Source organism: Tenrec ecaudatus, chromosome 8 (genome assembly GCF_050624435.1).
Source record: "Tenrec ecaudatus isolate mTenEca1 chromosome 8, mTenEca1.hap1, whole genome shotgun sequence".
Lineage (NCBI taxonomy): Eukaryota > Metazoa > Chordata > Mammalia > Afrosoricida > Tenrecidae > Tenrec > Tenrec ecaudatus.
Window position 1 is genome coordinate 118,683,890 of NC_134537.1, and position 72,089 is coordinate 118,755,978.

Below are 72,089 nucleotides of genomic sequence, written 5' to 3' on the forward strand. Positions count from 1 at the left end.
TAGGGCAATGAAATGTGAAGCAAGGTGACTGTCTACCAACTACAATTGATATTAATGATGGTAGCTGAGAGCTACCTGCATAGAAGGTCTTGCTGGCTCTTCTGAGTTACATGGGATTGCCTAAGTGCTAACCGCAAACTTATTGGTGCATATAGGAAGCCATTTGTATTAATATAATTAAGAGAGCCTACCTAACCCTGATGAAAAATTACTTGAAAGTAACAGAGGACAGAGCCCTTATTTTAAAGTAAATGAACTATTGGGAGTAATTGCGATTAGTCCAACTATAATTGGATTTAATGAGACTGAATGGAAACAAATTAGACATAATTGGAAGCTAAGCAAAAGTCAATTAAATCCTTATAATTTTAACTTTATAAAAGTTATTGAATTAAATGACCAGGATCAATTAGCAAAGGGAAATAAAGTCATGAAGTACATTTTCGGGAAATCAGTGTTTTTTACAAAGGGAAAAGATATTGTTTCAATTAATGGTTAGAGTTCAATGAAAATCATTTTAATGGGTTTTGCAGCCTTAGCAGTTTAATAACTTCAAATGAAGCAATTCAGTGAATTTATTGTTTCACTAGACTGTGCTGCAGGAGTGGTTTTAAGGAGCAGAATTTATTTGATAAAATAAACTAGCATATTCATGAACCTAAGTGAATTCAGGTGGTTTGGAGGAAGAGTGCTGGGGCTCTTACTCAATATTCACCTCAGGACTTGGTTAGCTGTGTGAGAATTACCGTTGAATGACGACAGCATTCATTGCCATTGAATGACTACAGCGTCCATGTGATTGAAAGTCCACCCACAGCATTGTTCTCTACAGACTTGCTCTGTGGGTCAGTCTTCCTTCTCACAGCACTGTTGTCAACCTCAACTTCTAGCACAAGTCAGTTTTTATTTCAGTGATGTTTCAGCAGTTCTGTTAAGCCCGTCACCTCAGGACTCAAGCCAATAAACTGTGGTTCCCAGAACAGCGTCCCTAGAATATAGTCTGGGTCACTTAGAGCATGGAAGTGGTTGCTGCTCCCCAGTGTTAAAGGAAATTTGTATCACGACTCATGGTCTGACGCTGCTCGACCTTCCGCAGGGACTGTAAACATGTAGTGACTTACCAGTGGGAGGGAATAATATTGCAGTCTTGATTCAGTCTGAACTGTGGCTCCTTAATGATGACAAAGATACTCATTCTGTAAAGACAACCACCAAGGAAGCACAGTAGACAATTTGACTCAGCAAATAAAGCTGCACGAAATATGCTGATGAAACATGGCTTGATGGACACTCACCCTTTAGATACATTTTCTTTGAAACAACTCTGCTCTGCGCACCCCACTGGACACACCCTTTAGATACATTTTCTCTGAAACAACTCTGCTCTGCACACCCCACTGGACACTCACCCTTTAGATACATTTGATTTGAAACAACCCCACTCTGCACACTGCCCGGGTGGTCAGTTCTTTGCAGGACTGCTCAAGCAGGCTTTCGTTAGTTTTGTTGATAAAGGGCAAGTGTATGTTGAATCTGGCTAACGGCTATGGGATTTTCATTTTCAGGATAGTGCATGAATGTCACTCATAATTATAAGCAATGAGGTTTTGTGCTAAGATGTGAAGTGGAGGAGAGAGGCCAGACTCAGAAAGATTGAGAATATACCTTTGTAAATGAAAAATAATTTTTCTCTTATAACTTATAAAGCAATCAAGATTCATTCCCAAATAATACAATATCCCCTTCCATGAACCAGACCGGATTAGGAGGAGACCAGAAAACAGGAGGGGCTTCCCCAGATTCAAGGCAAGGGCTGTTCCTGCTGCTGATTTTTAATTTTTTTTAAGGGTGTGTGAGCCTCTCTGCATGTACATGTTGAGGATGATGGAATTTTTACATATTTGGCCTTTAATTATTAAAATGTCAACTCCTGACCTCCACGCTTCTCAGCAATTCAGCCATTCCTTCTATTAGGTCATAGTAGATGCAGTATTTGAATGTCAGAGCACATGAAGCATGGGCAGGAGCAGGAGTGAAAGAAAGAAGCCAAGGAAGCTTCCACATAGAAAACCAGCACCTTAAATCAAGTCTGAGCTGAGCTAACTGAGTCGAAACGATTCCTGGGACTCAGTTCTTCCGATTTTACTGGTCTTCTGAGATTTCTACTCCTTCTGGTTCTCTTCCACTATCCTGTCATTTGCATGTGAATGGAAGAGAAGAAAGCAGGAACTAGATCAGAGGAATGAGAGGCATTGAACAGGGAGGTTGAAATGGTGACAATGGAAGACAGAGACAGTGAACGCTCTAGTTTATGGATTGGATGAAGGATAGAACAGTCGAAGTTTTAGCAATCATTGCTGTTGTTGATTTCTAGGTGTGGTGGAGTGGATTTCAACGTATAACAAATCTGTATGACAGAGTAGAACTGCCCCAATAGAATTTTCTAATCTGTAACCTTTTCAGAAGCAGGTTGCTCAATCGTTTGTTTGAGGAGCTCTGGGAGGGCTTGAACCCCCAACTTTTTTTTTAGTAGCCCAGTCCTTAGCCATTTGTGCCATAATAGTCTCCTAAAATGACTCTATTTTGAATAAAACTGTAGATTCAAGGCTTCTTTCATAATGTTCAAGCTACGATGTTAAGCTTTGTGGATCATAACAAACGATGGATAGGCTTGAGGAGAATGGGAATTCCACAACACTTCATTGTGCTCACGCAGAACTTGGACACGGAGCAAGAGGCAGACATGTGAACGGAACAAGGACATACTGCATTGTTTAAAATCAGGAAACATATGTGTCAGGGTTGTACTATCTCAATATATTTGTTCAATCTATATACTGAGAAAATCAGCGATTGGATTGTATGGAGAAGAATTCACTATCAGAATTGGAGGAAGGCCTATTAACAATGTGCAATATGCAGATGACACAGCCTTGCTTCCTGAGAGTATAGAGAACTTGAAGCTCTTGCTGATGAAGACCAAGAATTGCAGCCATCAGTGTGGATTGAAACTCAATGTAAAGAAAACCAAAATCTGCACAACTGGATCATTAGGGTGATGGAGAAAAGATTAATGTTGCCAAGCATCTTGTCTTGTTTAGATCCACAATCAGTGCTCAAGGAAGCAGGGTCAAGAGATCAAATGACACTTTGTCTTGGGTAAATTTGTTGCACAAGACCTCTTTAAAATGTTGAAATGTAAGGATGTTACTTTGAGAACTAAGTTGAGCCTGACCTAAGCCATGGTATTTTCAGTTGCTGCACATCCGTGTGAAAGTTGGACATTGTATAAGAAAGACCACAGAATAGATGATTGGAATGGTGGTGTGGTGAAGAATATTGCAGATACTGTGGACTGACAAAACAACAAAAAATCTCTCTTGGAATAAGAACGCTCCCTAGAGGCAAGGATATGAGACTTGGTCTCAAGTACTTTGACATGTTATCAGAAGGGACCAGCCCCTGGAGGGCATCGTGCTTGCTAAAGTAGAGGGGCAGCAAGAAAGCAGAGGGCCTGCTCAACTATCTGAATGAACACCGGCTGTCAGAGCGGGCTTCGGCGTGGGAACCATCGTGAGGATGGCGCAGGACGCACGACCCACGACCGGGAGATGCTTCCTCTCCTTTGTGACAGGGTAGTTATGAACCGAAACCCACTCGATTGTACCTGAAGACAACAGTATCTTGATTTGATTAATTTATGTAAATCTGTCATCGGCAGGGAGGGATTTAAAGACGGAGTACTTCTATGGTCTGGCCCCCTTATAAGTAGCGAAACTGGTCACGTGTGTTCTGTTCTGTGTTGAGTTGAAGAATATCTGCTAGTCAATCCAATGCATTTCAGCATTAACTTTAATTCAAAGGATGAAATTCCAGCTATGTAATTGATGTCTTACACATTACTTCACTTCTCTGAGTGTTTATCTATAAAGTCATAGAAAACCAGCGTGCAGGCTTGGTGAAAGATAAGAATAATATTTTTAAAGTATTTTGTCAACATTCTTGTAGCAATCAGGCACTTAATAAGTGGCAAAATCCCACTGACCTTGAGTCGGTTCAAACTCATGGCCACGCTGTCGGCTTCCACACCTGTCACTCTTTACAGGAGCAGACCCTCTTTCTCCCATGGAGCAATGTGTAGGTTTGAACCTCCAACCACGTGGTCAGCAGCTCAGTGCCTAATCCAGAGTACCCCCAGTCGCTTATTGTTATTATCATCAGTATTAATTTTATTTTTCCTGGTTTAAATGTATTTTTATTAGGAGAGTAGATGTATACAAGTGATTATAGGTCATAAATTAGTGGATATGTGAATTATTTTTATTTTTGGCCTCATATATGAATGACAATTTGACTAGCTATAGAAAGCATAGTTTACAAATATTACTCTTCAAAACTCTATAGTGTTTTCTCCAGTGCTTGCAGCAGGTTTTTACAGTTTATTTGAAGTGTACCTCTAAGAAATTATTTGTTTCTTCTGTCTTTATTTTTAATTACTACTAATTTATCTTTTTTTATATTACAAAGATATGATGAAATTATTAAATCCAGAGAGACAATTTTGAGCTTGTTGAGGCTCTTATTGACTCCCTTCACCTTTCTGCTCTTAGTTTTATTACAGTTTTCTTCCCAGTTCATGCCATCATTTTACCCTGATTTCTTAGTTTGGATATTCACTTCCTTACCTTTTAACCTTGACTGTTTCTAATATGAAATGTAATATTTTATTGCTCCAAGAATGTTTGCGTCCCTCACATTTTTATATGCAGAATTTTCTTTTCTTAAAATTTATTTTGTTTTTAAATTAAAAAAATTAATCATTTTATTGGGGGCTCATACAATTCTTATCACAATCCATCCATCCATCCATTCTGTCAAACACATTTATACATATGTTGCCATCATCATCCTCAAAACGTTTGTTTTCATTTTTGAAGGATATTCTATCCCCACTCTTTTTCTATTTCAATACATTAGTTTTGTTTGTGAGCATATTAAAACTTCCAACAGTATGATATCATAAATAACTTTTTCATTAGTGCTTTTTGATCTCATTGGATTTTGTCACAGAATTGTCCTTTCTGGTCACTGTGTGCATAAACGGAACGTTTACTAATTCTTGGGAGAAGGTGTTATTTATGTGCAGTCCTGCTAATTCTTTCGTCCAAGTGTTCTGTATTCTGATGAAATTTTCTTGTAATTTTTCTACTATTGGGCTCATTACTTCATGGGAGGTAGGTGGAGATTTACTCCTCTGGTCGAATGTGTACCTTCTCTAGTTTGTCGTATGCGTGGGAGATGGTCCAGCCACGGGTGACGACGTATCAGGAGCATCATTCAGGGCATGTAGTGCAGACTTCAGATGGAGCGGGACTGTGCAAGGGGAGCTGGGTGAAACTGGCCACTAGGTGAGCGAGGGAAGGAGCTGATCACACTCCCCTGGTCATCAGGAGGGTATGAGGACTAAGGGGCGATCCCAACTTCCTTGATGCCAGTCATTAGTGCGTGCTTACACTGCCAGGCCCCTGTCTCAATCGAATGTGCTCGCAAAAGTTCAAGATGGCCGTGCTGTCAGGTCAGCTGAGAGTTCACCTGCCCAGATCCTTTCCGGCCACTTTTATTCAGTATCTTCTAGTTGATATTCAGTCCACTTCTCTATCATTTTCTCGGTAAGAATGGTTTCAGCTTGATCATCGTATGCTTCACTTGGTCTCCTGTGTCTTTGCTGTAGAGGAGCTGGGTGGGATGTCTGCCTGGTCTGACATCTTGCTGGAAGTTTTACCAACTGCCTTTCTATCTCTTTTTAATTGCAAGTTAATATGCATATCATATTATTCCATAGTTCAATCACATCAAGCAGTATTGGACAAGTGTTAACACAATCAGTTTCCAAACATTCTTGTCTTTACTGGACAACCCCCTCCGTACTGAACCTCCCCAGAAACCCTTGTTCTACTCGCTGTTCCTATAGGTTCATATACTGAAAAATACATAGCACAATTCAAGAGAGTCACCTCCAATAACATAATACATCTGAGATAAATAAACCCCAATATGAACAAACAAAAACAAAAAATACAGAAAATGTTGAAAACTAGATCAGGTCCAACATGAGGGGGAAATCAATAGACAAGGTTTTATTTCTCTTTTTAATATTAATATTTGTTTGGTTTGATCTTTGATTTCTGTTCATTTCGATCTTTATCATTATAGTTTAAGCATTTCCCTTTTGCACTTAATATTGATAGTGTTAGTCTTTGAGTCTGGTTTGAACATGTATGTTTAAAAGAGCAGTGTCATGTGTTTACATTTATTTTGATTACTGACATTCAGATTAGTTATACGATCTAATCATAGTATGTTTTTTTAACCTGCATTTTCAATACTCCTCTCTTCACTTCCACTTATTTACTGACTTCCATTGAATCGATGGAGCTTAAAAGCTTCTTAACCGCATTCTACTTCTACCTAAGAAAATGACTTAGCATCTGCCAGAGGCATCAGAAAGAACCAATAATTCATGCACTTTGCAATGTTGAATGGTGAGCATGTGCTCGTAGTCGTTGGACATCAGTGAGAGGTGGATTGTCATTCTGTCACTCAGAAGAAATTTTGCCTGTGCTTCAGTGTGTTGTGCCCAGGACTGCCTACCTGAGGCTTTGTTCTTGTTTTGAGTGTCTCAGCTTCTCTTGCGCACGCAGTCCAAATACTAACCCTGGGGAAACAAGGTCTGTGGTTTCCACACTCTTATCACAATCCATTCATACATCAATTGTATAAAGCACCCTTGTACATTCATTGCCTTCATCATTTTCGATGTATTTGCTCTCCACTTAAACCCTTGGCATAAGGTCCTGTTTTTATTCCCCTCCCTCCCCCCTCCCTCATGAGCCCTTGACAATTTATAAATTATTATTTTTTCACATCCTGCCCTGTCCGACATCTCCTTTCACCCCCTTTTCTGTTGTCCGCCCCCCAGGGAGGAGTTCACATGCAGATCCTTGTAATCGGTTCCCTCTGTCCAACCCACTCTCCCTCTGCCCTCCCAGTATCGCCCCTCACACCGCTGGTCCTGAAGGGATCATCCACTTTCAAGAGGAATGTTTTCCTCTTCGTTCCTCTCTGCTTTAGTTAGGAGATTTTATTTCCTGATCCAGGAGTCCTGAGTTTATGCAGACTCCCAGCTATTCCTGTAGGAGCCCCTGCCTTGTCTTCAGTGCCTCGCAAGTCCTTGACATCCACCTCTCTAGGTTCTTGGATTGGCAAATATTCCCAAGGCAGCCATAGTTCTGTAGTCAATGACCATTCACGTTTTCTTCTTTGTCTTATTGCATTCCTACTTCTCTTAAGTCTTAATAACTCTGCATTAAAATTGGTGTTTGTTGTACTTTGTCTAATACTGCTGTGTGTTTTATAGGAAAGGTTTTTCTTCATGTTGCTAAGAGAGTTGTTTTAAAGTATCTTATCCACATCAGCTTTCATAAAAGAATATTATGTAAAAATCATTCTTGTCTATTTATGAGGGGGTACCCAAAAGAAACCGGAAATTTTTTTCAAAGCTATGTGTCTAAATTTCTGTGCAAAACAACCTTTGCACCTTCAAAGTACTTTCCATCACATTTAATACATTTGTCAAATCTGGGATTCCATTTCGGAAACATTTTTCAAACTAATTTGTTTGGATGGCTGATGTTGGTTTCTTCACCTCTTCTACATCCTCAAATCACTATCCTTTAATGTCCATCTTCATTTGTGGAAACAAAAAGAAGTCACACGGAGCAAGGTCAGATGAGTAAGGTGTGTGGGGGAAGAGAGGCATGCTGTTTATTTTGCCAAAACCTGGTGCACTGAGATGGCTGCATGAGCAGGTGCATTGTCGTGGTAGTAAAACCAATCCCCCATCTGCCACAAATCAGCCTTTTTTGTCACACACTGTTATGCAATCTTTTCAGAACCTCTAAATAGAAAGCTTGATTAAGTCTGCCCTGGTGGGAAGCACTCCAAATGCACTACAGCGTCAGCATATTTGTCTGTTCAGGAAGTTGACAGATGTTCAGAACAAGGTTTGTCATCAATCGATATGTCACCTTTTTTGAAATGAGAAAAACTACCTGAGTTTTTCCCATAGCACTGTCCTTGTAAGTGTGCTCAACCTCACAATAGCTTCTGTGGCATTTTTCCTGAGCAGGAAACAAAATTTCTCACCACACGCTGTTCTCTTAAATCAGCCATCAAAAAAACAAGGTTCAAGCAAAACTGATTTTACAAATAAATTCAGTGTGACCAGAAAGAGCCTTCCCAGGAGATGCCACTGGGTGCACTCAGAGTGACTTGCTTGATGCTTGCCTAGCAGGAAAAATTTGTAGTATAAAAGCTCCACCTAGCAAAGCTTTGTTCCATTTTGAAGGGGGTTCCACTTGTAGAAATAACAGAAATTCTTACATATTCCTACAAAACAACATGGTAATTTAATCCAGATATGACATTTTGAAGACACAACTGCATTTTTTCATATGCTTTACAATTTTGATTTTCCATTGTGTAATATTACCATTTTATCAATACATATTAGTGACTCTTTCGTATATATTAGTGACTCTTGCCATCTGTTCTGTCATTTTAAAATCAGCCTTAAATCCTTTCTGATCTAATGCAGGTTATAAACAAAAGTTACTGAGGCTTTCGTAACTTAAATAAGATCTTGTATTTAGCGTTCTAAAGTTATTCTTTATTCTATAGGCAAATTCTGCATTGACCTGCAGTCATCCTAAGGCAGACATCTCATGAGTGGGCACCGTGGGTGGGTCTGCGTGCCTGGCCACACCCCTGCAGGCTCACAAGGAGCTGTGTACAGCTGCAACAGTCACTTATCTTTCCTGGTGGTCAGATTGTGTTTCTGTTTAGGTGATAGATAGATGATAATAGACAGGTAGATAGAATATATATGTATGTATAGATAGGTAGACAGATCCAAACCACAACCCCCAAACAAACTCAAGGCCATTGAGTCATTGCTGACTCCTAACGACCACCTGTGGGTTTCTGAGACTGCAACTATTGGCAGGAGTAGAAAGCCCGCTCTTTCTCCTTCAGGCTGCTGGTGGTTTTGAGCTGCTGACCATGCAGATTGTAGCCCAACTTGTAACCACCACATTACCAGGGATCCTCTATATCAGCAGTTAACAACCTGTGGGTTACGATCCCTTTGGGGGTTGAATGACCCTTTCACAGGGGGCGCCTGATTCATAACAGTAGCAAAATGACAGTTATGAAATAACAATGAAAATAATTTTATGGTTGGGGGGGGGGTCACCACAACATTAAAGGGTCACGGCATTAGGAAGTTTGAGAACCACTGCTCTAGATAGATAGATACAGATAGATGATAGATAGCTAGATAGCTAGATAGCTAGATAGAAAGATAGATAGATAGATAGAAAGATAGATAGATAGATAGATAGATAGATAGATAGATAGATAGATAGATAGATAGATAGATAGATAGATAGATAGATAGATAGAGTCCTATCTGGAGAAAACAAAGCACAACAGCTTCCCTGCTAGAGAGTCCGTAGCATTGCTATGAGTGATGTAGAGGAGTCAGACTCAATGCTTAGGCAAGGTAGACTCAGTTCTTGGAGAGTCATGTGTTCTCAGTGCCTACCCATAGTAATGGCCTCTCTAAGTGAAATCTTTGGAAATGGTAGACTTTAAATTATAATGAAGCGCGCTTAATATGTCCCTTTCTTTAAGTTTCTGTTATGAATGTATCTTCATTTGTGACATGCTTTGAACATGCTTCCCCCATGGCAGTGTAAATGATGATGATGACGGTTTTACAACTAGCAGTGTAAGCATAACAAGCGTTGAGTACACAGAAACTTTCCTACTGTGTAAGAATCCGGAAGAGGGCACAACAGGTGCTGCCCCTGCACAAGTACATGATCGGTCAATCTGGCCATTGGCGTACATGGACACAGTCACCAGTGTCCTCCAGGCAATCTACAGGCACCAAGACATCTGAAAGTGCCTTTTACAACTAAGGTCACATTCTGATTTGTATCTCAGACCCTCCTGAACACTTAGCAATAGCTTCCACAATGTGTATAATGTAACTTTTTAATTTAACAAAGAGACCAATATTTTAAATATCAAAATCATGTTTCTCCTTTAACAAAACCATAACGAGTTGCTATTTTCTTTTTATAACTATGCTGCGATGTATAAAATTACAAGACTTCTGGAAACCTTATGAGATTTCTTCTGGATTTTGAGCCACACTCTCTAAAAGTGTCTGAGTGCTAGAGAATATTAATCATTTGAGAAATTTTATGATGTTTCGAAAAAACTAAGAGTTACTTGTACCCCTTTATGGTGCATAATGCTGATTTCTCATTGACCTGCTACTACAAATTTATAAAGCTTTTACTTATATCAATTTAAGTAGTTTCTGAAGGCAACTCCCAAAATGGAGTTTAGCAATGCTTTCAACATCACTCAGAGAATATAGTCTTTGAGAAATAGAGCTTGTTTAGCTATATACTGTGAAAATTAGAGTTTATTTCAACTAGACACTACTGGGTGAAGGTTGGATTACAGCCCAACCTGTCAATCATATTGCCATCTGATGACACCTCTTTGGGGTTGTGGGTTGTATAAGAGAGAGACCCAGAGCTGAGCTGAGCTCTCTTGCCCCTTTGCCATTAACTGGATCCAGATCCTGCACCTGGTTCCTTGATCTCTTGTTGGGTTACCTATTGGCTCTAGGAGCTGTCAGCAGACAACCTCTGATTCATTTGGATTCCTTTACCTCTGCATCCACCAGTCTGTGGTACTTCTGCATCATCATCCTATTTTCTGTTCAGCTTCTTCAGCTGAACATGAGTGAGCAGAAGCCTCCAGCTTACATCCATTCTATGAACTGGACTTACCTACTTCTACAACGGTGTAAGCCATTCTTTGATATAAATCTCTTTCTATGTCCATACACATGCATGCATCACTTGTTTTGCTTCTGTAAAGGATTCATACAACAATATTATATATATATATATATATATTTGTAAAAGTTAACTCCATTGTTTGGCAGTTTCATCTTATTCTTTTCTTCTATGGAGCAGAAAGCATAATCACACGATACTGAATTTCATTATAATTGTAGTGGTTTCATTTAGCCCATCTCTTCTCCTGACTCTGTAATTCATTTCAGTGTACTCCCTTTTGCACAAACTGTTTCTCTTCCCTTCACTTTAATCAAAATCTATATCCTTCAATTTAAAGGTAGGCACATGACCCAACCTGGACCAGTAACAGAAGACTGCACCCTTGACTATAGTACAGGATTTCTTCAAGAGTAGGCAGGCTATCCAGTTGGCCCAATCACCGAATGTGGTTGTTACATAATCTGGTGTCAAGTTGGGACCTGAGAGAATTAAGAGTGAAGGGGTGGAGTCTAGTTTGTCAATTGGGTCATAGCCTCTCTGTGGGCATGGCCTTCTCCTGAGGATCCTGAGAATTCCCTTGGAGGTGGGAGACACACTCTCTCTCGGTTCATTTCCTTGGACAAGGCTGACTCCTGGAGGGACATCCCTGAGGAGAAGCTACGTGGACCAACATTGATACAGCCCTGGGAACTGGAGGAGCCATGTGGAGACCCCTGCTAGCACTGAGATGCTTCTACCACCACTGGATCCACAAGACTTTGCACCTAGTTGCCTGTGATCTTCTTTCATTTGGTGTCATTGCATGTGTTTTGTGAATCTGAGGAGGACTATGTAGATTGGTATTGGACATATGGGCTAATATTGGTTTTATGGACTTGATTTGGACTGGGCTTGGATATTTCTTATACACATATGCATGTTTATGAATTTATTTTCCTAGTCTACCAAGGCTAAGACACTGAACTTCTTGCAGGGTTTCCCAAACTGAAAGTAAAGAAAGAGAAACTTTTCATCTTGCCATAGAAAAGTGTTAGCAAAGAGCTGTTGGCATTGTTTCCTGTAATGGGAGTGAGTGGGTGTCAAATGGGAGAGGATGAAACCCACACACCAAAGTTGTGGGAATGAATGATCTATAGATAAGGAATTCTGGCCCCTTTTCAGCCTTGGTCTGGTTTGCTGTCCAGCTCTGCTTATATTCTTCTTTTAGTTTGTTTACGGGCACAGTTTATTTCTCTTTTGAGACTAGCTCATTTGAAACGGTTATTTTTCTCTTGCAAACAAGAATCTTGATTCCTTATCATTTTCATCATAAAAGTAGTTGATAAGTACTTCATTGTTCATTGACATGGTTTTTGAGTTGAGCAAAGTGATTTAGAGAGAGATTATTTCTGCATTTTTCCAGTGGTTTATTTTTTAAGAGCTATAATCCTGACATTCTTTATCTAGAAATATAATAGCTCAACTCAATGAATGTTTAATACTTACTTATGGGTGTTTTAGTAAAAATTAATCTAATAGTTGTAAGCTATTCCTGTTCCAGGAGATTCAGACGTACTCTAGTTGAGGGCTAAATTACTTTGAGGCATTGTTTCTACAGAACTCAGTGTCAAGGTAAAATTCACCCATTCACTCACACATAGGAAAGTGATGCATACAAAATTTCAATATGATAGCTGTTTTACCATTCCCTTGGGCGTGAGAGATTTGGGTAAAATTGACAATCGATCCATTCTTTGTACAGGCTAATCTGGCTTTGCTTAAGCACACTGTTAGTGTTTTTAATTCCAAATCTGACCTCACTGTGACCATATTGTGGTGGAAAGTAAAGGAGTCAGTGATATGCTTGGCCTGCATTCATACGCTGCCAAGGGAAGCGCTGTGCTCGGTTTCATGCTTTCACCCCGACTTCCCCACCAGTTAGATTGTGTCTTCAGCCATAAGCTAAAACTTCACGCAGCTTGCTTAGTGCATTATCCACTGATCACTGGCGTTCGTGTCTTTAATGAAAGGTTTGGTTTGTTGATAGCTGTGCCTGTATTTGCTTGATTTACAGTCTTTCTTGAACAGCCATTTTATAGGTGGATAGAATCTGCAAAACAACCAAGTTCTCACTTTACATCAGCCTGAAATCAAGACTCATCTGGGTGCCGAGGACGTGTGGGGGCACCGGGGCACTGGGCAGCCCTGTCAAGGTCCTGTCGGTGGCGCAGCACACTCAGGAAACAGGCGCTGCCGACCCAGAGGCCCCTGGGGTTCACCTCTCTCTGATGTTGTCACGGAGCCACCAGCAGCAGCTGTAGAGAATCAGATGTTGGTGGTACTTCTGGAATAACTAATTCCATGGATTTTCATTGAGCTGGGACCTTTTTCCCATCGAGTTTATTTTCCACGGAGTTGTGCCCCTGACTCGGTTGGGAGGGTGATCAAAAGAGTTCAGCAAACCCATCTTCCCCGTCGCTTGTAAGGCAGCGCTGAGGAGGCGATTTTCACTCTTCGCAGTGCTGGCTCCGGGGGAAACCCAGGCGCAAGGCTCTCTGACTCACTACCTGGACAGCTTCTATTTTATTGTGACAGTTCTTTGGTTTACACCAAGTACAAAAGGTGGATTTGGTTACCTTTTTTGGAAGCATAAAACCAAATTTGCTTCTCATCTATGGCAAATAAACAGGGTTATTTGGCATGCATTCTTGTGGTCCGTGTTTTCTTTTTCTTACCTCACACTTCATTTTTTCCTTTTATTTAAAACGAAATATTTTATGCTGTGATTTAAAATATTTTGTGTGTGTGCGTGTGTGTAAAATCCCACTTATAAAATAGCAAGGCATAAAGAAAGTAGGGTAGGTATTTCTAATAAAATGATACCAATCTAGCAGACTTTTCTAATGAATGTAGCCCAAAGCAGAAATCCACAAATCTCTGGACTCAGCTAAAGTAGATGATACACAAGTTCCTGCCTTAAAATCTTGTGCATGAGATCGGGAAGTGACTTCCTTAGACACTCTTTGAGCCTTAGCCCAAATATAGCCCCTGACATCCTCTTTAAATCAAACAACACTTTAGCTGCATTTGTAAAGCATGGCTTCCCCGGGCATCATTTTCTTTTAAAGAATCATCTTTATGGGATTAAAATTGATGACAGCAACTAGAAGCTTAGGTAGCCATGAGGTTAATGGAGAAGGAATAATTTTAAAAGAAGAATCAGAATGGTTATATCACTTGAGGAATTTAATCAAGCTCACTAATTGCACATAGAGAAATTACTGAATCAGTATATGTCTTGCTTGGCATATTGTCAACAGCAATGTAAAAAGTTAAAAGTAAAAATATACTAAACTTTAAAAAACAATAATTATGTAGATCACAAAAAATAAAAACAAGAAAATTGATCACAAGTGATTCCTTAGGTGTTTAAGAATTTCAAGGCCTAATATGATTATGAGTTTAAAAAAATCAGGGGACTTGGTGGTGAAGTAGAAGAATTTTACCCTTTTCTCAGGAGACATAGCTTTGAGTGATGCCCAATGCAACCCATGCAAAACCATAACCTGATGTTATTATTACTGTGATGCTAACATCCTGTCCAGGTTCCTGTAGGACCCAGCCTGAAACAGACTAGCTCAAAAGGCCTGTCCATCGAGCTCTACATCCTGTCAAATGAAATCCTGTAGATCACAGTGGTGTGACCCACAGCTGATCATGGGAAAAATGCAAGACTGGGCAGTGTTTAGTTATTGTGAGCAGGATTATTATAAACTAGGATGACTAGATGATGGCTAACAACAGCAATAAGCATTCGGTTCCATGTTATTTTAAGAAGCTTTAATATATGAATTCCAGCCTCATTGTACACCATACACTGTCAATTTGTCACACTGTGGTGGCTTTCCTGTTGCTGTGATGCTGGAAGCGATGCCATTGATATTTTAAATTCCCTGGGTTCACTCATGGTGAACAGATGTTATGGGGTCTTATAGATTAATAGCCAACTACGAAGAAGGAATAGGTTGTCCATTTCTGAGGGATCAACCACTAAAAGCCTTATGAATAATAGCAGCATATTGTCTAATATATTCTGGTAGAAGATGAAACACTCAAAATATGACTAGGGAAGAGAGCGACCTAGTCAAAGATGCGTCCACATGAACGACACGGATGGGGAAGAGTTTTGGTGCCTTTCTGTTCCTGATGAGGCACAATTCAAAATGAAAAGAAACACCTGCAAACATCCCTTAATAATTGGAAGATGGGCCTTTATGAAGTATGAATCTAAGAAAATTGTAAGTCATCTTACATGAAATGGAATCCATAAATGTGCTAGGCATTAGTGAGCAGAAATGGACAAAGATTGGCCATTTTGAGTTTGATATGGTTAATTATGCCAGGAATGACCAATTCAAAGGGAATGGCATTATATTAATTGCCAAGGACTCAACTCACTTGAGGTGAAATGCTATCTGAGGTAGGATAAAAGCTATACACCTCGTGAAAAGTCTAAAGAATGCAAGTATTATTAAAATTTATAAACCACTCACTACAGATAGTGATGAAAAAAGTAAAGATTTCTACCAAATTCTTCACTCTGAAATTGATCAAAGATGCAATACAAATGCATTGATACTTACTGGTGATTGAAATGCAAAAGTTGAAAACAAAGAGGAAGGGTCAGTGTTTAGAAACTATGACTTTGGTGATAGAAGCGATGTTGGAGATCACATAATAGAATTTTGCAAGACCAATGACTTCCTTGCAAATATCTTTTATGAACAACATAAAAGACAACTCTACATGCAGACCTTACCAGATGGAATATTCAAGAATTTAATGATCAAAGTAATACTTATTAATTATTAAGCATTATTATCAATAATTAAATTATTAATAAATTAAAATGAATTTAGTTAACTACACTTCTAGGAAGAGAAGATGGAAAACCTTAATATCATCAGATAATATAAGGACAATAGCCCACCTTGGGGAAAAAAAAGCAGTTGCTCATATAGAAAAAAAATTTAAAAGGCCATGACACTCAAAGTCAAATCTTGAGTATAAACTTCAAACTCATTGCCAGTAGTCAATATGACATGTAGCAACTTGGTAGGACGGGTTGAAAATGCCTCTATGGGTATTTAAGACTGAAATTTTATATGGGAATTAAAAGCCTCACCTTTTCTACTAACCTTGAGTATGTTGTCGTTAGGTGCCACTAAATTGGTACCGACACAGCGATCCTATGTACGACAGAACAAAACACTGCCCAGTCTGCCCCATCCTCACAATTGTTCTTGTGTTTGCGCCCATTGCTGAAATCATTGTATCAACCCATCGTAGCAAGGACTTCCCTCTTTTTCCTTGCGTCTCTCCTTTAGCAAGCATGTTGTCCTTCTCCAGAGGCTGGTCTCTCCTGCAAACATGGCCAAAATACGTGAGACAAAGTCTCCCCATCCTTGCCCATAAGGAACATTCTGGATGTACTTCTTCCGAGACAACTTTGTTTTGTGGGACTTTCAATATTCTTCACCAGCACCACAATTCAAATGCATCGTTTTGCTTCAGTCTTCCTTACTCACGCCCAACTTTCACATGCCTATGAAGCACCTGAAAATACCATGGCTTGGATCAGGTGTGCCTTAGTCCTGAAAGTAACAACCTTGGTTTTCAACCCTGTAAAGGGTCCTTGTGCGGTGGAATTATCAAGTGGAATACATCATTTGATCTTTTGACTGCTGCTTCCATAAGCCCTGATTGTGATTCATGCAAAGTAAAATCCTTGATAACTTCAATATTTTCTTCATCTATCATGATGTTACCTATTGATACAGTTTTTTTAATTATGACAATTATTTTTGAAATGGAAAACTTCATTGATGAGGAAAATGCCAAAGAATGTCTTTTCATCATGACAATACATTTGCTCATTTTTGAATTAGCAAGAGTTGTCCTATAAGAATTTCATATGCTTGATACAATTGAGGTACGGAATGTTATAAGAGTTGTAACAGCCCCCAATAAAATGATTTTTTTAGCATTTTATTGGGGCTCATACAACTCTTATCACAATCCACACATACATCAATTGTGTAAAGCACACTTATACATTCGTTGCCCTCACCATTCTCAAAACTCTCGCTTTCTGCTTGTGTTCCTGGAATCAGCTCCTCATTCCCTCCCCCCACTCCATCCCTGCTTCCCCCTCCCTCATGAACCCTTGATAATTTATAAATGATTATTTTATTATATCTTACACTGCCCCCCCCTTCCCTCAAGGTATCACCACTCTCACCACTGGTCCTGAGGGGTTCATCTGTCCTGGATTCCCTGTGTTTCCAGTTCCCATCTGCACTGCTGTGCATCCTCTGGTCTCACCAGGTTTGCAAGGTAGAATAGGGGTCATGATAGTGGTGGGGAAGAAGGGTTTAAGAACTAGAGGAAGGTTGTGAGTTTCATTAATGATACACTGCGCCCTGAGTGACCCTGCTCCTCCTCACTACCCCTCTGCAAGGGATACAGTTTTGATGATTTTGTTTTCAACATTGAGTTGAAATCCTTGCTGAAGTCTTCGATCCTTGATCCCTATCAGTAAGCGCTTCAAGGTCTTCTCACTTTCAGCAAGCGGCCTTCCTCCTGTCTTGATGCCACATTTTTCATTGCACAATTCAGCTTCTCTGATGATTTGCTCAGCATACAGATTGAATAAGTATGGCGGCAGGATAAACCTTGGCATACAACTTCCCTGATTGTGTGATTTTAACCCAGGCAGTATTCCCTTGTTCTGTCGACATGACTTCCTCTTGAGCCATGTACAGGTTTTGAATGAGCACAATGAAGCGTTCTGGAATTCCCATTCTTCTAAAGCTTTCCATACTTTCCTATGAGCCACGCAGTCAAATGCCTTTGCACGGTCCAGAAAATACAAAGACATGTTTTCTTGGTATTCTCTGCTTTCAACCAGGATCCATCTGATATCAGCAATTATATCCCTTGTTCAATGTCCTCTTCTGAATCTGGCCTGGACCTCTGGCGGCTCCCTGTCAGTGTACTGCTGCAATTGTTGGATGATCTTCAGCACAATTTTACCTGCATGTGATAGTAATATTTTTCTACACTGTGGGTATTTTGTAGTCTATTCTTCACATGTTGAGTCAAGCTCCATCAGCAGATGAAGGTATCAAACAATTTACCCATGAAGGCTTTCCTCCATCCACGGATTATGAATGACTCTCCTTGGGGAAGCAGCTCTTTCTCAGCCATGTTCTGAGTGCCTTCTGACCTTAGTGGCTCATCTCCTGGCACTGTCTCTGACCATGTTCATGACCAATCGATTCAGTATCTGGCAATGTCCTGCTGCTCTCCATAAGAGTTTGTTTTATTCTGGAATCAGTGCTGAAACCTGTTCACATCCGGTGACCCTGTAGGTTTTTGAAATACCTGTGACAAAGCTTTCAGAATCACAACGACAAATAAGCTATCACGGTACAAGACCCGGCAGACAGTTGGCGGTTTGCACCACCTTTATCTGTGATATATCTACAAATGTTTCTTCACAATTTTTCATGCCTTTTAGTTTTGCTTATAACTTTTTTGCCACTGAGATTAAAATTTATTAAGTAGTAAGTGTTAATAAATTATAAATTTGGAGTTTTCAGTAGTTAGAAACACCTTTTTCCTCCCAGGTTTTAAAGGAATTTTTTGATGCTATTTTATGTGACTTTCATAGTTTTATTTATATTTGAATAATCATTATAGTTGTAATTTTTCTTTATTTTATGAAAAATATTGATCTTATTTATGTGTAGAGTAATATTTACCATCACTTGGGAGGTTTCACTTATTACTTCTTTGAATTTTTTCTCTGCCCTCTTTTGGTATTTAGATTATGTATTCGTTGGCGTGGCTAATGGTGCTCTACAGGTCTTTGAGTCTCTGTTCATTTTCCATGTTACAAAACCGCTAATTATAGTTATAAGCTTGCTGATTCTGTCCAGTTTAAACCTACTATTGAACACCTCTAGTAGATTTTTAATTTCAGATGGTATATGTTTCAACTTCATAATTTCCATTTGATTCTTTCATTTAAAAATATTTTTACATTTTTATTGATCTTGTCTATTTTATGAATAATTGTCACTTAGTTCTCTTAGCTATTGAAGTATGATTTTCTCTAATTCTCAGAACTCATTTATAGTGGCCGTTGTGAAGCTTTCTGCTAGTCCAACATCTGAGCCCCTCCGAAGGAACTTCCTGTTGTCTAATTTTTTGTTCCACTTTCTAGTATGAGTCACATTATTCTGTCTTTTTTCCTTTTAATCTCCTATAAAGTTTAATTGAAAGCTGAACATTTTAGGTACTATGTTATAGCAATTATAAGTTATAATTAGCACTCAAGATTTGGTGACGCTAGGTTTTCTGTTAGTGTTTCGAAATAGTGACTTTTCTGGAAAAATTATGTGAAATGCATTTACCCTGAAGAATGCAGCCTCTGATATTGTTCTTCAGTTAAATCCCTTGGTTTTCATTTTCAAAGCTGCTTTCTAGAAGTCACTTTTGGGTCAGCTTACCTTAATATTTAGCCAATTACTAGTCAGAGAACGTGAATTTAAAGCTTATTCACATTCAGGTAGGATTAAGCGCTTTCAAAGCCCTGTTCTGTTATTTTTTTTCTTAAAAATCCTGTTCGGGGCAGGCTAGCATGCACGTAGGGCTTTATAGACTCCTAGAGATGGATGTCATATTATCAGAGCCCTATTAGTCCCTTATTTCCTGATCGTTTTCCCATTAAGCTTCCAGTGATTCTCCTTCCTCCCACTCTTGTTTTTGGTTGTCACCAGTTTCATGGAGCTATTAGACTTCTTTTAATCGCTTGCCTGTATGCTCTCTACTGTTCTGAACAGTGCTTTAAGGCAGGAGCGCTTTGACATTCTGTGCAGGTGGAGTCCACCCACTTGGCAGAACTACAAAGCTGTCAGCATGTGAAGCTTCTTCAAAAGCCAGCCTGCCCCCTCCAGGGTGACTGCTCTGGCCAGTGGGCCATCCCTAGTGTCACCTGTCTGGGCTGGCCACATAAAGGACAGTGTACTGCAGCCAGTGGGTCAAGTGTGGATTGCCACCTGAGGCTGGGGCAGAGAGAGGCCTGTGCTGCAGCCAATAGACCTCCACCACCGAAAGGAAGAATATTTTAGAGATGGGGCTTCATGTATTCTCCCTGGAGAGGCATGGCAGTCAGCACTAACAGTCATGTCACAAGTACAGCTTAGAGCATGTTTCCAGGGGGTGAGAACTTCGACTTGCACATTTTCAGTCAGAAGGCTTTTACTGATGTCCTCTCTAGCTACTGACGATGTCCTATTGATGGCGATCACAGTCACTGCCATTCGATGTAACAATCCTATGGGCTGGGGGGAGGAGGGGGTTCCCATTAGACACAAGCAACCTGTGCCTAAACTTACCTTCACGGACAGTTTTCCCATGGAGGCTCAGCCATTGTTCATGTCTGGACAAATTCAATGGACAACACAGATCCCGTTGGTGGCTCACCTTTCCTAATGCTTGGAGCTTCTCACTCTGCTACCTGAGCAGGCCTTCTGGCTGGGCAATGAGCTGCACCTTGCACGGCTCCTCTGAGCAGGTGCTTAGCAGCCTTATCCATGAGGGGAGGGCCTGGGGAGGTCCTGGCCAAGGGCCCAGACTGTTTGAGTTTATTTTTATTGGTTCCCCATTATAGGTGATCTTTTTTCCTGAGTTGTTCTCAGTAGTTTTTCTTTTATGTTAGAAAGGTTAACTATGATGTATTGTGATAGTTTTCCATTTTGGTTGGGTTTTCTAGGCTTCTTGGATTCTTTCCCTCACCCTCCTCCTACTCCCGTTATAATGTTAGGGAAATTCTTTTCTAATATTATTTTGACAGTTTTCACTGTGATTATTTTTCTTCTTTCTGTCCTGGAAAGTTTGCCAAATGTAATTTATTCCTTTTGATAGTGTTGAATGCTGAGATTTTCCTCAGATCTTTTTTATAGACGATCTTCTTGTGGTTTGGTCTCCAGTGATTTGTCTTCTTGATCATTGATTCTTATTTACGTTGCTTCAGTTCTTTTGTTTTTGGTCTTTCAAGCTGTTATCCACTTCTAATAACTTAGTGTTTGTCACCTCGATTTCTATTTGGAATGTTCATTTATTCCTAGGTGTAAATTTATGTTCTCTGACTGTTTTTGCAGTGCTTCCCTGAGTTCTTTTATCTCCTTTTCTGTTGTTTTTCCCCAGCCTGTTAACATTTTCCTCGATTTGCTTCAAGCAACTGAAGACCATACTTCTACACTCCCTCGTCGGAAGAGCCCAAGCTTGATTGTCAGCTCAGAAACGTTCTGGATCTAAGTAAGTCCGATGTCCACTTGATTTGCCATCTTTTTTTGTTTTCTGATGAGCACAGAGATGGGTTTTTGTTTCTGAAGTGTGATACTGTTTCTGTATTTGATTCTGGAATGAATAATAGTTTCTGTGTACTAGATGTGCACGGAAGTCAAGGGTGGCTACGTCATGTATGAATAGCCTATTCTGATCAGGGGCTGATGGCAGGAGGAAGCTAACTACTCTGCTGTGTAAAAGTCCTGGTATCGAGTTTGGCAGGTGTGTTTTTCAAAAAGTGTAGGCCAGTGACCAATGTAGCGATCATGAAGGGGGAGAAAGACAAGAGTAAAAGGCTTTGCCTGCCCAAGCGAAATGTCTTTGTTGACTCCGAATATCAGACCAGTGCCCAGGATCTCTTTATTTTTTAAAACAGTTTACTTGGAATATATGTCACTTGCATATCATACCATTTCATGTTGGAATCATAGTGAGAGCAGTTGTGCGATCAGCACAATAACCATTTCCAGAACACTTTCTTCTTTCTTGTGCTCATGGTCGTCTTAGCTCTCTGCTTACCCCAACCTACCCTGCCCTGCCCTCGCTAATGATTAACCCAGTGACTGTCTTTGTACATTGACCTATCTTGGATTTCATACACAGTAAGGCACACAAAATCCAAAGAAGAAACAAACGATAGCAAGAACCGTGACAAAACAGAGGAAACCCTTAATGGAAAAGAAAGTAGACTATTAAAAATGGAAGCAACCTTAAAATAGGTCAAAAGAGAGATCTAATGACAAGATGTTATATTTTAGCCAAACTACACCTGCCATAACTGACTTCACAACGTTGCTTCATAGCAAGGTTATTCATGTCCCTGGGTTACAGTCAGAGTGAATTCAATGAAAGCTTATTCTGTCTGGGGCTGCTGCAAGTGGATTTTGGGTTTCCACTATTGTGTACAGACTTCTGCAAACTGGGTGTTCAGAATTTAAGCTCTGATATCTTTCCCTCTTGTGGATTTAGATTTTATTCTTCATAGTCTTTGGATCATCCAGGCTGGGTGTGCTTCTTCTGTGTGGAAGAAGCCTCATTTAGACAGTTCCTTGTTTTAAGGTAAGGATTTATGACCCAAACTCTCATTTCTGATAGCTGGTCACATTCTGGTTTCTTCACCATACTTTGCTTTAGCACCCATATCTTCAGTAATATCTTTAAGAAGGTAAGTAGAATGGAGAGCCAGGTCATAAGAACTGTTCGTTCTTAGATTAGGACTACAGTGAAGTGCAACACCTGAATCCATTCATAAAATTAAGGTTCCTATATGTCTATATGTCCTATATGTTTCACTTTGGAAACATCAATATCATTTTATTATAAAGAACATTGTAAGTCATCTCCATGAGGCATAAGATAATTCTATTAATTCCATGACCATTTTAAACCAATCCCATTTGACTATGAGCTGACAAGTGGGCTATATCTCTTTTAATAATGGGACCATAGAAAACTGAGAAGCAAATTCTCCCATGCCAATTTTCCCTGATGCAGGCTCACTGCTGGTAATAAAGAAAGTTAATGACTTGTTAATAACTGGTTTATGAGAAAGAGTTGGATAGGATAACCAGAAAGAAAACAAAAAGTATTAAATATCTGAAATAATTTAATTATATTTTGAGTATAAATAGTCAGGTGTTAGCTACTTCTTTTTAAAATCTGCAGCTCTGTGTAAAATTTGAGAAAAGACTTTCTTGTGTGACTTTGGGATAATTGTCTTTTGCTACAAATCAAAATCTATTTGTATATATTCCCAAGTGCATGTACTTGGTAATTAAATGTGGAAGCAGGGCTACTTGAGTAGAACGTATTTTTCCCATTAATTATCTATAAAATCAATAATTATGTCTTTACTTTCTTTATAGCTCAGTTCATATTTTATATGCAAGAAGAATACACATAGAGTGTTTTCCTGGCATATAGAAAAGTATTTTATATGGAGCTTCTGATCATTTTCCATATTTTCAAAATATTAGACAACAGTCAATAACTATAAGTCTTTCTAATCTGGTAAAAATTTATAGTTTAGAAAGCCACACAGGGCTGTTCTACCCTGTCCTATTGGGCCACTATCAATTGGAATTGACTGAAGGCCAGCAAGTTTTTAGAAAGCCACTGGCTAGAAATTGCCACATCACCAGCTAAACTCAGAGATCTTTGATGCTGGAGGGTCTCAAGAAATGTGCTTTACACAACTGATATATGTGTGGATTGTGATAAGAGTTGTATGAGCCCTTTATAAAATGATTAAAGAAAAACATGACCAAAAAACCCCAAACAAACCAAAGAAGAAATGTTTCCTACAATCAAATATGGTGCCAATCATATCACTCGTCTTGATAAGATTGAATTATTGAATTTTATGAAAAGTGGATGAAATGCTAATAAACCTTAAAACAACAACAACAAAACAAAGGATCAGAATTGGAAGCGGGAGAACATGAAGTCCCTCCGACTGAGTGAAATAATAAGTGTGTTATGTTCCGACATGGAAATGCTTCAACATCTGCTACGTAAGTGGGTCACATAGGAAGCACTGATCGGTTATTCTGTCACCACATATACTATTTTCTGGACCATGGCTCGGGAGAGGACATTGCTGTTGTTGTTGTTGTGTTTAGGTGCCTTAATGACTCTCTGCGCACTTGAAGGAAACTCTGCCCAGTCCCGCTCCATCCCCACAACTGTTCTTCCTCCGCAGCCAGTGTGCCAGTGCATCTCATCATCAAGGGCCTCCTGCTCTTCCCCTGCTGCCTTTCCGCATTACCAAGAGGAGCCCTGGAGCTGTCGTGCTTTCAGGTGGGGCTGCGATCTGCCAGGCCAGAAGCCTGAGACCACTGGCTGCCCCCTGGGGAGAAAGGCTACTACTCTTCAAGCAGTTACCGTCTGGAAGCTCACAGGAGCAGTTCTATGCTGTCCTGTAGGGTCACTGTGTCCGCATCAGCTCGATGGCAGTGAGTTCGGGTCACTTTAGTAGGCATATTGTCCTTCTCCAGGGAATGATCTCCCCAGACAACGTGTCCAAAGTATGTTCACTTATACGGGTTAAAAACTTAAGTAATGGAATGCTGTTTAAGAAGCAATGGTGGTTAGACAGAAGACAGGAATATCAACTATGTTCATTCAGTAAGGCAAAACTATCTATGTCTGTAAGACTAAGGCATGTCATAAAAAAGCAGAGAAAGCTTGGACATACCATTTATAGTAGTCTTAAATTGTCAATTAATTCTTGGGCAACCTTGAGTCAGCAGCTACAGTCCTCTGTGTCTTTTCTCACAATGGTGTTTCAGCTTGTAGTGCCAAAGAATATTTCGGTTCCTTTAATCTGCAACAGGTGGTTTTAAGGTAAAGTCTGGTTCCTTTAGCAGGGTTTCCAAATCATGAAATTCTAATGTGGTCTATGAAGAATGCAGTACCCCGTGAAAAGACAGAATTCTGAAATGCTGGTAGCCTATAACACACAACCAGGGTCACTGAGGACTGCAAAGAGATGTTTGAAAGGCATGCTTAGCAAGCTACTAGTGGGCAGAGGCCCCCATTGGGAGCCTGTCTATAGTAATGCTATGCATTTTCTCCAAGGGCAGGCTGCTCTGTGTTACCCACCAGCAGTAGTGAAATGGCCTTCTCAGAGACAGACGTATGCCCCTCTCTTCTGGTCATGCATTCCCATTGAATTTCACTGATCACCATTACAGAATTGTCTATAAATTTGGGATGATCATGGGACAATGCTATATGGCAGGAACTATTTGGTCCTGTCCCTGTACTCACTTAATGAAAGATGCAAGTATTATCTTCTTATCTTTCATATTGTTAGGGAGGTTTTTATTCCAATAAATCTTTGATAATTTCCTTTTTGCTTTCTTGTTCTTCCTGTTCTGATATTCAGATCACCCATAATTTATTCTTTTTGGTGTTTTACCTAATGCTTAGATTTTCTTCTTTGTTTTTGTTCCTTTTCAAAATAATTTTTCTTCTAACATTTAGATATTTGTCTTCAAATTTACTAATCTTGCCTTTCATTGGTTCAATTCTACTTCCTGTTGTTTCAATGCATTCTTTATTTCTTAGCCATAGTACTGATCTTCGGGATTTCCATGTGCGTTTTGGATGGTTCCTAATTTTTCATGTATCATGTGAGTCATTTCTTGTGTTTTCATGAATTCTTCTGGGATTTTTCTTCTTTCTTACTTTCTGTTAGTACAACTTATCCCTTTTTACTATTTTAGCACTTCTTCCCTAAGTTATCTTACTTTTTCTTCATTGTTTTTTGTTTTCAATGTGATAGCATCATGAAGGTGTTATTTTATGGTGAATTCTTATGGCATAATTATTGTCTTTGACAATGATTTTAGGTGCATATCTTTTATCTGTTTTAAAAATAGTTTGATTTTTTATTATTGATTTTTAAAAACAGTTTGATTTTTTTATCACATTGTTTTATATAAATCAGTAACTCTTGATTATTGAACTGATGAAATTAGGGGGGAGTTTGTCTTGATGTGAGTGGGGTCCACTGCTGTCTCTTGGGCTTCATAGCGCCCACACTTGGTCCTCTTTTGCCACAGATGAAACAGGTTGCTTTTGCAAACGTGGCTCATACGTATTGCTTTTTATGTTGCCTCACCTGCTCTGAATGAACCTTGCCCAGTAGGGTTTCTAGTGACATTTCTATTCAGGCCCATTCTTGACATTGTTATTGCAAATGAAGGTACACCTTTGGTACTTCAGAGTGAACACTTTGTGTTCAGAAAGATAATTCGACTTGCACATCCTGAAATTTGCCATCACCTGCCTTTAGTGGCTAATGGGTCGACTTTCCCTTTCCGCTAAAATACATGCTTGATTACAACTGTTCGGGGGCCTACAGTTTATATCTATTTTCTCCTAGTTTTTGTAAAATTGTAATTTTTACTTGTGTTAGTCTGGGTTGACTTGAGAAACAAATTCATAGACAGTCATATGTGTATAAGAAAGAGCTTTCTATAAAAGAGCAATTGAATATTGAGAAAACATCCTAGCCTCAGTCCAGATTAAGTCCATAAGTCTGATATTAGCCCATATGCCAATGCCAATCTATAAAGTCCTCTCCAGACTCACGAAACACATGCAATGACGCCGAATGTAGGAAGATCACAGGCCAGTGGGTGTGAAGTCTTGTGGATCCAGCGGCGTTCTATGCATGTCAGCACCGGCAGGGTCTTCATGTGGCTCCTCCAGCTCAGGGTACCAGTATAGCTCCACGTATCTTGTCAGCTACAATGTCTTCCAGGGAGTGAGCCTGCATCCTGTCTCCAGTGAGCTATTTATCATCTGAGTGTCTCCAAATGAGGTCATCAGGCTGTGACCTGATTGACAGGCTAAACCCCACCCCATTCACTCTTAATCTTCTCAAATAGCGGATTATATAACTACCACAGTATCAAAATATTTTTTTTCCTCGCTGTGATTGGTGAGGCATCTGTTTATGCCATTAGGGCTATGCCATGGCATTGGACTGTCATATCACAGTGTGCTAATCCCACATCTCTGGGGACATCCCTAGACATTTCCAAGGCTTGAAACTGATTTCATAGTTACATAGTGTACATTCCCTTTTCTACTACTGTCCAAACTTTTAAATGATGCTTAATAGGTGCCTCAATGTTGGATGAAGGACTGGTCATCCTTCCAAATGTGCATTGAACCTTTCATCTTCTTGACACTGTAAGTGGTAGCAGAAAAGAACCTGGGTGATGACGTTCATTGAGAACTCTGCATGGAGCCAATTCCTACTAGCGGGCCTTGATGCAGGACAGCGGGCGTTGTGGCAGCATCCGAGAACATTAGCAGAAATTATTTCCACTTCTAAATGATAATTTGGAAACATCAGAAGGTAAAGGGACCGAAATCTTCAGCTTCCTGGAGAACCTGCCTGGGAGTTCCCTGTCTTCGTTGTACACGGAAGTGTGAAGAACACTAAAATCCTGTCACAGTGAGAGTAAAAGTACGTCTTTGAGGAAAGTTAATAGAACTGTATATCTTCCTTCCAGAAGAGCCCTGGAGGCAGAGCAGGGACGCACTGGGCTGGGAACCAAGAGTTCAGCACCGTGTGAAGCTTCTCCTCTGGAGAAAGTGGAGACTTTCTACTCCCAGAAACATTTATCGCCCCAGAAACCCACAGGGCAGTTCTAGTCTGCCGCATAGGGTTGCTATGAGTCGGCATTGAGTTTTTCTCTATGTGCCAGACCATGAACTGATATAAAAGAAGTTGTGCTGTTGATTTTGTAATTGTTGTTAATATTGCTGTGGTATTGACTTCTTCTCATTGCGCCCCATGTGGTAGAGGAGAATTGCCCTATCAGGTTTCCTTGGATGTAATATTTAAAAGCGGATGCCCACCGAACTACTGGATATGTTGGAACCACCAGCCTTCTGGTCAGTAACTTAGTACTTGAATATTCGCACCCCCTGAGAACCTTCACAGAAGAGAATATTTGCAAATAACCATTCTGAAGTTGCCAATGGAAATGACATGTGGGGGGTAAAAAAGAGGATGCTTTCTAGAGGAGGTGTTATTTGAAGGTTACATTGCATGTGTTAATGTCAAGGGAACACGTGAGATTTTATTTTTAAATAAAGATTGTTTAAATAATTAAAAAAGTCATTTTGGGGGCTCTTACAGCTCTTATAACATTCCATACATCAATTGTATTAAGCATATTTGTACATGTGTTGCCATTCTCATTGTAAAAACATTTTCTACTTGAACCCTTGGTGTAAGCTCCTCTTTTTCCCTCCTCTCTCCACTCCCCTTCCATCCATGTGAATCCTTGATCAATTATATATATTATTATTGTTTCATATCTTAAAGTGTTCATCATCTCTCTTCAGCCATATTTCTGCTATTTGTCTCCTACCGGAGTTGGGGGGGGGCGGGGCGTATATATCCAACCTTAAACATTGTGCACAAGACCCACACTCAAAATGCAGATTCACTGCCTTCCAGTCTATTCTGATGCTTAGCAACCCTATAGGAAAGGGCAGAACTGCCCCCATGGGTTTCTGAGGCTGCTAACTCTTTACAGGAGCAGCAAGCCGTGTCTTCCTCCAATATGCACAAGTGAGTTCCTTTTAATAATATATGTAGAATGGGAAAGATGCAGTTGATTACACTATGAAAAATCACCTCCCTTCATTTAAGTTCAAATAACATTTTAGGTTTTACTTTACTGTTTAATAGAGTTTTATCAGTCTAGTGTTTCTGAGTCAGCATCTTAGAGGCAACATTTTGAAACTGGAATTCAAATGCTTTATTTAAATTGTTACATTAAGATTTTATTTAATGAACATTTGTCAAGTGGAAAAGGATCATTGGTGGTGCAGTGGGTTATGCATTGGGCAGCTAACTCTAAGGTGGCTGGTTCAAATTCACCAACCCCTCTGTGGCAGAAAGATGAGGCCATCCATTCCTATAAAGATTCAAAGCCTTGGAAACCATGCGAAGCAGTTCTATTCTGTCCCACAGGATTGCTGTGAGACAGGACTGTCTTGATGGCAGTGGATTATTCAAATCGGAAGTTCGGATAAAGATGGAAATGAACAATTGTTATATAGGAAGAGTCTACAAGTAGCAACTCATGACTTTAAATGATGGGCAAACATAGACACATTGAAATAGACAAGTCTTGTTAACGATTCCTTATATTTAACCCATTACTATGACTCATTAGCCATCCTGTTGGACACTGTAGAAGTAAGTGCTCCATTCAGTTTAAAGGGCTGTAAATCTGTTCAGAAGCAGACCACTTCATCTTGCTCCCATGTAGCTAGCTGCCAGTAGGTTTGAACTGCCGACCTAGTTAGCAGCCGGCACTTCACTTCTGCACCACCAGAGGGTCTGTCCCTTAGAATAACTGGGGACAGCCGGAATTAATGCTGTGCATGGTGATTACTCCACTCGTGTTGGGAGCCAATTAGGAGGAGTGTATTGGCATTTCCCTTGTAGCAACCAGTTTTATGCAACACAGGAGACACAAGGACTGAAAAGGTCATGTCTTTATGTTCTGAAAGCCCTTGTGGTGACAAAATGTAGAGGTCCCGTGCAGAAAGATCATTACCTGCTCTGGCTATTGTTTTCAAAATTCCTCATCAGGTCACTGGCAATAGAGCACCGTTCCTTTTGGTGACCAAACAATGAGGCCTTTATAAGAGCAGGTCACTGGAGAGCAGCATCAGGCAACAGTAATAAGTTAAAATTATCAAGGGGCAAGGGAAGAATTGGCAGGACTGCTGGCTGCTGATTTTGTTTATTCTGTTTCTGTAATTTACTTATTTATTTCCCTCTTCTAGGTTTCTTTCTGGACAGTCTCTGCATTGTTGACTGTATGCTCATCTGTCCAGATTTAAAAGGGTTTCGTGGTGGTGAGGAGTAATTAGCATATGGAACCTGGAAACTCAACTTTCTACTTTTATTAATGAGTGGCGTTTAGTTCCCCTTTATGTTTTAACTAACCCCAAGAGCATTAATGGAAAGGATGTACATATGAATACAGGTGTAGTAATAAAGGAGAATTAGCAGTCACCCTTAATTTAATTGGTGTCACCTTAGCTTTTAGTGGGTTTTAAGAGGATGGTATTGCCACCTGCAATCATTCAAGAGTACTTTGCTCACTAATTAACTCATTTTAAAAATTAAATAGCCTTTCAAAAGTGAACAAAATAGAATCTGGGAAGGACCCTTAAAAATATATATATATATGAAATAAAATGAAATTGAAGAATGCCACACACACATTGATATTTAATCATAGAATGTCACAGCTGTGACCCGGGGGGCATTTTACCCAACCGTTGCCCCAGGAAACAGTTTCTCAGACTGCTATCTTGTACATGGACTTACTGAGATGTCAGTATCTGGAGAGTACTTCACTATGTCTGATACTCCAAATCCTTTTCGTCCTTTCCTAATGTTCTTAATCAGATTCTCTGTGTGCAACATATCCCACTGACAGTACTGGAGTCAAATAGGTGTTTGACTCCTTTGCTCAATGAAACACAAACCAGTGGCTGTTGAGTTGATTCTGACTCATGGGGCCTCTCGTGTCACCTGAGGACTGTGGTCTATGTCTTTGTTTCCATTTGGTAGCATACGCTTTTCACTCTGCTGAAAATTGTGGCAAATACCTATGAACCGAAACAATTGTTAAACCAATATTCTCATGGACAGTTCAATGACACTAATTATATTTATGATCTTGAATCATTTTTATTTCCAAATGTTCCCCATCCTTTTCCTGAGAAGCAAAATGTTCCCAAGAGCCCTGCGTGTGTAGTGCTCTGCAAATGGAGCTGCTAACCACAGGTCCGGCAATTTGAACCCACCAGTCACTCCATGGGAGAAAGGTCAGGCTCTCTACTCCTCTCCCATCTCTGCTCCTCCACTAATGTCTTGGGAACCCCAAGGAGGAGATTTGACTCTGCCTGATAGGTTCGTTACAAGTTGGAATCGACTTGGTGGGCGGTGAATTTTTGAGAAATGTTGCCCATGTCCACAGGGCTTCCAATGGTTGAGTTTTTTAAAGTAAATGGCTAGACCTTGCTTTTGAGGTGCCTCCGGGGGGCAGGGATTTGAGCGATCAGCTTTTTGGTTAGCAGCTTTCACCTCCTAGAGATTTCTTCAGCTTGTTCAACTAACATTTATTTTATGATCTTTGAACTCAATTATACCCACTTTTGTCATATAGATCAATAAAACACATGCTTGTGCAGCTTCTGAAGGGTTAATATTCTCAAATCTAGGCTGAGCCATCTGAAGAACAACTCTATAAACATGTTAAATATAACCTCATGCTAATTAAGCACACTTGCTGAGAATCATCAGTAGCCATGCACAACCACAAAACAAATGTAACTACAAATTGCGTTGCGACTCCCTTGTTTCTCCGGAACCATTTTCCAGTTTACAAAAGCCCCCCAGAAGGACATTCTTATTTAGGAGCCATCCAACCAAAGCCGCTCACAGCGTGAGTGGTGTACACCCATAGAAATGCTTTCCCAGCACCTGTGCTTCCGGTTGCTTCTCTGCTAACTCAGCACCGGGTCAAATCTAGCATTGCTGGGTTTTCACTTTCAAGAGTATGAAGCAAAATGCATTAGTATTCAATGCCATCCCCTAAGGACTAATCCAAACATGTTTTCTCATTACGAAAGAGGCTCTTATCCTCCCACAGAGAGTGTGTCTCCAAATGACCAGAGAGTCTGCTAAGAGTCCGTGATGAGGAGATAATGATGGGTGCTATTGATTTTTCTTAGAACAGCCGGACCTCTGAGTGTTTTTCTAACATATGCTTGAGATTGGAGTAGGTTTAATATTATATATATGCAATAAATGATAGTCCTAGGAGTGGACCTAATCTGCATTCTCACCAAATTGTCCTATTCTTCTACATAAACTCATAGGGCAGCAAATAGTCATTGTTGCTATAATTGTTAGCATTTATTATTTCATTGCTTGCCAGGCACCAAGCTAAGAATTTTATGCATATTTAATTATTTTATTCTCCCCTTTTCATAATCTTGTGCAAACTGAAATCTTGTGCAAAACAGAAATTGAGGCCTGAGAGGAGAACTCCCTGTGGCGAGGCAGAACGATGATGCGAATCAGATCTTTTTGACTCGAGAACTCACACGGCCCATGGTGCCAACCACAGGCCCAGGGACTTTCCACTCCGTCCGTCCTGCTGCTCCAGCTGGGCCTTCATTCCGGCATGCTCCTTGCTGCCTTCTACCATCCTTTCTGGAAATACGCTCGCCGTCAGTAGAAGCGGTTCCAAGGTCAGAAAAAAGGCGCCATTCTGCGAGGTGTTCGCACAGCAAAGTCGTGAAAAGACGAGAAGCTTGTGCCGGGAACTGACAGCAAAATCTGTGAAAGCCGGAACACGGGTAAGGTGGAAGCGTGTCAGTGGAGACAAACGCAAGCGTTCTTCATTCCTTGAGAAAGAAAGGTAGTAAGACCGCAGCCTGCCCCAGGCGAAGACATGTTTGAGATCAGGAAGCACAAAGCAGCCTTGGCTGGCTCCTCTCTGCATAGGGGCACAGTTAGTGAGTCTCGGGAGCCCGTCGCAGCGGGGAAGGCCGAGCGCAGCTCTTCACCCGCTGCTTCCCTTCTGCTTTCCAAACTCAGGTGCCGTCTGGAGGGAAAGCAGCAAGACTATGAAAAGACGCATGTATGGGCTTTGAGTCTGTATCTCCCGATTTCTACTGAAATTTGGGTAATCCATGGACATGGGATCAAAACTAACATTATTGGGCTCCCTCCTCCCCCTATCTTTTTCTGTTGTTAGCTGTCTTCCGGGGAACTGAATGAACAGTGTGATCAGGTTTCTTCCCCCTTTACCACGTTTTAACACGTGAAGTAGCCCTACCGTGCCTGTTCGATTCTGCTTGCGGCGTCCTGGTGGCGTGGTGAAAGAGGAGACTTCTCCATAAGAAATGACCATCTCAGACGCCCACAGGGGCAGCTCGACCGTGCCCCGCAGCCCCGCGAGGAGTGGGAATTAGCACGATGGCAGTGAGATTGGTTTTGGTTTTGCCATGGGAACAATCCCTTATGTACTGCTGAGTGTCGGAGTCGGAAGAGCTGCTAAGAAAGCACAGTAGCTTTGCCTTGGCATTGATCTTGACTATCCCACGGAAGGAGACCGGGTTTCTATGGGACATCAGCCAGCGTAGCCTTGATTTACCAATAGCGTCTATGAATTATTCAGTTGGACTGGACAGGCTTTCCAGGGGCTAACACAGAGGCCCTGGGAAGGCACAGTAGACTGTTTCCTCGCCTGTAACCGCTGCAGGGTTGCACACGATGGTCGGAAAACCCTCTTTCACCAGTTCACTTCTACAATTGCACGGATTCTCTTGTTTGTCTGCCAGCTTTCTTTTCTGTTTAGCAAAAAAAAAGAAGACTGTCCATTTGCTATTGGATGCTGAGGATCAAAGATTTCCCTGTGGTTTATAGTAACAATGGGTCTAGTTCCTTTCTTCGTCCGGCCTCCAGTTCTATCATCTGAGGCCTTTGTGGTTTCAAGGGCTGGTGAGATTGTACGCACCTCGACACAGGTAACTATGGAGCTCAGCCAACACTGCGCACAGGCGACTCATACTGTCACGAAGTAGATAAGGTGGACATTATATTCTCTCCCAGCAGGGGCAGATGTGAGCATGACTTGGCCTGTTGCCAGCTTCATATCACACCTGTCTTCTGGTTTAATACTTTATACATCGGGCTACACAGTCAGTTGTAGACACGTTAAGAGCCAGCTTATTTCTCTATTGCTAAGTGATTCATACAGAACCAGATTCTTCCACACCATACTTGGCAAACACCTGAGGCTTCTGGAGGACATGAAGCTATCACTTTTACAGTGGAACACATTGAAGCAGAAATCGGAATGCCTACATTTTCACCAATTTCTGGTCCTGATTTGTGCTGTGACCTTAGGCTGCTCACTGCATGCCTTTGAGCCACGGTGTCCTGAAGCTCTGAAGCCACAGCGCTGAACTGAATGATGTCTTAGTTCTTTCTTGAATATCAAGTTTGCTCTATTCTGTAAGGCTGTGATTTTACTTAGTACTTTGGGAAAAACGGACTTTCAGGCAGTAACTAGGAATAAAATTCAATTTTTATAAAATTCCCAGGTTTCTAAGGAAGGGGCTTTATTTCCCTTTTCAACATTAGTATCTCACAGACTGGGAACACTGGTGCGCAGCGCTTAAAGGGTAGCTTGCTAACCTTAAGGTCTGCAGTTCAAAACCACAAGTGATGGTAGATATACAGTTCATGTAAAACCAACAAACAAAAACCCCTACACTTGCATCTGCCCACAATGTAGAACTATTTGAATGCCCACCCCCCACCCCCACCAATTTTCTGTGTGTAAAATGCTCTGGGCTTGCATGTCCCTCCCTCTGCATTTGGGAAGAAGAGAATCCTATTTTTACTCAAACCGAAGGAAGCCGCATTGCATCTCTCAGATGCTTGGGAACTTGGTAATGCAAATCGTAGCGGCTCCCTTCTTCTTACCAACAACTTAATTTGGTACAGGACTGATTGACTAGAATGCTTGCTAATCAGTTTGAAACAAGACTAGGCTGGGGGCCAAGGGAAGCGTGCCAGACCTTCTTCAGAGACAAGGTCGACAGCTGGTCTCATTTTGGAAATGTGTTCACCCATTATCTTATCATTTGGTCCATTTTCTGAGGTCCATGTTTCAAATTAAAATTTCTGTTTGAGGGCACTCCAGAGAAAAGAAAAGAAGAAAATGCCAAATGCAGTGCAGAGATACTGATTTTACAATCCTTTGAAAGTTAGGTTACCTTGGCATAAATACAAGCCCTGTTCTTCTTCCAGAACCCCTAGTGGATTGATGGTATGAATCATGGCAGCTCTCTAGCCATCAGGAACAGTTAAATTGACGGTGTTCATCGGTAAAGTAGGGGAGACAACTTTGATAGGACCGTCAAACCAAAAACCAAACCACTGAGGTGATGCTGACTCTTAGGGACACATTCCTATGGAGTGGTTGGTGCATTTGAAAGGCAGACCGGGTGGGTGGCAGTCCAGTGCTTACCCAACATTGCCACCAGAACACCCTAATCCTTGGTCTATTAAAATGCCAACTCTTTTCTTTAAAAATCTGTGTTATTCTCTAAAGTTTCAGAATAAAACCTAATTTTGCCCAAATCTTATCTTGTTTACTGTGGTAGTTACATAATCTGTTGTCAAGTTGTGAGTATTAAGAGGGAAGGCGTGGAGTTTAGCCTGTCAATCAGGCCCCAGCTTAATGACCTCATTAGGAGGCACTATGGTGATAAATAGCTCACTGGAGGCCAGATCCACACATTCTGCTACACATAGCTGTTGACAAATCATATGGAGCTATGCTGATGGCAGCCAGAGCCTTGGAGCTGGAGAAACCATGTGGAGACTCACGCCAGTGCTAAGATGCTTCCACTGTCACGGGATCCACAGAACTTTCCACCCACTGGCCTGTGATCTTCCTGAACTCAGCATCATTGTATGTGTTGAGTGAGTCTGAAGAAGAATTTACAGACTGGTACTGGACATGTCGGCTAATATTGGACTTATGGACTTGATCTGGACTGGGCTGGGGTGTTTTCTTTATGTACAATTGCCTTTTATATACAGCTCTTTCTTATACACCTATGAGTGTCGATGAATTTGTTTTTCCAGTCTACCCAGACTAACACACTCACCAAGTTCTTCCAAGGTGTCTGAGTCAGAGGATGGTGGCATCATTGGGGAAGCTTTAGACCATTTGCAAAATGGTCAGTGGTTCAAACCCACCAGCTCTTTCCTGAGAGAAAAATGAGGCGCACTTGTGAAGGGTCACTATGAGTCTGAATTGACTCTATGACAGCGGATTTGTGGTCTCTTCTTTAATTAAGGGATGTGAATCAGGAAATATGGAGGACAAGGGGGAGTTGTAAGGTCTGTGGGAAAACTAGAAAGTATGTGCTCCTCTTAAAGGTTTTCGATTTTTTATTTAAAGAACAAAATCGTGCTTCCAAAGCAACAATAATTAGAGCCCTGTATTAATGATCAGCTTTGAATAAATTTGCTTTTGAAGAACTGTATTCATTCTGGTTGCAAAGATATCCGTGCAATTTGGTCTTTCACAAGAGAAGCGATGCGAGTTTGGGGCAGAGGAATGAACAAGAAGCTAAAATTGTTTGCAGTGTTTAACAAACATCAGCTACTGCCTTGGGTCCTTGAATAAACATGATGGTGTAAGTCATCACAAGGTCCACCTAGGGCAAGCAATGCTATTGTTAGGATGCTAGAGTCAGGGACAAGGGGGTGGGGTTGCCTCCCAAGCCTGCACAGGCCCCCTAGAGGAGGCGGGAAGGAAATCAGGTGACCGTTAGACACCTATGAGGACCCCCAAACTGAGCATGCTCATCCTCAAAGCCCCCAGCCAGTGGGAGGTACACCTGGGAGGTCCAAAATAGGCCCAGGCTCATGACATCACCCAGGTGAGTTCAACCTAACCAATGGGGTCAACCAATATCATCAACCACACCTCCCAGCCAAAGCCTTAAAACACCCTGCCTGTGGGAAGGTGGTCTCTCTTTTTTGTCCTGCTCCTGGTCAATGGCAGGTCAGAGGGTGAGTTCTCCTTCCCCCTCATGGGCGCATGTGCACCCACACTGGGCCTACTCGAGGCTACCGCCTCTCCTGTCCTTCTGCTCCCTGCTGGTGACACGGCCTCTCTAGCCCTCACTCTGCATGTGGGGTGGTCTTTTCCACATGGTTGTTTATGCCCTGTTGTGAACTTCCACATGGCTTCTGTGCAGTGTGGCATGTTTCCCGAGACAGTGGGTACCCTTTGAGATGGTGACACCTGAAACTCGTCCTGCCCTTCATGAAACCCACTTAGATTACAAAATGGGCTTTGGTGGGAATTCTTTCATTCTGCAAAGCCAAGGACTGAGGTATTACCCACTTCAGAAGCCTTACACTATCCCTATCTCTTAGATGAGAAGTTTACATCTGAGAGAGTTTCGATATCTCACTTTCTAAGTGCTGAGTGAAAAGCAAGGGTCTACTTAGAAAGCCCACATGTTCTTTCACTTACACTAGTTGTATGGATTTGATCAAGCTCCGTAATCACCTCGCGTTATGTTTAGAATGGGCATAATAATACCTTCATCATGTATGTTAAGATTAAAAATAGCAGTGCTTGTGAAAACGGCCCAGCGTCATTAGACGTTACATACTTGCTGAATGTGAGAGTGTGGCACTGACTGAGGAGCAAGCAACGGCACAGCAGATGTGTGAGTTGCTTGTGCAATAAGAATTTGAGCCAAGGCATCTATATTCCTTTTCCTAGAATCTAGTGGGTTATCTCCAATTAAACTGGTTAGAGTTTGGGGTGGAGACTGTAGCTATGCGATGAAGGAGTGCTTACCCAATATGAATGTGAGAACTTGTAGAGGGTAAGCGTGCATTTGATGGAGTGTGGTTAGCTGAAGAAACCGGTAACCCTACCTGCTCATCCAAATGCATTTCCCTATTACTCAGATGTTTGCCCCTCTGAGAGCAACCGCTGGCTGACAGAAGTCTTTGTGTAATGCGGGAGCATTAGCTGATCAAAGATCGAGTACTTTCATCAAAAGAATGAGTGAAGTAGAGAGGTCTTAGGCACAGAGCCACTGAGAATGCATTTTCTTTGAGGTATTATCAGACATAATGCGAGTATTCCCTGATGGCCCCGAGTTGGAACAAGTAAGAGTCTCTTCACTATCTTCAGAATCATCACTTTCATGTTTCCTTCACAGGCTTGTCCCTCAGCACTTGCTGTCACAACTCCACTCCTGCAAGTCCAGCTCTTTCCATACCTGCATGCGGCTTGGAGAAAACCAGAATCTCTCTGATTGGGTCCCATCACGTTCATGGCCACGTACCTGGTGAGAAGTGACATTTTGGGTCCGTAGGTTCTAAAAATGCCATTAAGTTGACTAAGATAAAACTTTCTTTCTTAACTATATTCTATGACTTACAATATGAATAATGAAGACACATGAAAAATGGAGTAGAGCTACAAATTAATTGTTATAAAGTAATATTTTGATGTTACAATTTAATAGAATACAATAACAATACTTTAGTAATGTGATTTTTTGACTAATCTTAAGAATATTTTTGGATAAAATATTCTGAAAATTCTTTTAGTAACTTCACTTTCATTTTATATAATTGAATGAAATATACAAATGAAAGATCACAAAAATTTTTGAAAATTTTTCATCTTGAGGTGTATCTTTCTGCTAATGCAGCTGTTAATGAAACTGTCATGTATTTTTATTTTTAGGATGAGACAAAGTTGGCATACATTTCTGATATATTATTTTGAAATACAAATTTTAGTACATCTAGAGCTGATCATTCTTACAGAACAATTTCCTTTAAAAGATTTAACTTTATGAAATCATTTTTGTGTCAATTCAACTTTTACTGAAATGAAAATGCATATACTATAATTCAATATTTCCTCTGACATTTCTTGTAACTTTTTAAAGTTGTTTAAGAAATTGAAAATAGCTTCATAATTTTATACATGTATATCATTTTATATAAATGCTTGCTGCGTATTCTCTCCCTAGATCTTCAAATACAAGAAAAATTGCCTTCTTTGTTAATAATCAGTTCATTTGAAGCTCCATATGGGGATAGTGTTCTTTTCTGTCCAACACAATGATCTTTCATTTGCTTTTATTCCTAAACGTACGGGTGTTTGTTTTGCAATGTTGCAAAAGTTTTAAACACAGAAATGTAAATCTCCTAAATAATCTACCTATCTCTCTGACATACTTTATTATAACATCAGTGCATAATTTATAACAATAATTTATCAATATTGATACGGTTTACTGCCTGAGCAGGACCTCTCCCTGTCCCAGTGCTCTGGCTTGAGAGAGCGCCTTTTTTGAAACTAGTACAGCGATGGGCTCTAGAGACAAAGGACCAGGGACTTTCCACTGCAGATCTGGAGCTGCAGCCAGGCAAAGCCTCCCCTCTCTCCTAGAGCAGCCACAACTGCGGCTGTGTTTGACCTTGGCACTGCCAGTCTAGGCCAAGGTCCTGGCCTGGCTGACACTCTTGACTCTGAGGTTCCCAGGATTCCCCAGAGGCACTGGGAGTACTTGCCAGGCTAAACGCGAAGTGACTGCTGCACCCCCTTAACCATGGGCTTGATCCCGCACGTACGACTGTGCAGTGCACTGCTGCCACATCCGATTGCACGCTCCCTGGCACCGTGGAATCTCCTCTGCTCCTGCACAGGCTCTATTTGCCCCACTATAAAAACTGAGAGATAAAAATTACTAAAAAGTTCAAGATGGACTGTGCTGGGTCCCGTGTGAATGTTAAGGTCGCACGTTCAAGAAACTGGCCCTTTCAGTAATCCTCATTGGTCTCCTGATACTTTTTTATGGCTTTGCCCGAGCTAGTTCAAGCTCGGAGGAAATCCACGACTGATAATAGAGTTGATTCCTACTTGTTGTGAGCCTACAGAATGAAAGAGAACTATCCCTTGGGATTTCTGATGCTGTAAATCTTTATGATGGCAGACAGCCTTATCTTTGTCCCTTTGAGTGGCTGGTAGATTTGAACTGCCAACCTTGCAGTTAGCAGCCCAGCCTGAAACCTGTTTAACCACCAGGGCAGCTCCTAATCTGCTTTTGAAATCTCCAGTATTTCCTCTCTTATGCTAACTCTGACCCATATTTCACTGGGAAAACAACACAAAACAACCAAAAAGTAACAAAATGAAGGAATTTCTATAAGCTGTTATTAATTAACGAACTCAGCTATCTACATCTATGTCCAAATGTTTTGCATTTCTTCCCCTTACTGTGTGAGTTACACTTGAGCAGGAAATTCCATCTTGTCTCTCCTACGTCAGAAATTTCGCCCTTAAATTCGGAATTCACATAAGTATACACAGTGGCATTTCTCTCTCCCCCGAAAGCATACCCTTCCTTGATCTTGAATTCGTTTCCAAGTTTTTCTCCATTTCGTCCTTCCGAGAAAAATTCTTTAATTTTTTCCCTTTTTCCCCTTGTTTTTCAGGGGAGAGCGTGAACGCAGTCCCCCACTACCACAAATGATGCAGTCGAGTTTCCCACATTTGGGAAAATCACAGGGGTCAGCACATCCGGAGTGCAATGGATGAGCCTCGCCCTGGGAAAACCACCTTCGTGATCATGGTGTCTCCCCTGCCAGGTAAGTATGAGCAAAATTCTTTTAAAGAGTTTTCATGCTTAATGGTCTGATTGCCCCCTTCGTTTTCCTCTCAAGCCCACTCCAATTCGACTTTTGCCTTCAGCACTTCACAGAAACTAGTCATGTCAATTACACAACCATTTCCACATTGTTAAATCCATTGGTCAAGTCTTCCCCTTCTGCCTTGGCCGATATTAGCACTTCACACAAATGAGCATGTCCTCCCCTTTGAAACACTTTCCACAATTGGTGTGACACCTCACTTTCCCAAATTCCCTCAGACTTCACAGGCCCCTCCTCCTCACCCTCCTTTGCTGATTTCTCCTCTTTCATTCCTTTGGTCTCTTTTCTTTGCTTTACCTTACTCTCTTACTGATCTCACAGCCTCAGCTCATTCGGGCAGCCCCTGAGTCCAAATGACTGCCTGCCTTATGAACAACTCCTATTTGCCCTTTGCTTTTATATAAATTTCTTCTCAATCTGATATGATTGAATCAATTCCTACGCACAACACATATCTTATCACATTCATTTTGACTTCTGCATGTGCACCTTTTAAAAGCATTGGAAAGGCTTTGAGCCAAACCCACTTCCAGGAAGGTGATTCCAAGCCATAGGAATCCAATAGACAGAGTAGAGGATCTAGAGCGATCAACCTTCACCAAAGCAGACTGCCCCATCTTCCTCATATGGAACATCGGGAGGGCTTGAACTGCCAACCTTTTTGGTTAGCTGTCTGATGCTTCACACGCAGTACCACCAGGGCTGTATTTTATGCACTGAAGTTAGTTAGGCTAAATAAAGATGAACCATAGGAAGTTAGCATGAAATAAGAATGGACCATCCAACTCACCCACAAATTCCATTTAAAGACTTAAAGACCCAGTTCTGGATGGATCTAGCTTGTTACACTGATGACTTCACATTTGTATTTTTAGGCTAGACTCTTTCATTGAAATCCAATTAGAAACGACAAGCTCCTTATAAACACTGGGCTGTTTACTCCCATAAACAGTTATAGTCTCGGAAACCCACATAGGGGGTGGCTATAAGTCAACATTGACTCAATGGCAGTGGATTTCATTTTCTTTGGACCTCAGAACTAATTCTTTGCAGTGCAATGAATTATTTTTGACTCTTGTAGCTATGGTTAGTCTCTGCTTCTCCCATCAAATGATTTTTTCCTGATGGTTCTAGGTAAGAAGGTGGGAGATACTGATGGGATGCTATCGTACAGCTACCTGGTTTTTAACAAAGGTGTTTGTGCTTGTCACCCTGCTGGGCATAACATGAACCATCTCAGAAGCAGGAGTGGCCAGTTTTACTACCAGCAAAAGAGAAGAGCCAGGAGTGAAGCATGTGTCTTGGCTGTCCTCCTTGATCTAGGAGCTAACTTAAACACCAGAGGAGTGGCAGGGGAGCAGCAGCAGCAGTAGAATGATGAGTGGTGGGCTTCCTAGGTCACAGGACAAGTGAACCAGAATGCTTTGGGGCAGGAGGTTCAGCACTTATTTGAAGGAGCAGAGTTTGCGCTCAGAGCAGGAGCTGCATGCTCTGGGTTGAGGCTGAAAGCGGAGTGGCTTTCCCTATGGACATTTGTTGGAAGCCCTAAACAAGCTTTGTAACAAGGCCTTAGCACGGCATACTCTAGACCAAGAGACTGAGGCTTGCAGTGAGACTCTTGCCTGCAGGCACAGCAGAGAAGAAATGAGCCTGACTGAAAAACTGTGTACCGAACGTATGCCACCGGAATGGTAACCACAATCATGAGCATCATCTGAATTCTATGGGGCTATAGCGATGAATCATCGAACCCAGCCACAGAAATCAGCTCCTGTGGGAGGGATGGTTGGCGAAGGAGTGACTGGTCTCTGCCTTGTGGCAATCAGCTTCGGGAGCAGGAGAAGGTTTAGATGTCATCACATTGCTTTTTCAGCCAGGTACTTCTTCCCTAGAGCCCAATATTCAATCCGTCTGCAAAGCCTATGTTTCTACTTTCCAACATATCCGCATACCGACCACTTCCCCCTGCCTCTCTTGCTTCACTATCATCCAGGTCACTGTTATCTCTCCCAGAGATCACTGCAAGACTCTCTCAGATGGTTTCCTCTTGTTCATACGTGTTGGCATGCTATTCTTTCTGTGTAAATATCATTTCACGAGGTAGATCTGGCAATATCAGTCCCCTGTCCAAAACTCCCAATAGACTTCAACCTCATTCTATCAAAGTCAAGATCCCAGAATGGCACTTGAAGCCCACACCCTCTGGTTGCTCCTGTGCTCTCTGCTTGCTCACCCTTGAGAGCCTTCAGACATGTTACGTAGGTTCCTTCCTCGAGATCTTTGACGGAAATGTTTTCTTTCAGGTTATCCATGTGGGATTGTGCCCTTACTCCTCCTTTGCTCAAAACACCATTTTTCTGAGCGAGGACTTCTCAGATCATCCCACTTAAAATTACAACCAGGCACTGCCCCTGCCTCACGCTCTCCGCACTGTCTCAATTTACTTTGTGACAAATAACTATCACAAAACTACAATGTAAAGTGCATGAAATCAGCAATTTTAGTTGGTTTTATTTACTGATTTCAGTACAGAGTTTAGATGCACTTGGCACATTGAATATATTTGTTAATTGAATGAATACATAGGACTTTTGAATAGATGCAAGGTGAAATCGAGCACCCACCCCCACAGAGATAAGTATGTATTAAGAAGAACCAGAAACTCCTACTGAATAAATCCTGTTTAGAAAATCAGATTTTCGTGATCCTTGGTGACTTGTTTGCAGATCTTCTCCAGGAGATTCACACAAGTACCAATTCAACCTGGACATGCATTGACCGAAAGGCTTTGCTGTAATTAGTGTATTATGTGGGTGGGATGAGCAGCCAGACTGCTATCGTTGTGCCTCTGGTATACACTGCCCACAATGGATATGATTAAGTGAGCCCGCAGGCCCTGGAGTATGTGAATTACACTTTGGACATAAACAGTGCTTTGGCAGGAAGCTGGACTGACTCTTCTATATAACCAGATGCAATTTGTAGTCAAGAAATGACAAACGTGCTGCAGGCAGCGCTTGAAAGACCACCAGAGGTTTTTGGGTCGGACACCTTCCTACACTTTTTCAGCAGAGCATGAGATCAACCCTATTACCTTTACCAGGGTTATTGACACAAAGAGCTTGTTCTTATTTATAAAACACCATGCACTCTTGTTTCTCCAAGTGAAAAGCTAACCAAACTGTCTCATTTCCTCCCTCCCTCTTACGCCTTCAGAGTGACTTTCTTCTGCATTGCAGTGTGTTCAGTGTGATTTGGCCAGCAGGTTCAGATGGTTAATCTGGATGACTTAAAAAAATGTTTTTTCCCACCACACTAGGCTTTCCTCTAAGTCTACTTGTGAGAACCTTTGTTCCCTGGCAGGTCCATGTCTCACCCAGACGGGCTCTCCCAGCCCCACTGCTTTAGAGCAGATTGACTCCTAACGGCTCAGAAAACTGCTTTATGGGTTCCTAAGGCTGCGATCTTTGGGGAAGTGCAGTGCCTCATCTTTCTGTCATGGAGCAGCTGGTAAATTCAAACTGCTGACCTCTCTGTTAGCTGCCAAGTGCTCGGTGGCTGTGACATCACGGCTCCTTTAACCTGCATGGGAGGTAAAGCCAGTGTGACTTCACGTACCCAGCTCTCATTAGTCATGTGTTCATTTTGGTGAGTAGTAGTACAGACGCTTTCCTGGGATAACATTTGTTTGACTTGATGCTCTATTTTGCTGTCAGCTTGTGCTTTACTTCTTGCTGTGTCCCGCCTACTCTGTGATTTTATGCTAATGTTCCACCCTTGTGCTCAGTAGGTGAACGCTTCTCACACCCATTTTATTATAACACAATTTGAATGTCCATTTAGCATCCACAACTCAATTTTTAAAGTGAAGTTTTTGTTCAGTGCTTCCATAAAACTGCTCATGTAGACATTAATTACAATAAAAATTAGCAGCTTATCAGGAAGGTTGCCTTGACAAAATAATCAAAATACTCTAGTGGTTATCTTATAAAAATTCTGAAAGTATCATGGCACTTTAGAAAATAGAGCACCATTCTAAGAAATATAGTGTCATTCAAACATTCGGGACAAAGTCCATATTGCTGATGTTCCTGGCCAATGTGATACAGACAATTCCAGGACATTTAAAGGATCCCATATATACATTGTTTTGGAATTAAACTTTTATTTACAAAGTGCTCCTCTTTCTAATTGGGAACACAACACTAAATTCTTACTGTAAGGTTTTATGAAAAAGGGAATTAAAACAACATTAAGAACAATAATGACTAAACAACAACAACCAAGTATCATCTATTTCTTTTCAAGGGAAGCATCCTGTATATCATGAATGCTTTGTGCTTATTTGGGAGCCCTAGTGGTATAGTAGTGGGTTACACATTTGTCTGCTAACTACGAGGTCAGCAGTTCAGCACCACTAGCCACCTTGGAAGAGAATGATGAGGCTTTCTATTCCTGTAAAGAGTTACAGTCTCGGTAACCACAGTAACAGTTCTGCTCTATTCTATAGAGTCACTATGAGTTGGAATTGATGGCAGAGAGGTGTTTTTTTAAACTTATTCACATTCTCTTATACACTTTTAAATTTATACTAAGGCTAAACAGCAATATTTATAAAAAATTCATCACAATTATATATAATCCGGACAAAACTAAACCAAATCCAATATCATCAAGTCAATTCTGAGTCACTGAAATTCAAAATAGGGCTTCTTAGACTGTCAACCCTTATAGGAACAGACAGTCAGCCTCATCTTTCTCCTGTGGAGCAGCTGGTGGGTTTGAACCTTTGTCTTTCCAGTTAGCAGTTTAATGCTTATGCCACACTATCACTAGGCCTCTTTTATACTAGGGAAAGATTTAAGCCTGTCTCAGAAATGATGAAGTAAGTATGGCACATTCATGCAACACAACATTTAGTACTATATGTAAGAGTGCTCTCAGTGATACCATAAATTCTTATGCTAAGATAGTAGCTGATGGTGCCCGGCTATCAAAAGATTTAGCTTCTGGGGTCTTAAAGGCTTGAAGGTAAACAAGTGGACATCTAGCTCAGAAGCAACAAAGCCCACATGGAAGAAGCACACCAGCCTGTGTGACCATGAGGTGTTGAAAGGATCAGGTATCAGGCATTATCAGAACAAAAAATCTTATCATAGTGAATGAGCAGGGAAGTGTGGCGTGGAGACTCAGTAGGCCACTGGACATTCCTTTACAGAAGGGTCTTGGGGAGGAGACCCGACAGTCATGTAGCAACGATGAAAAATACAACTTTCCTCTAGTTCCTAAATGCTTCCTCCCACCCCACCCCCACTATTATGATCCCAAATCTACCTTGCAAGTCTGGCTAGACCAGAGGATGTACACTGGTACAGATAGGAACTGGAAACACAGGGAATCCAGGGTAGATGATCCCTCAGGATCAGCGGTATGAGTGGCGATACTGGGAAGGTAGAGGGAAGGTGGGTTGGAAAGGGGGAACCGATTATAAGGAGCTACATGTGACCTCCTCCCTGGGGGACGGACAGCAGAAAAGTGGGTGAAGGGAGCCATTGGACAGGTCAAGATATGACAAAATAATAATTTATAAATTATAAAGGGTTCATGAGGGAGGGGGAGTGGGGAGGGAGGGGAAAATGAGGAGCCGATGCCAGGGTCTTATGTGGAGAGCAAATGTTTTGAGAATAATGAGGGAAATGAATGTACAAATGTGCTTTACACAATTGATGTATGTATGGATTGTGATAAGAGTTGTATGAGCCCCTAATAAAACAATTTAAAAAAGATATTAGGTGAAAATAGCAGGATATTATAATTGTATACCATGTTTGATCAAAACTATGTAATAGTATTAATATGAAAAATGTTGGCATATAGCACACCAAAATATTGAGGACAGCAGCTGTGGGGTGATGTTGGATAACATTTTTGTTCTTCAGTGTATATTCTTGTTGAAGCTTAGAAAACCTGTCTCATGGGCCTGAAGAGATTTAAAGATTTTCTGTAAGACAAATAGCATTGTGTTAGAATATACTGGGGTGAGGCAGGTCACAGAGATGAATGAAGCAGGAGAGCTGGAAGCCTGTGAGAACAGAGGCCAATGGGATCAAGTGGGCCCGAGGACGGAGCCTGCTGTGAGGGACCGTGCTTCTTCGGCTTCAGTCAGCCGGCACATTACGGGCTGAGCTCAGTGTGTCCAGATATTTTCACATCTGGGGAAAAAAACCCTGAGGATCAAGAAGTGTACATAAAACTTTCTGAATTCAACTGGCAATTGATTCTTTATTTTTAAAAGTTAGGATAGGCAAAATAAAATATGGTAAGGGGAAATATATTGACCACTTCTTTGGCACATAAACACAGGTGAGGTTTTTGTGACTAGTGTTCCACAGTATAGATATATGCCTGAAATCCTTTTTAAAATAATTGGAATATTTAATTTATTTATATTGAATATACATAAATTCAAATCACTTTTTTGACTTTACATGCTGAAATAATTATAGCAAAACTAGAAATATGAAGGATAGCTTATAAAAACGAAAACCTTGTAATCTCTCTTGTTTCCCGAGTGGCTGCAATTTACATAATTATGGAACAATCTCAAAACCAGGAGTTTGCCATTGGGACAATGAGTGGGTGCCGAAGGATGCAATTTTATCACATGTGCGGCCAGCACCACAACCAGAGGGCAGAACCAGCCCGTCTGCAGCAGGATTCCTCCTGCCTTATTCTTCCACAGTCACACATAATCAGGATGGCCCCACAATGCACATTGAACACACAATTGACGATCATTATAGCACATGTTGCAGTCATTATATGCACTGTGCACAATTGATAACTTTGTCTCGATTTCTTTGGTCTTTTCTCCACATTGCTGTCCTTTTCCTCTTTTTATTTCTACCTCTCTTCTCCCAATGCTCTACATGGTCTTGATAAAGCTGAGGTACCGTTTTGGTGAATGTTGTGTGAGCAAGGATTACTCAGAACATTTACGTATAAGCTGCAGAAGATTGGCAGGGTCCGAGCAAGAAGGTCACTTGGGTCAGTCTCAAAGTTGTGGTCTCAGGACCTCTTTACTTGCTTAAAAATTAAGGAGCGGGAGTCGGGAGGGAGGGAAACAATGAGGAGCTGATATCAAGGACTCAGGTAGCAAGCAATTGTTTTGAGAATGATGAGAGCAACAAGTGTCCAAATGTGCTTGACACGCAAAAGGAGTTGTACGAGCCCCAATAAAATGATTAAAACATGGAGGACCCTCACAGAACTTTTGCTGAGAGATATATATGCACACACACGCATATACATATATAATACACATACACGTATAATAATGATTTTAGAATGGGGAACTTTGAAATATATATTAATTTTAAAATAACAATGATAACGAGTGTATGTCAATTGGTAAATGTTTATTACAAATAACTCTTTTCCAGTGCTCACCTTCCGGTTACTGAGAAAAGTGGGAGAGTCTTACGTTTTCCTAGATGTTCTCACTGTTGCTAGTGCCATGGGGTTGGTTCTGACTCAGCGACTGCGTAGCAGAAGGGAGCGATGCGCAAGGTCGGGCGCCATGCCCACGGTTGCTAGGATGGCTGAGTCCAGGGTGGCAGCCAAGGTGCTCATCCATTTTGTTGCAGGGTTTCCTTTTTTCTCTGTCCCTCTACCAAATAGGATGTCCACACCCAGGGACTAGTCTCCTGATAACAGGCCCAAAGTACATGAGAGGAAACCTTGCGTTCTCTCTTCTCAAGAGCATCCTGGCTGTGCTTTTTCTGAGACAGGTTTATTCGCTCTTCTGGCAAATCTTCTTTAAGAAGACACCTGGATTCCTTAGTTGCTGTAGTCAATCCGTTTTGGTATTGCCCATCATGAGGCTTCGGGAAGACCCGATATTTTTGTGAGATTGCCAGAATTAAAAAGACAAACAACATTTTAACATTAAAATTAAAAAGACAAATAACATTTTAGCATTTAGTATTTATTTAGCAATTAAAAAAACACAACATTATGAAAATGGTTTTGACCTCATGGGCCTCATGCAAAGGTCTCAGGCTCTCTCAGGGGTTCCCAGGCTGAACTTTGAGAATTACTGGTTTAGGGACAGTCTGGGCTAATTACGTAGCCTCCACAGCTGGCAGTCCCTGGTGGGGGATGACTGTTTTCACTCTGCCTCCTACATCAGTGTGCACGCACAGTACGTTCTTCCGAGTTAAGGCATTATTGTTCGATCAAAGTGTAAACCTGAGTGAGAGAGCTAACACATCATACTGCTAATAGCTCTCACTTCTCTAGTGTGACTACGCTGGTTTAATTTTAGCTTTCAAGTTCCTGAGAGCAGAAAAGAGATGAAAAAGAACAGAGGAGCAGAAAGTTTTTGGTCAACTTGGTCCATTCATAGCATGGCCCGAACCCACTCTGGGAGTAAGCTACTTAACCTATAATTATGAAAAGAAGCCATTTGTGAATTATTTTAATTACATAATTGTGTCCTCAGCTACATGGATTCACAGTCCCCCTGTGGCCACTAACTCTCAGTGTAGGGCTTACTGATCTAAGCCATGGAAAGCAGGTATATTACTAGGAAAAAACCAATCAAACAACCTCCCCCTCTACTTTCTGTGATCAAGTCTTTCACTGATAACCATACAGGCAGCACTCTATTAATCTGTCATATTCCTCCCCCCCATCTTCTTCCAACCTCTTTTAAACTTAGAAATAATTTATGCTTTTGTCACCTGTGCTTTTTCTCAAATGAGTTCTTTTCTTTGCCTTCACTTACTTACCCTCCGGGACCTGAAGCGCTGTTTCATTCCAGAGAAGGCACATATTCCATTTGAGCAACTGTGCCGGGACATCCTTAGAAATGAAATTCTAATCTTTCTTAATAGGGCAAGAATGGAACTATAGTGTCGGGTAATGAATGTCAATTTAGCTTACTATTAGCTTCTTTGGATGAAAAGTACAAATATACTAAATTGGAGGGAAACCCAATCTCTTTAGCCACTGCATATCCGTGCCTCTGCACTATAAGTTCTGATTTCTGTTCCCATTGGCTGCAGCAGGCACCGCTGGCGGGAGAGCTGGGATGATCTGCTGAGATTGTTGGGTGTGGTTCCGGAAAGGAGTTGCTGAGATAGGGTCATTCAAGGGGTAGCTTAAATAGTGGTTTTAGTGAATGCCTGAGTTTAGTCAGGAAAAGTAATTCCCATGAGAGAGGAGAGGAATACAAAGGATGAAAATAGATTGGGAAGTTAGGTGCAGGGAAGTGGGGGTGAAATCATCCTGACTATGAATAAATATGAGAGTGAGCCTGGGTGGGGGGGGGGGGAAGTAGCAGTAGGGCCTAGCAGCTGGGCAGCATGGGCTTGAAAGAAGAGGGCAGTTGCTTTGGCAGCAAACAGGGCAGGCTCTCTGGGAGAAGAAACCGTTTTGAGTGATGAATTGGTTCATTGAGGCAACAACTCTGCAAAATATTGTTCAATGTAGGATGTGGAACCAGATGTTTGTTGATGACAAATATCTCAGAAATGGTCACATTTTGGGGAGTAGAAAATGATTTTTTGAAAAACAACCCTAAAAAGGTATATAAGCCAAGGTTACACTCTGTGTTATCTTAATTAATGTTTTCCATTGTGAATCTCTAAGTTCTAATATCCATCGCAATGGCTACCCAGGACTCACAGAAACAATCCACATTGAAGGGTTTATTGAGGAGGTTAACAAGTGGTAATGCTAGTGAGAAATGCTCAGGTGAGCTGTGTAATACGAGATGTTACACAACTCTTTTAGGGCTGGTAATGCATGTCCAAAAGGGAGCATCACTTTACTGGAAGCCTCAACCTGAAGGCATTCAGCTCAAACACCACCGTGGGTCAGCAAACCCATCTTCCTGAATTAAATGCCCAGAAGCAGCCCATCCCATAAGCCTCTTCCCAAAGGCACTCAGCCCCATTTCTGTGTGCTGATAAGCCCAGCTTCCCCAATTAGGTGTCCAGAGAAACCCTACTCTGAAAACCAGCCTCCTGCACAAATGCACCGGCTTTACTTGCTCTGTGGGTTTGGAAAGTCCGCTCTTCCTTTCCACGCTCTGCGGCTGCTGCTTTGATGGTATAACTGTCTTCTGGATCAAGGAGATTCACGGGGCAGGGATCTTGCATTCAGAGAGTGTATTCCACACCTGGCTCTTGCTGGCAATTAGATCCACCTTGCTGTATGCTCCCAAGTATTTTGGGAATAGAAAAACCAACTCAGGAATTTTCTCTTCACCGAAATTTCAATTGATGGTTAATGGGGAAAAGGACTTCTGAAGCCTCTGAGTAGTGCAAAGGGTTAAGTACTTGGCTGCTAACCCATAGTTGGAGGGAGGTTTAAATCCACCCAGAGGCCCCTCAGAAGAAAAGCCTGGTGATCTACTTAAAAAACAAACAAACAAACAAACAAACAAACAACCCAACAATGCAAAGCTCTCTGAAGCACAGCTCTATTCTGATGCACACAAAGTTGCCATACCAAAACCAGACTCAGCACCACTGAGTCAACCCAGACATAGCGATCCTGTATGACAGAGTAGAACTGCCCCTGTGGGTTTCTGGGATTGAAACTCTGATGGAATTAGGAAAGTCCATCTTTCTTCCTTGGAGCAGCGGCGGGCTTGAACTTCTAACCTTACAGTAGACCCCCGTGCTATCAGGGTTCCATACGTTAGACTGAACTCAAGGACAGCGGTTTCTTTAGTTGGGTTTTCAGAGGCAATAACTATTTATTCTTTCTCCCAGACTCTCCTCCTACATTTCCTCTCCACCAATCCTGGCCTTCGTTTAGTTCTAGTCAAGCCACATCCCCTCCTGCTTGCGCAGATGTTTATAACATTCCTCCAGCCAGTAATTTCAACACATCTACTCCTTCTTGAGCTCTCATAGATCCCTTTCCCCCAAATCATCGAACTGTACCTCATTCTTAAAAATATTATGTGCTTTCTGTGCATTGGCTGCTCTGAGCAGGGATATCATCCTTTAAGACTTGGCGGGCCAGGATGTGCTCTACTCTCTCTTCCTCCCCCTTCATTTTCTCCTGTGTGCTCTGATCAAACATGTCCCTCTCCCTGAGCTGTAGCTTCAGTGCTGTCCTCTGAAATAAGTTCTTGTAGTTGGGATTGGGGCTGACCCCTCAAACCTCTCCACTGGTGCCCTACTCCATGCTGCCATGTTGCATTCACATCTTGGAGCACTGGGTTGAAGTCTGGTCCCTCTTTCGCTGTAGAGATATAAACAATACCCTCTCCTTTGGTGAGTTAGTGCCCTACGCCCCCCATGTCTTTTTTTGCCCTACACATCCCCCCCCCACTCATTTTTAGTTGGCTACCATATGTATTCCTGGATTTGGTGTGGCCCCTTCCATACTACCTGGATCTCACCTCCCTTATATCCCTTTTGTACTTTTTAAAGCTTATCTAAGTGGACTCATGTTGTACTTGTCCTTTTGTGCTTCGCTTACTTCGCTTAGCATAATTTCCTCCAGTTCTTTGCAAGTGGCGATGTGCTTCGTGCATTCATCACTGTTTTTTTAGCGATGCATAGTACTCCACTGCATGTATGTACCACAGGTTTTTAATCCATTCACACAGAGAGGACCATATGGCTTGCCCACTATGAGACATGACATATTTTACTGACCCATGGCCCTATGGGAGACCACACTGGAGACACAGTGTAGGAATGGCACCTGGGATGATCCCACTACACGGAGACAAAACACTAAGGGTGTGCAATAGGACAGCAAAGGGAACAGAGCAAGGAAGTCTCCAGGGAATGCCAAAAATAGACTTTGGGCCCCAGGGCATAACATTCCATCAGACTTGACTAGAAAACACTCCTAAAGGTCAACAAACAGACCTTGAACTATTTACAGACTTTTCTCTTTTTTTGTCATTGGTTTGTTGTTTTCTTTTGTTGCTTTGTTTTGCTCTGTCTTGTTTTTGTTCATATTATTAATTCTAAAGGTCTATCTAAATAAGATGGGTGGGATAAACAATCTAGAGGAGAAAACAACATGACCGATGGTTGTGGGTACGGGTGGTGGTGGTGGTATGGGAAAGGGAGAGGTGGGGGAAAGGAAGTAGGTGTTAACAAACTCAGGGATGAGGGAACAAGTGATCCAAAGTCGGTGGCAAGGAGGGCGTAGGAGGCCTGGTAGGACTTGATCAAGGGCAACAACGCCTACATGGAAGAAGCACACCAGCCTGTGTGATCACGAGGTGTTGATGGGATCAGGTAGCAGGTATCAAAGAACAAAAGCTCATATCATTGTAAATGAGGGGAGTGTGGAATGGGGACCCATAGCCCATCTGTAGGGAACTGGACATCCCCTTACAGAAGGATCACAGGGAGGAGATTAGCCAGTCAGGGTGCAGCGTAGCAATGATGAAACATACAACTTCCCTCCAGTTCTTTAATGCTTTCTCCTCCCCACTATCATGATCACAAGTCTACCTTACAAATCCAGCTTACCAGCAGATGTACACTGGTACAGATAAGGACTAGAAACACAGGGAAACCAGGACAGATGAATCTCTCCGGACCAGTGGTGAGAATGGTGCTACCGCGAGGGTGGAGGGAAGGTGGGGTAGAAAGGGGTAACTGATTCCAGGATCTACATATAACCCCCTCCCTGGGGGAAGGACAACAGAAAAGTGTGTGAAAGGAGATGTCAGACAGTGTAAGACATGACAAAATAATAATCATTTATAAATTATCAAGGGTTCCTGAGGGAGTGGGACAGGGAGGGAGTGGGGGAAATGAGGAGCTGATACCAAAGGCCAAAGTAGAAAGCAAATGTTTTGAAAATGATAATGGCAACAAATGTACAAATGTACTTGACACAATATATTACATGTATGTATGGATTATGATTAGAGTTGTACGAGCCCCCAATAAAATGATTTAAAAATATATCAGGAGCCTTTACAACAGCACACATCATATTGTACTATATGACTTATGCATCATTAGCACAATATTTTTTGGTAGTGCAGTGGGTTATGCAACCAACCAGATGCCCTAGGGGGAAAAGCATCTGTCTACCTCTGTATAGATTTATAGTCTTGTAAACTTTTGGGTGGAGTACTACTGTGTCCTAGTGAGTCATTCTAAGCCCGAGTCAACTCAAGGGAAGTGTTTCTTTTGTTTGTTTGTTTTTGTTTTTAGACAGAGAGCAGACAAGCAAGGGCTTCCAGGCAGCATCCATGGAAGTAGCAGTCAGGAAATAAAAACCAAATGAGACAAATGAGTTGCAAACGATTACTTTAAAGTGTTAAAAAGGAACGATGTCACTCATAATGAAAAATTGAACAAAAATGATCAATTGCCACGAAAGCAACCAGGAACCGGATGGAAACATTAAAGCAGAGGAAGAACTTGTCTTACCAGTGGGCGTTTGGGGAAGGTGTGCAGGCAGGGCAGAAAGGGCTGCGCCTTGATATCTGGCTGAGCTGACTTTGAATTCTTGGTCAGCCACTCCCAGAACCTCTCTGAGCATCAGTGTTGTTTTCTGGAAAATGGAGTTAGCCATGCATACTGACCTGACAGGCAATTGTAATAGTCACTTAAAATGCACCTAACCCCGGCAGTGACAGTCTTCCCTCAGGTCTGACTTAGATTTGCATATATAATCCTTGTCAGCACAAAGCCCAAGGTGCTTTCCCAAAGATCCACAAACTTGCGGGCACTTCTGCTCCCAGGGTTTTATCCAAGTCCTCTCTCTCCCGCTGGCTCTGCTCTTCTGCTTTTCTAATATTCTCTTGTCTGGGGGCTTACCTTTGCTTTGCCCCGGCGGCAACTCAGATGTGAAGCTCATACCTTTCCCTCCATTCCACACAGAAGCGGTCCTGTAAGGCCTTTAGATGGGCACAGACTTTACCAGAGTTTTATGGTGGGGGGAGGGAGAGTAGGCGGGGAGAGAGAGAGAGAGAGAGAGAGAGAGAGAGAGAGAGAGAGAGAGAGAGAGAGAGAGGAGAGGAGAGGAGAGGAGAGGAGAGGAGAGGAGAGGAGAGGAGAGGAGAGGAGAGGAGAGGAGAGGAGAGGAGAGGAGAGGAGAGGAGAGGAGAGGAGAAGGGAGGAGAGGAGAGGAGAGGAGGGGAGAGGAGAGAGAGCAGGCTGCAACTTAACTGAATTAACATCAAGTTACCCTTGATTGTAAGCCCTTAGGGTGTTCTGTGATGCTGTAGACCCAACTCCTGTTCGCTCTTCTTTGCTCCCCCCGCCTTTTGGGAGCCCAAGTCAACCAAGAACCCTAACAACCCCCCACCCTGCTTCCCTTACACACAACCATTTAGAACCCTCAAATCGTGATGAGTCTCTACCTATCTGCTGGCATAGCCAGGGATTTTGCCAATTGAAATGATTATTTTTAGAGAATATGCTTCCTCATACCGCCCCCTCTCTCACCTGTTCAAATAGACGGAACCTCGTCTTCTGATTTGAGTGCCCTTTACATAAACATGCAGCACACATCACGTAGGCACCCAGTAGATGGCTGCTGTCATGATCATCTTAGTTGTGGCTAAGAAAAAAAGACTGCAAATTCTTATTAGGAGGTGGGGTTTAGAGCCTGTATCACTGAATCTGCATGAACTCGTGACCTGCAAGCTATGGAATGAATACACAGGGATGTGCTGAGCAAGTCGGGGAGAAAACTTGGCGGTGCTGTAGTGATCACCACAAGGGTTGTGCTTTAAGCTGCCCTTTTGCCCCCCCCCCCCACTGTCTCTCTGAGGGCAAAAGATGAGGCTGTGTGCTCCAGTAAATACTTAAAGTTTGGAAACCATATATGGGGTAGCCAGGAGTAAGAGTTGAGTCCACAGCGATGCTTGGCTCTTCGGCATGGTTTGCGGGAGCTCGGAGGCTAGATCAGACGAGGTGATATGGCTTCTTTCCTGCTGAGGGACTCGGGCTTGGAGTGCTGAGCTTTTAGGTAAAGAGGCTGAGAACTTTGAAATTCCCTCAAATCAACCACCCCGCTGAGGTCCAGCAACAGCCAACATCAATAACCAGAAGTGTGGGTTATGGTTTCTCTAGATATTTCACAGTCGACAGCCTTCCAGATTTTTCACCGGGGATCCAGATACGTGGAAGAGAAATACCATTCCTGTGTGCACCAACTAAATTCCTGACCCTTGGAATTTGTTGCTTTAAGCTCAGTTTGGGGGCTATTTGATACACTGCCACGATGACTGGAAGAGTGGTTGTCTGACACGGTGCTTGGCTTTCAAGGATGATGAGTATTTGTCAGGCAGCTTTGTGTAGAACAACGATGTTCTCAATTTTAATGTTTTCTTCATTCTTTTCAATTGAGGCTTTTCTCTGTTTTATTTTGTTATCGTTGTTAGTTATTTTTTAAGTGTGGTTGTTTGTTTTCCATAAGTTTTTCTGTATGCAAAATCTATATAGGTAAATCTAGAGAGACAATACATGAATTAATGGTTTCTTACAGTATGGCAAAAGAGGTTGGGGGAAAATGGAGAGCTCATGGAAAAAAGAAGAAAATATTCTAAAATTGATCATGGTAGTGATTGGATAGTTCTTCTTGATGTCATTGAAGTATTGAATTATATAATATGTGGTTTATGTGCCAATAGAACTGTTAAAAATGTAGAGAATTTGGAAACGTTGATGACAACCCATGTACAAGTGTGTTTAATTTAATACAATTGAATGATGGATTGTTATAAGATTTGCAAGAGCCACCCAATAAAATTATTAATAAAAATACAGAGAAAAAGCTGGGCTTTTGAGGAGAAAGGTAAGAAGTTCAGTGTAGTAAATAAGGATGTGGGGGAGAATCATGAGGTATAATTTTAAAAAAAATCATGAGAGAAGAAAAAGAGTACTGTTAATTTAGTGAAAACCATACCTATTTGCTTGTTAATAGACATGATTTTCTCCTATACCACTGGCTTTGAAAATGTTGTTTCTCTAAACAGAGAAAGTGCATGCCATAGAGTTTCTGGAGGCTTTTCAAATTTCAGTTGGACAACTTCAGAATGTTTTAAAGTCCTTGAAACTCTTCACTCATTAGAACTACTCTCCAAGCTCAAGCTCAAGTGAAATTGGTTTACAGTATATGCTGATGAATAATTCTCATTTGGCTGTTACCTGAAATGCACTATAATTACTCTTGGTTATTCACATCTAGTTTTAGCATGATTTTTGGGAGATGGCCGGGGGCACAAGTTGAGAATGAGAATCATTTCTCTCAGAGCATCCTGGATACTAATACATTTTGTATGTAATTTTCTACAGAGGTATTGATTTTAATCAACTTCCAAGATGCAGCACCACATTTGTCAAGATAGAAGACCCAAACGTGCAGTTGTTGTTGCTTTTTTCTTGGTGGAAAACTGGCTATAATGAATGCATACAATATATTAGTTATCTATTAGTCTAAACATGCACGAAAGCACTGGATCATTGCCCTGTCTTGTGAAACGGTACAGGCTGCAGCCGGCCATCGCTAGGGAGAGCCGAGTCAGCAGAACGCGTGTCCTGTGAAGATGTCGGTTTGTGAGAAATGCCTGACTGAGTGTGAAGCAGGAAGGTTATTAGATGATGCATAGCGTAATTATAGCATTTATGGCAGAAAAACACAGCCACGGTGTGCAGTGTACATCAACATTCATGATATCATCTATCTTGGGGATATTGTATGAGCTCTGCAGTTCTGGAAGGATTTCAAGTCAAGTTTTGATTAATTTGGGGTGGTTTTATTTGGTTATTGAAGTGCAGCTTGATTGTGTGTGTGTGTGTTTCCCCCTCCTTTCTTTTAAGCTCTGACAACCTTGATTAAATTTCCCCTTGAGGAGTGGGAAGAAAGTAACTGTCACAACTTCTTTGAGATGAATGGCTTTAAGTACTTTGAGCGTAGCATCTCACAGTAACCTTTCTGGAAGATTAGTGGAAAGCAGAAAATCCTTGAAGCTCATGGAACATGGGAGCTCTTGTTTTGTTTGTCTGGATTGTCCCGTTTCTTCATTAGATCCAGATGCAGAGTTTATGCTTGTTTTTCCTCAGAGCTTCCATCTCATGATCACACAGCTGCCATGCAATTGGCCTGGCTGGTTCTCATGTCTAGCACTAAATGGCATGGGGGAGGAGCTTGGTTTTGTGATGCCGCCTGACATTTTTACAGAGAGGCACAGACAAGAGATGAGCTTTGTAAGCCTGGGAAAGTAAGCTACCAAGGGCTGAAACCCATGTTTTGGGCAATGATTATAAACTTTCACTTGTAAATTGCCAAAGAAAAGTTTACTTCGTCTTTGTGCAAATTACCTACAAATCTGCTGCCAATTACTTACAATCCTATGTATTTACATTTGTGATCTTCCCAACGATCTAGTACAAGCTGAAGTTAGCCCTTAAGGGATATTTTAATGGGCACACACTCTATTTTAGGTTAGTGAGAATTTATTTAAGATGATGTCCCAGGACCATGATTGAACACTGGAGATTCACAGGAGTGTAAGATTTGCTGCCACGGTCCTCACAGTCTAATGTTGTAGAAAAACATTAGAGGATGGCATCACGGTGGGCAGAACCAACACTGTGCAGGTTCTAGTGATGACAAATTCCATGAAACGTTACTTCTAGAGCATCTTGTCTTTATGGAAGAATAAAAACTTCAGATATGAAAGATTTTTATTTTGGCACATTGACCATTTCTTTTTTGTTGGAGCCAATAAACATACTTTATGCTGAATGGAGTTAGAACAACACTGGTCAAAAAACAAAACAACAGACCCACGACAAACAAAATGAAAGCTACCAACAAGAACAAAAACAAAAATTTCAGAAATGATCAAGGACATGGAAGAAATACATGTTGAAGTTTCATTTTTAGGTATCATTAAGAAAATTGAATGAATAAATTATTATATAAAACTAAAAGAACAGTGTGCTGGAGGATTAAAAAAAATAGATCCGAGGACAAGAATGTGAATCGGTGTACTAATGTGTATTGGCAGATGTATGTGTGTGCATATTCATGCATGCACAGTAAGTATGTAGTCCCAAAATGTGTGGTCTTGAAGGTCACTAAGACTAGCCTCGGCCTTGACTTGTAAGCAAGTCGCAAGACTCAGAAAAGCTAGTTTAAACAGTTATTTATTAGCACCGAGTGATAAAGAGGATCAAGGTTGAGCTCATCAAAGGGCAAGGTGCATGAATAAACCTCCTGGAGAAACCAGGCACAAATTTCCAAGAGCCCTTCTTCGTGGAGTCACTTGGAGATGAGTTCAGTTCTCTCAGAAATAATGTGTGACAAAACGTGTGAAGTGTTGCCAACCAAGGAAACTCACCCAACCCTTGGTGTCAGGATTTGTAAAAACAGGTCAGTCACTAAGGAACGTGCAAGCCCTGTGTGAATGACCTCAATTTCTCAGACTCCACCCCACCCCTGGCCCCTGAAGGCAGACAACGGGCATTCGCCACAAACCAGACATGGAATTAAGAAACACATATTTGGCTAAACTCTTTCAATATGGCCTAAGGCCTCAAACACAGGAAAACAAACGGAACCCACACAGCCGTGTTGATTCCAATTCCTAGGGATTCCTAGCCTACAACTCTTTAAAGAAGCAGACTACCTCATTTTTAACCCCCCAAGCAGCATGTGCATTTGAACTGCTCACCTTTCACTTAGCAGTCCAAAGAAAGCCACTGCAGTACCAGGAATCATCTATTAAAACAGGTGTTCTTTATAAACACAGTGTGACTCCAAGCCTCAGGCATACAGAGACATTCTCAACACGCGCAGGCTCACAGGTGGCTTCCTGAGAGACAGACAGACTACAGATTGTGAATCCAGGATGCTGAGCGAACACTTTCCTACCTAATATACGTATATATTATGGGGTTCAAAAAGTTTATGGAAAAGTTCCTTTATCTTTTAATTGCATTTACACACACAGCTATATAAACAAACTCAAAACTCACTGTTATCTAGCTAGTGGTGACTGTTGGCGAACCCCTGTGGGTTTCTGAGACTGTAACTCTTTAAGAGTGTAGAAAGGTCAAGTTCTCTCCTTTGGAGCTGCTGATGGTTTGAGGATCACAGCCCAGTGCATAACCACTATATCACAGTACACACACACACACACACACACACACACACACACACACACTCTTTAACAGTGATATAACAACCAAGGGACTAATAACTAAAGTCTATAGAGTTCTATAACATCCCAATAAGAAAAAAAATAAAACAATGGAAAGGTAGGCCAAGCACTTGAATAGCTGATTCACAAAGGACAACACTCGATTGGGTAACAAGCGCATGAGGAAACAGCCATTCAGGAGCTGCAACGCAAACAATAATGAGATATCACCTTACACGCACAGTGGTAGCCCAATTAAAAACAAAAAACAGAAACAAAGAGCAACCAATGCTGGAGAGGTTGCTGAGAGATCAGAACTTACACACGACTAGTATGTTTGTAAATATGTACATCTATTGTGGAATGCAAGAGGGAGCTACCTAAAACCACTGGGGATAGAAATGCCACACTACTCAGCGATACCTTTGCTAGGCATATTCTTCAAAGAAATCAGAAACAGAACACAATCCGACAAATGCTCTCCATGTTCATAGGATCACAAGTCATAATAGCAAGAAGCCGGAAACCGGCCAAATGCCCATCAGTAGAAGAATGGATAAGAAGACTCCAATATGCACACAGTGGGATTCCATGTATCCTGTACATAGAGCGATGAAACTATGAAACATGTGTGGCATGGAAGGCCCCAGAAACCCTGATGTGAGGTTAGCCAGTCACAAAAGAACGTGACTGTATGAGTCCACTGCTGTAAGGATCACTAGCCAGAGAAAGGCAGGCTGCTGCTCTCGGGTCACGTACTGCTCTAATCCTGGCTCCCAAGCAATGAGGTAGAGAGCCTGTTTAGCAACCAGGAACTGTATATCCCCCCCCCTTTATGTGCCTGGAAAACCACTTCGACAGAGGAGCCCTCCCCTTAACTGGGGTCAGTTTTTCACGATGTGAGGAGAGGGACAAGACCATTCAGCCACTGCCATCCAGCATCACCACATCATGGCACATGTGCCCCAAGTCAGCAGACACTGCCACAAGAATGATAAGCGAAACTCACTGGAAGTTCAAGTAAAGACTGGGGGAGGGTGGCATGTTTGTCTAGGGGACAGCAATTACATGTCTACTGGTGGATAAACTGGGAGGAACAACTTCCTGTCAGGACAAAACCAGCCAAACAAACAAAAATCCAAAACAAAACATTTATCAATCCTTATATTGAATCCAAGGAGGAGATTATGTCCAGTAGTATGTTCCTAATTGACACTTTGACATATTTTCTATCCAGCCCTTGGTGACCCCGGCCGTGTGCTAGAGACTACTGACACGTTATACTCTGTCTTTCTAAGGCACATAACATCCTTCGTAGGCCACACTAGAAGGATTCAATGTGGAGATTCCACTCAGTGAACTGGGCTTTAACTCAAACACATCTTTGCAGATTTAAGGAATTTAAGGCTTAAATGCCCTAGTGTGGGAAAAAGGAAATGACTGCTTTCCCATGGTAATGGAATGGCCAGTCATTGGGCTTTGTTTCCGACCTCTTGATTTGAGGGTGCCCAGGGAATGGTGGCCTGGGACTATCAATTGTTTACAATTTTGATGTCCTTCTTGATTTTTTATAGTATGTATTAATCTGGTAGACATTGTTCTACCTTGGTGAATGAGTGTTATTAAATATTTTGCCCTATTGCCAACCCCCATTGTTGGTGTTAATTAAGAGTTGTATCTGTACAAATCAACACTTTATGTATTGCTGTCTGAAGCTAGCAATAATTTCTTTTTTACAACAGTGTTTTAAATTCTATACCACATGCTAAATTAAAGAGACTATCAATAGAATTACCTGATGCTCCGGGAGGATTATTTATTTATAATGTTCTCTATCATAGAATGATAATAACGTCTCTAAAGTGAACCAGACATAGATAAACCATAGACATATGAAAGGAGATGAGGCTTGAACTTAACTCTAGCCCCAATCTAAGGACAATCAGGTCTTGTGACTTGGCCTTGCTTGTTGCTCACCCTCATGGAGAGATCACTGGCTATCAGAAAAATAACATCTGGGTTCTTAAAGGTTTGTCTTCAAACACGCAGCCATTTGAATGAGGGGTCAACTAAGTCCACATGGAAGAAGCACACTAGCCTGTGTGATTCAAGGATTATAAATAATAGAATCCACTTCTGAAGGAGGGAATGTATCATCACAGCTTAAATTTTGACCACACGGTTTGCAGAATACTAAAGACGATAGTGTAAATTCAAAATCATTTGCAGTGTCTCCACAGGGACTAAGCCTCCAGTGAATGCTCTCTGACCAGAGCAATGTAAAGTAGATGATGGTTGATGTACTGAGGTTAAAACGCAATACATTATCATTTGAGCTCCCTTTTGACCCATTTTAAAGTTATTTCCATTTCTAGTATTTCCTTTTGATTGAGACTTTTTTATGATGTGCCTAGACATTGTTGTTAGTTTGTGTTTGTCTTCTTCCCGTCTGTGTTTTGTCTGCCTTTCTGTATGTGAAACCCAGGATAGGTAGATATAGAGAGGCAGACACAGGATTGATAATCACCGTAGGGCATTGCAGGGGAGGATGGGGGAAAGGGGGCTATTAGCAAGTATGAGAAGAAAATGTTCTCAAACTGATTGTGGTGATGACTCTACAAATCTTCTTAATATCACTGCAGGATTAAATCGTCTGATATGTGAAGTATATGGCAGTGCAACTATTAAAAAGATACATGGGTCTTTCTATGATTTTTGCCGTTTGGCGAGCCATCCAGGCTGTTCATAAGGAACATGACGCACCATATGCCTGCCTTTCATGACAAAAACAAAAACACAAAAACCCAGTTCCTCAGAGGCATTCCTGTTGGAGTTTGTGGAGAGAGGAAAGTGTTAGTTAGTTATCTATTGCTGCAGGACGAAGCACTACACCGTCAGTGCCTTAATGCACTGCATCTCTCGCCTTTGCTGCCTGCGTCGGATATTTGCGCCTGGCTTAGTTAGATCCTCTTCTTCAGAGACTCTCGTAAGGCTGCAAGGTATCGATAAGGTCTCTAGTCTCATTTGAAGACTTGATTGAGCAAAGGTCTGATTGTTGCCAGGATTCAGCTCCTCCTGGGATGTTGGACTGAGGACTTCACTCCCTCGCTGGTTGTTAGCCAGAGGCTGCTCTCAAGTTCAGCCAGGTGGAAGAGGCCCACACACCTTTCCCGATGTTAAATTATACAATAGTCTCTTCATCTGTTTGATCAACTGCCTCCTGCTCTAGGAACAAGCAAACTTCATTAATAAGTAAATATCTATATGTGATATGGAAGGGGAGGAAGATGAATAAAAAGTGACACGAAGGTTCTACTATTCATAGATGATGCTAAGGCAGAGCCATGGAAGATACATTTGTGAAGAATATATTTGTGCAGAATTAAGGAAGTGAGGGAAATCCGGCAGGAGACTACCTGGAGAAAGAGAGCCCATGACAGCGTGAAAACGTGACTCTCCGGGCTGATCGGTAGTGTAATTGACTCGTAGTCAGCTGCTACGTTGAAGCTGAGCACTGTTTCCCGTGACTGCGGGGACACGGAGTGCTGGCGGCCCTGTGGGGTAGCCGTTGGGCTGCTGACTACAGTTGGAAGCCCCTGAGGCACTCGGGAGGAGAAGGATGAGCCGGCAGCTTCTGCAAAGACCGACACTCCCGAAACCCTGGGCATGCTTGTTCTGAGTCGGAAATAACTTGATGCTGGTGGGTTGGGTTTGGTTTGGGTTTGGGTTGGTGCCTGGCAAAGATGTGAAGGCAGATTCCATCTATGGGGGGACTCCTGTGTTGGGCAACCTCGGCTAGGGAATTTCCCATCAGGCCCTGCTGAAAGTTTCTTTAAACTGAAGCTCATTCATTTTTAGAATATTAAAATTTTTTTTTAATTTCCCCCTCCCACCTCCATTTTAAGAATATTTTAACCCAACCTTCTGTCCTTCTCTCCTTCACCAGGATCAGACCTGCACTGTGGATTATCAGATCTCAGGATCTGGCCCTGACCTGATGGATATTTCTCCTAAGAAATTTGCCGGATATTGGTTACTGTTTTGATCCCAGTGCTTCAAGGATCCAGGTAAACACAGTGTTCCAGCCAAGGTTACACAGGGCTTACGGGAGTCTGGCATTTCCAAGAACATCACGAAGTGTTCTTTAGCGGAATCAAACGTGTCTTTAGAGGCATAAACTGCAGGGAGAGTTGTGAGAGCACGCCAGTAAGTGACCTGGGTTTTCAGATTGAAGGGATGTGGTCAGAGACGCACCAGCAGCCTTGTGGAAGAAAAATAATTGGCTTGGTTGGAGTGCTTTTGGTAGCTGCTCTGGATTAGGCCCCCAACGCTTGGTGAGCCCATGAACAATGGCATGAAGTGCTGCCCTGTCCTGTCCCTTCCGACGAGAGGTTATGCTGTTGCTGTTGTTGTTGTTGCTAAGTGCCATTGGGTCCATTCGTATTCTCTGTGACCCCATGTGCAACGCAATGAAACACCACCCGGCCTTGCACCATCCTCACAATTGTGATGCCTATGTCCATTCTTACAACCACTGTGCCAATCCGTGGCATCAAGCATCTTCCCCTTTTTACCTGTTCTTCCACGTTACCAAGGATTACGTCCTTCTAACCACATGTCCCAATACAGGAGACTAAGTCTCACCATACTCACGTCTAAGGACCAGTCTGGCTGTCCTTCCTCCAAGACAGGTTTCTTTTTTTTGCCAATCCATGACACCTTGACTGTTCTTCATCAGCACTTCAATTCAAATGCATTGGTTCTTCTTCAGTCTCCCTTGTTCAAAGCCCAGCTTTCACATGCGTATGAAGCAATGGAAAATACAAGGGCTTAAGTCTGGTGCACCACAGCCCTTAAAGTGACATCCCTGTTCTTCACAATTTTATATATGGATTATAGATAGGATTTTTGTTTTCCATGTTTTGTTATGGCTGATTTGCAGAAGTATATTGGCCAGGAATCAAACTCAGGTCTCCTGCATGGAAAGCAGCCATTCTACCATGGAACCAGCAATGTCTCACTTTGGGTAATATAAATCAAACCAAACCCATTGCTCTGCAATCTATTCTGAGTCATAAAGGACCTGTACCACAGAATAGAACTGCCGCAACGATTGTAAATGTTTATGGAAATAGACGCCATGTCTTCTTTTCCAAGGAGCAGATGGCAGATTTGAATTGCTGACCTCTTGGTTAGCAGCTAAGTACTTATTCACACTGCCCCCAAGAATACTAAGGGATCAAAATTATTAACCCAAGGCATTTATTTGTGTCCATCACAAGACCTAAGGGAAGGACATTATAAACCCAGTACCTGACAATCTACTTATTAGCAGCATTCAACATCTGACTAGATAGAAGTAAGTGGCCAGGTTCTTGGCCATTAAAATTCTGATAAAACCTATTAAGGTGACTCACATGCTTAGGCTCAAAGAGGAGCTGCCATTGTATCTGTGAGAGTGTGCATAGCAGCATATATTTTATGCAAATCTAATAGATTTGTTATGAATGAAACTGCCTAATGAACGCTTCACACCATTTGAACGGTTGCTTGAGAGTAATCAGAAATGTGTGTGCTTTATAAAAAACAATTTGCAATGCTAATTACTTAAGCTTGACAGCACTTAACACCGTGGCTAGCACATGGTCAGCACCAAGTATCTTTTGTTAGCTATAGTAAAGATGACATTACAGTTTTTCAAACAACTATATTGATGTGAACAAAGGGGTTTGGAGTGGAGACCAAAGGCCCATCTGTAGAGAATCAGATATCCCCCCACAGAAGGGTTCTTAGGAAGGGATGATTCAACCAAGGTGCAGTAGAGCACCAAGAAAACACACCTCATTCCTTCAGCTCCAGAGGGCTTCCTCCTCCCCACTACCATGGCCCAGTTCTGCCTTACAAATCTGCCTAGACCGGAGAACACACACTGGTACAGATAAGAACTCTCAACACATGGAATTCAGGAACAGTAGTGGGAGTAGCAATATTGTAAAGGTAGGGGCTAGTCAGGGAGGGGGAAGGGAGATAAAGGAAGAATCCATTACAAGGTTGGATATATAGTCCCTTCCTCCTCCAAGGGGACAAATAACAGAAATGTGGGGGAAGAGACAATGGGCAGTGTAAGATGCAAAATAATAATAACAATAGATAATTGATCTAGGATCCATGAGGGTGAGAGGGTGGGGAAAAATTAGGAACTTATACCAAGGGCTCAAGTAGAAAATATTTTGGAAATGATGATGGCAACATATGCAGATATACTTGATGCATAGAATGTTATGAGAGTTGTAAGAGCCTCCAATAAAATTTTTAAAAAATAAAAAAGAAAGAAAGAAATGACAGTTTTCAAAAGATGTCAGTAAGCCATTGGGAAGAACCACTGGAGGCTACTGAGTGATCCAGATGAAAAGAGACTGGAAACTTTCTATTGGGAGCTTTGTGGCCGGGATCCCGGCTTCCCCACAGACTCTAAGCTTGACGCAGCTTAGACTTGACAGCACTTTCCACAGGGCACTTAAATACTTTTATTTCCTCTCTTTTACCTTCCTAACCTGTGACAGGCTCTCTTCTTGGCTTCTGATAAGCAAAAGATTAGAAAATCCTTTTAAACTTCAGAAACAGAGTAAAGCTCAGCCAAGCGATAAAAGCTTCGGAAATTAGTCTTGAATATTATCACTGTGTATCCATTGAACTAAGATGAAGAGCTCTCTACATTCTCTAAAGTTCTTTTTCATACTAATTAGATACTCTTCAAAGGTGTCATTACCATTAAAAATTACTTTGGAGTACAAGACAGACAATATATTTTAATGTCTTTTAATTTCTTTTCTGTGTTTCTCATATTTTATTGTCCTTCTCTCATCTCACCACTGAATCATAGGACTTCCAAGGAGTTTTTTCTCCCTACGCTCATGTTAAAATTCTGAACGGAAACACAGCTCACATGAAAAAACTGGATTCAATTACTATCGGAAGACTATAATAATTAAAATTTGATTGCCCGGATTATCAATGTGCCTTATTCTCCTCCCTCTGCCCTACCTTGAGCTGAGAGCTCTTTATAGCTCCAGAAATGAAAAGCTTTAGTTATAAACAGAGATGTATAAAACAATGCAGCTGCTATTGCGTAGACGCCAACTCATTGTGGCCTCATGAGGGTTGGAGTAGAGCTTTCTCCCAAGGTGCCTCTGGATGGATAGAGCCTTCAACCTTTCATCAGCAGGAAAGTGCATGAGCCATTTGCCATCCCAGGGACTCCTGTAGTATATGCGGGTAGATCAAATAAGAAGATTGGCATGTGCTCCTTGGTGACTGGGCAGGGCAGGCAGTTCTCTAGTGTTGGTGATCGTTTCTGAGAAGCTGAAGGACACAACACAAAAGTGCTTCAAGCGTGTCAAAGTACATGAAGTGTGAAAGCATCGATTGACGGAAGTCTACTACAAAACCCTGACTGCTACCCTCACCCCTCGATGCAGATTAGAATAAGGGCTCTTGACTACGGAGTAAATTTGGTCTTTCCTTGGATGATCTCCTAAGATTGTTGTTTCTATAACTCTGGAAGGGACCATCTTCCTTGTGTACATCTTTCTTATTGCCTGAAACCAGAAGTCAGTCCAACACAATTGTGCATCATAAAAGGAATGGCTGTACCATGGAGGAGTGTACAGCCCTGCATATTAGAAGACAGGGAAATATTTTTTTTCTCCCTAAAGATTCACTTGGCATGGTTGTTGGGGGTGTGTGCTTTCCTTCAAAGCCATGCAGATACGCTTGTCTCACGAATCTGACAGGTCCATAAATTGGTGGGCACCTAGTTGATGCCTTTGTGATACCAGCTTTGTGAACTCTGTCTCTGTTCTGACAGTCTGATAAAACCCGGAGCCGAACCAGACCCTTCTCCCTTGGGACTGTGCTTAGAGCTTGCTATCATTGTGGCCATCATTTTACCATCATCAGAACCTTGGAAGTCCTGTCTTCTCTTCCAGCATCACTCTAGCTTGACTTTTTCTGATCTGGAGCAATGTGCACTAGCAGAGAGAGGGTCAACCTGGAGTGAGATTCAGACCTTTTCAGATTCAGCCTGCTCTGCCCTGTGGAATGCTATAAATTCCAAAGTTTTCCTATGCCTCTTCTCCTTAGGTGATGAGATATCTCCTTGGGATAAATACCTCATGTATTGGTGGTATCGTGGGCTACGCATTGTGCTGCTAACCACAGGTCAGTAGTTTGAGCCCACCAGTTACTCTGTGGGAGAAAGACAAGGCTGTCGAGTCCTATAAAGATTAAAAGCCTTGAAAACACAAAGAGACAATTTTACTCTGCCCTATGGGGTGACCGTGAGTCAGAATTGACTTGATGCCAGCAAGATTTTTTCCTGATAACCAGTCTTTTGGGGCCCTTTTCATCCTGGGAAAATATTATATGCAAGTCTTGTCGATGGCCAGACCTGGTCCAATGAACGTTTGCAGAAAGGGCAGTCACAAGCTTCATGAAACCCTTGAACTAAAGTACTTTGTCCAAGGAACCAAAAGTCACAGAAAAGTTGTCCTCAGCCTAATGTGGAGGCCATTTGAGCGTGAGGAGTTGGGTCAGCCATATCCACTCAAGAATCATAACTGCATCCTCTTGCATGCTTATGACAATTCCTAGGGTATTTGTTACAAGTTCATACACTATTTCCTATTTCAACTTACTTCCCGTTGGACATCTGTAAAAGTGTCAGCCTCCCTCTTGGGGAGCTTGTCTCAGCGACTTTAGTCCTGGCTTGTTCTTTGCTTGAGCAGTGAAGATAAAGCTTCCTTCCACTTTCAATCAGGCTTCATCTTTGTTTCTCAGCAGTGCTAAGCGGGACCAGGACTGGTAACAAGACCGCTTGCTTTGAAAAGCACGTTAGTATTAAGAAAGGTACATGGAAGGTTGAATACATATTTCAGAAGTATTTGGAGGCACTTGGAGGTTCAAGGAATCCAGGTTAGAGACTTGGTTGTTACCCTTGTAGACTCCAAGCTAGTAGACTGAGTTAGTAGACTCTGCCACAGGGCTTTAGCTATGTGGTTTTACATCGGAAATTCCTCTACTTACTGTAACTGATAAATATTTGGGAGCCCTCGGTAGTGCAAATGCTTTGCTTAGCTGCTAATTGAAATGTTGGAAGTTCTAGTCCACTTAGATTCCTGGTGACCTACTTCCCCAAACTAGCCATTAAAACCCTATAAAGCTGTTCTACTCTGCCACACATGAGAGCCTGGGTGAACTCAATACACCTGGTACCTAGCATGTGGTACAGCTAGTAGGGACAGTGCAGTGGATGGGTGACCACCTCACATTATGCCCATTATGCCTGGGCTTCAGCTGGGTTTCTGCTCCACAGAAAAGTAAGTCATGGCCCCATGAGGAGCAGCATAGGCAACGTTGGGAGGAGAGGCCTGTCAAACATTTCAACTTTCAAAACCTGGTTAGAATCAGCCTAGTCAGTCTAGGCTAGGCTTTGGTGGGGTACATACAACTCTAGATTCTCAGTGACTTAAACCAAAAGCTGAACTCTTACTCATGCTGCATTTGTTAGGAGTAAGTCTGCGCTGAGTCAGCTCTTGCCATGATGACCAGGCTTACCGCGGAAGCAGGTTTTGTGTACTGGCCCTAAAACCGGATCTATAAGAGATACATATCCCTTCCCCCGTGATCTGTGCTTAACTTGTGGCACAGACAACCTATGTTCACAAAGGTATGGAAGACAATCTTATTAGCTAGCTGGAAAGAAACATGGAAACTTTGCAGAGAGCCCTCATTGCTTACACACTTAGATGCCAATGTATTGTAAGCACACTGTTCTTACCTAACACTCGCCTCACTATGGTCTTTGGGTGCCAAACATAGTAAAATAATGTTTATGATAAAGTTGGAAGAGGTAACTCTCCTGTATTTTCCTTGTGAACCAAAACACTGTGATATTTATTGGCTTTCAATATTTTGTGAAAAAAGGAGGGCGTGTTATTATATTTTTATTATTTGAAAAGGGAAAAATCTTGACACAGAAGCCTTTAAAAAATATTCCATAGTTATTCATTAATGGTTCAAACTGGAGACCCAGGTTCATACTGGCATCTTTACAAAACCACATACCAGGAAGTTTAATTTTAAGCCAAATGGTAGAAGTATTGGCTTAATGGCTAATGATCTGAAATCCAATGTCTAAAATTTATTTTCAAATTTTCAAGGCATTGCTGGTAACCATTTTCTATGTCAAGATATATGTATTTTAACACATATATATATATAATATATACCAGTTGCTATTGATTCAACTGAGTCACCCAGCTTTTGTATGTGTCAGATGAGTTCTGGACTCCCTAGGGCTTTCAATGACTGATAGTTTTGGAAAAAAGATTGTCAGGTCTTTTTTCCCTATGAATCTCTTGGAGGAATTGAACCTTCAGCCTTTCAGTTGGCAACTGAGCACCTTAATTATGACACCACCAAGGGCTATATACACTATCATTGAGTTGATTCAAATGTATAGTGACCCTGTAGGACAGAGTAAAACTATTTAATGCTTTCATGAGCTTTCTGCAACTTTCTTGTTGACATATACACACATACAAACCAAACCCATTGCCATCCAATTGTTTCTAACTCATAGGAACCCTGTAGAGGTTTTGGAGGTTATAAATTTTTATGGGATGGCCTCATTTTTCTCTTTCAGTGCCATGGTGGTTTGAAAGGCTGGCCTTTTGGCTAACAGTCCAATGCTTTTCAATAGGGACAGCAGGGCTCCTGTATGCACACATATCATGGTATATGCACACACACCATGTATGTGTATGTGTGTGTGTGTGTACACACCATGATACAGAAGTAAGGTATTTCCCTCTCCTCTGAGCCAAACTGAGACGTCTGTTGATTTGAATCTGGGGAAGCTGGGCAAAAACTTCCAGGACCCCCATCTCAGAAGAAATTTCTGAACTCTTCAGGACACACTATTCCAAGGGCGGCATGCTGCCAATGACGGAAATGGTGGAGCAATGAGAAAACCAGCTGTGTCCACAGAGGAGAGCGCCCTCTGACATTGGCAAGGCTCCCTGTCAGAGCAGCCCCTCTTTCTGCCTGGTTGGGTTTCTGCACTATGCATTCTGTATCTTTCTTGACAGTAAAGAGACCACTAGGTGTGGGTTGGACCATGAATGCTTCCTTTTCCCAACTCCTGCAGCTTGGCATAAGCTGCTCTACAGGCCCTGGCAGCCCTGGCATCTGGCTTCCTTCTGGGAGGCATCTGCCCTGCTGAAAGAACAGGAGGCTGTGGAAAGAAAGATAGAATACGATCCATAGGGCTCTAATTCTTAGGGAAAAAGCAACATGACCTTGGCCTGGCTGTTTGTTCACAAGAGGCTTAAAGTGACACCCCGTTGCTTTGTACAAGAAGTTTGGATGAATTGTGATGATGCTGTTGAAAGAAACCTTCTGAACACCGTGTAAATCCACACCACAAACAAAAGACGCCTTTTATATTCCTTGGATGCCCCCTGCAAAGTGCACTTGATAAATAACGACATGCTGTTTCCCTTTCTGAAAGATGAAATGACTTTAGTTTTTAATACCATTTCTGAACTTTCCCGTGAGGGTTGATGTGCACTTTTACTAAGTTCACAGCACCAACCCCCCTGCCTCAGTTCTTTCCCATATTTCTTCATATTGTTAGAATCTTTCAGAAATGCATTGGCAAGGATTCTTCCCCAAAGGGAATAGAAGAGAATAAAATATCATGATTTAATCCTTAAAGAGATGAGAAAAACATAGTAAAAATATTCAAATTTAATGGCGACATTTGCTAGTTCATATAGCCTATGTTAGTATGTAAATCAGGCCTGGGAGTATGCTGTCTTATGTTTACAAAACTAGATTATAAATCTTTCTTTGGTCTTTCTTTTTGTTGTTAGTATGCTCTCAGAAACACTTGCCATGAAATTTCTGGATTCAGATGTTTCAGTTCTTAAATGCCCTTCTTCCATTTTGCCACTTGGGATTTTTGCCTCCCCAAACCCTCCCCCGCCCCACCAGCTGTATGAAGAATTTCTAAAATAGTCTTGATACCGAAAGCCATACTCAAAGGTGTTGAGTTGACTCCAATTCACAGCCACCATATCGGATAAAGTGTAGCTGTCCTGCAGTGTTTTCAAGGTCGTAATCTCTAAGGAAGCAGACTGCCACATCTTTCTCCCTTGGAATGACTGTTGGGTTCAATCTGCCAACCTTTCCATGACCAGCTGAACACTTGACCACAGCAGATTTCTCTGAAACTGGAAATGGGGCTGCTCATTTCTGATAAAGCCAAGATAGAGGAAGGATATAGCATGATGGAATCTATGAGAACGTTGTGTATCAGAAGCACATATTGTTTATTGAATGTATGTAGGTTTGATCCTGATGTGGAGAAAGCTTTCTACTGCCTTTATCACTACCAATCTTCTGTCAGTGAAGGGTATATTAGCTTTATTATACCAAAAACCTGTGGGAGAAAATTCTGGGACATCTCCCGCTAGTGCCTACACGTTCCAGAAGCAAGCAGGTGCTCCTAGGGCCCTTAGTAGATTTTGGTTCCTGCTAACATTGGTAGAAAACATATTATTGTTATTTAGGGTACTATTTCATGATTTTAACAAGTGATACTTAGTAAATAAGATGGAAGAAAAGCTTCTGTAGATGCTTTCTTTGAATACCTCAAACATTTCTGCACCGTTAGCCAGATCAT

The 72,089-nt window shown here is 41.6% G+C and overlaps 1 non-coding gene across 1 annotated transcript; it reads right to left on the minus strand.

The window, feature by feature from the left end:
• Window positions 1–39,966: 39,966 nt before the first annotated feature.
• On the minus strand, window positions 39,967–40,130 carry LOC142455750 (U1 spliceosomal RNA). Its single transcript, XR_012785889.1, has one exon. It is a non-coding gene; the product is annotated as a U1 spliceosomal RNA (small nuclear RNA).
• Window positions 40,131–72,089: the final 31,959 nt, after the last annotated feature.